The sequence below is a fragment of the Thalia democratica genome, chromosome 2, assembly GCF_965202585.1.
Source record: "Thalia democratica chromosome 2, ktThaDemo2.hap1.1, whole genome shotgun sequence".
NCBI classification, from domain to species: domain Eukaryota; kingdom Metazoa; phylum Chordata; class Thaliacea; order Salpida; family Salpidae; genus Thalia; species Thalia democratica.
Genome location: NC_139166.1, coordinates 27,766,044 through 27,838,132, shown reverse-complemented (window position 1 = coordinate 27,838,132; position 72,089 = coordinate 27,766,044). Strand labels below are relative to the sequence as shown.

At 25.1% G+C, this 72,089-nt stretch overlaps 2 protein-coding genes across 6 annotated transcripts in view; one reads left to right on the top strand and one right to left on the bottom strand.

Annotated features, from left to right (window-relative positions):
• Positions 1-3,045, bottom strand: part of LOC145829296 (pre-mRNA-splicing factor ATP-dependent RNA helicase PRP16-like) — a 17,236-nt gene extending 14,191 nt beyond the window's left edge. For both annotated transcript variants that reach the window (XM_082937055.1, XM_082937056.1), the window contains exons 1-2: positions 2,895-3,045; positions 2,749-2,807 (exon numbers count right to left, since the gene is read on the bottom strand). In XM_082937055.1, the coding sequence (XP_082793181.1) occupies positions 2,749-2,807; positions 2,895-3,044 (209 nt within the window). In that variant the 5' untranslated portion in view covers position 3,045. The remainder of the gene's footprint in view (positions 1-2,748; positions 2,808-2,894) is intronic.
• A 19,209-nt stretch (positions 3,046-22,254) lies between these two features.
• On the top strand, positions 22,255-70,065 carry LOC145830290 (unconventional myosin-XVIIIa-like). Of its 4 annotated transcripts, none has more exons than XM_082938246.1 (43): positions 22,255-22,381; positions 24,926-24,965; positions 27,658-27,856; positions 28,216-28,316; positions 29,127-29,241; positions 29,673-29,880; positions 32,417-32,468; positions 34,593-34,716; positions 35,145-35,254; positions 36,890-37,048; positions 37,840-38,020; positions 39,484-39,626; positions 42,044-42,144; positions 46,053-46,261; positions 46,521-46,651; positions 47,027-47,118; positions 48,492-48,675; positions 51,995-52,148; positions 52,531-52,690; positions 53,083-53,206; positions 53,557-53,746; positions 53,849-53,988; positions 54,166-54,294; positions 54,396-54,539; positions 54,779-54,868; positions 55,057-55,168; positions 55,496-55,615; positions 56,534-56,661; positions 56,997-57,151; positions 57,642-57,765; positions 58,780-58,878; positions 58,996-59,074; positions 59,136-59,269; positions 64,198-64,349; positions 64,448-64,541; positions 64,618-64,731; positions 64,921-65,121; positions 65,226-65,306; positions 65,410-65,466; positions 66,801-66,986; positions 67,565-67,651; positions 67,816-67,943; positions 69,632-70,065. In XM_082938246.1, exons 1-43 carry the CDS (start codon positions 22,269-22,271, stop codon positions 69,663-69,665), a joined length of 5,478 nt encoding a protein of 1,825 aa, XP_082794372.1. In that variant the 5' UTR covers positions 22,255-22,268; the 3' UTR covers positions 69,666-70,065. The 4 variants fall into 4 exon arrangements, with proteins under 4 accessions (XP_082794372.1, XP_082794373.1, XP_082794374.1 ...); XM_082938247.1 differs by having other exon boundaries at positions 37,837-38,020; positions 46,521-46,645; XM_082938248.1 differs by having other exon boundaries at positions 37,837-38,020; positions 52,543-52,690.
• The last annotated feature ends 2,024 nt before the right edge of the window (positions 70,066-72,089 follow it).

Here is a 72,089-nt window from a genome sequence, read left to right as displayed (position 1 = left end):
AAATAAGTAAACCAATAGTTTGTAGGAGGGAGGCGTAGGGAAAAGAATATTTTTTCTTTTGTTTATAGTGGAAAATTAGTGAATTTTACTGGTATTTATTGTATTTAAATCAAATCTTTTTAGCTTTAAACGAAATTGTCCAACCCCCTCACAAGATACTATATCCTGAGGTAGTCTGTTCCACATAGCCATTGCTCTGTGAAAAAATGCGCCTTGCCACTGACTGTTTTGAAAATCATGTTTACACTTTATTTTCAAATTACTTCCTCTTAGTTGATATTTAATTTGGGAAAAACTAAATAACTGGTTAAAAAAACTTTTATATTTGCCATTGATAATTTTGTAAAGAGTTAATAGATCAAATTCCCATCTTCTATATTACAGTGATTCCAAACCAAATTTAATCATTCTATCATTATATGATGTGTAAGATATGTTGCAACAACTACAAATATGACGGGTAAAACCCCTTTGCACAGATTCAATTTTATTAATATCCTTTTTTAAATGGGGGGACCAAATTTGGGTACTATACTCAAGTTTAGGGCAAACGCATGTTTTAAGGGCATAGGGGGGGTAAACACCCTTTTTTGGTTTTTGATCTTTTTTTATATAGTTTAAACTAAGCAACAAGATGCTTTTTACAGATTTAAAATAATCAAAATAATTTTTGAGATATAGCCGGTCAAAGTCGGAGCCAACAATAGGTTCCTTATGGGAGGCGCAAACTAAAACGGCAAAAATAGACTATTTTACTAAAAATCTATCTTCTCCTACGTTTTTTGAGATAACTACCTCAAATTTTCAGGAAATGTTCCTTGCAGTATTTAGAAAATTCTGTCGGAACAGAATTTTGAAAAGAATAAAAATAATTTTTTTTTATAAAAAATAAACAAATACAAATAGAGTGCTATAGTTTATTTTGTTTAACAACAGCTGTTTCGAAAGACAGATAGTCAATCTCTTTAGACTTCAACAAAATAAGAATAAGCACGTTTTAGGCAACTATTAATAAATACAAAATAACTATTCATGCGTAAAAAAAAGTAAATGAAAGTAAAGAGAGAGAAAAAACAGAGAGAAACATTTTTTTTTGTTTTTTAGTTATAAAATTTTTATTTTTTAATTTTTCAAAATTCTGTTCCAACAGAATTTTCTAAATACTGCAAGGAACATTTCCTGAAAATTTGAGGTAGTTATCTCAAAAAACGTAGGAGAAGATAGATTTTTAGTAAAATAGTCTATTTTTGCCGTTTTAGTTTGCGGCCTCCCATAAGGAACCTATTGTTGGCTCCAACTTTGACCGGCTATATCTCAAAAATTAATTTGATTTTTTCAAATCTGTAAAAAGCATCTTGTAGCTTAGTAAAAACTATATAAAATAAGATCAAAAACCAAAAAAAGGGTGTTTACCCCCCCCTATGCCCTTAAATAGTTTTGTCAGAATTGAAGCAGAATTAGTTTTAAAACTTCTTAATATTTGATAACATGTAGTTTGTACAACCTTATATAAATAGTTGATATGTTCATTCCATTTTAAATCTTTGGAAATATAAATTCCCAAATCTTTAAAAACTTAAACTTCTGGTAACTTGATGTTATTGATAAAGAGGTCAGTTGGAGAAGATTTTTTTTGTTAATGGTTAGAATTTTACATTTGCTAGGATTTAAGTTTAGCTTTCTTGTTTTTAACCATATGTAAATATTATCTAAAGATAGTTGTAATGAAGTATTTGACTGACTAAAGATTTTGGCATCATCTGCAAATAAGCTTAACTCACTTTTAATATCAATGTTTGAACAAATATCATCAATATAAATTAAAAAGAGAAGGGAACCAACTACACCACCTTGTGGTACTCCACTGTAGATTTTTAAAAAGTCAGAAAGTGTATTATTGATGATTACTCTTTGTGATCTGTTATTTAAAAAGTTATCAAACCAATCAATTAAGTTTTTATGTAGCCCATACTGATTTAAAATTTTTAATAATCTTTTGTGTGATACTGAATCAAAGGCTTTTTGAATATCCAAATAAACTACTTTAGTAAATTCATTTTTGAGATAAGAAACTAACCAAGAATGTAAGCATGTTAACAGTTGAATGGTTGATGAGCGGTTTGGGACAAAACCAAACTGTTTGTTAGTTAATAATTTGTTATCAAAGAGGTGATTGAGAATCTTTACAGATACAATATGTTCATAAATTCTTGAAAAGCCACTTGTTAGAGATAATGGTCTGTAATTTAACGCATTGTCTATATTACCTTTCTTGTGCACAGGAATAATAAAAAATGTTTTCCATCAAATATGGAAAATGACTTAAAACTAAACTAAACTCTAATGCTTTAGTGTGAAAGTTTGAAGTATAATATTACAATATGTTAGAGGACTAAATATTGTTGCTACGTTTGAAGTCACATGTACAACTAATTTTATTTTAATGATTAAACACAATTTTTAAACAAATAACAATAAAAGTATATGTATTTTAAGTAATTTTAAAAGCATACAATTTCTTAAACTTAAACTTTGTGAATTTAATTTAAAAGAGATTAAGTAAGTTGGTGTTTTATTGAAAATAAATTTCAAAATATAAAAAAGTTTTTGCACTTCAGCACGCTTAATACTATATTCATGTTCACTTTACATAAAAACAAAAGTATTTTGTTAAGAAATTTAACTTTTAAATACGTAACTTTTGCTCTATGGAGCTTGAGGCTTAAAACTATTAAGTCAGCAACTTACCTTTCTTTTTCTTTACTTGATGGTTTCTTGAAGTTTTTCTCTTTTTGTTCTTTTCGTTTCTGTTTAAAATAATTTGCATTTGTTATTAAACTATAAACCCTCTCAAAAAACATAATTGTCAAGTGTATTTTAAAATGGTTTCTCACCTGTTCAGCAAGTTTGTCCAAACCAAGTAAAGATGGCTTCTTAAAAACATGTGTCTCTGTGGATGCTTTCTTTTTGATTATCAAACCTCCAGCTTGAGATTCTTCATTCAATCCTTCAAGCTTGTAAGGATCAGAGTAATTAAAAGCCATATTAATTTTAATCTGTGTATTACTTAAATTATCTAAAAGTGTTTATCATTATAAGGAAACAATTTTGTTGAACTTTTAATTGACTAATAATTTATAATACTATTATTCCATAAATATTTTTAAGTTTATAAAAATAATGTATAAAACTTAGTGATTTATACGGCAGGGATTGGCAGCCTTTTATGGGAGGAAAAGGTGAGATTTACTTATATAGTTCTTTAAGGCCATATTAAAAGAAAAAAAAGACCTTAGCGAACAGTAGTATTTTAAAATTATTACTTTTAAGCAAAGCAAATATATTACAAGAGGAAGTATGTAAAAAATAAAAGAAATATTGACTGCAGTTTACAAACAACCAAAGAAATAATATTAAAAAAAACTATTATAAAAAGGTTAAACTAGTTTGACAGCATTAGTTGTTTTTACAAAATTATTATTTTTTTATGCAAAAAATCTAGCCTGAGTGATCTAAAACTAGGCTGAACTTTTTAAAAGTATTAAATTTTCTAAATTAGTCTGAATATTTGGCACTGGCAAACCCTGTTTATAGCTTAAAACACATAGTGGCAGAGTTGACACTCTATGAGTCAAAATAACTGTCCTGAGTGACCAAAAACTGTCCTGAGTGACCTTAAATTTTCCTTTATTATCCTGGATTTTTTCAAATCCTTTAAAAAAAGTTAAATACTTCAAAATCAAGTTCTTCAACAAAATTAGTTATAACATCACAAAATATTGCTAAATTAACTAATTCTCATTAAAAATCTACAATAAAACTATCCTGGGATTTTAACTTGAAACTATCCGAGTTAAAAACAAGAAAAACTACCTTAAGTCAGCCTGAGTAAAAATAATCAAAAAATCAAAAGCTATCCTGAGCTGTCATGAGTCATCCTAAGATTTTTAAAATATTGATTATTCTGAGTGTGTGGCAACCATGTTGTATGATTAAGTGACCACATTTGATCTGCAAACTGCAGTTTTCTAGCTCTTGAGTACATAAATTAATATTATTAAAATCAAAAATAAAACTTGTCTAAGTCACTTAAACAGAGTGGCCGTTGCTTTTGTAGAAGTTTCTTTACAAGCTTTCTAACTTTTCCCAAGGTCAATTAAAATTAAAGTTTCATGCCCTTTTAAGTATAAAAATTAGTTTAAGGTGTAAAAAAGATTTTTATAGAAAAAGATTATGAAAAAATACTGTTATGCAATTTTAAAAGTGTTATATATTAAACAAAACTATAAACAATATTATAAAAAAGTATTCAATAGCTTGTTAAATCTAATAAATTGCATTTTTATATATACAAATTGACAAAAATATTATGTTTTCCATAACTTTTGTTCAAAATTCTAGGTTTTTTTTAAGTCTCAAAATCCAAGACTTTTTACCAAATTTACAAATTCTAGGTCTCAAGGTAAAATGGTCATTCTGATAAAATTTATTTAGTGGAATAATAAACATTAAATTTAAGATTAATGGTATTTTAAAATGACATCATGCTCTTTTCTAACAAAGACACTAACCTTTAGAGGTAGTAATAAAGTCTATTTATTTGGCTCTGCTGGTAATAAATATTGAATATCAAATGAAAAACTATAAAATCTTAAAACAAAAAAACTAAATTGCTTAAGCTTTTGTACTTGATTACCCTTTTGGTTTTAGCTAAGCAAAGGTCCACACACTCTTAGCGCTTATATATTAATTTTGCAAGAAATTTTACTTAATTTCTAAACTTTAATGGTGATAACTTTACAGTAAGTTATAATTCCACAGTAAAGAGCTTGACTAAAAAAGACCAAATAAATATTAATATTGATGAAAAAATTTCTGATTCAGAGTTTTTTATTCAACACAGTCTTTCATGCGTCATGCAATGATCACAAACTGACAAAAAATCATCCCTCAACTCCCATGGTTGCCACTGATCAAGCTGAGAAAAATTTCCAGACTTTTCCTGACTTTTTACCAAAATTTTCCTGATTTTTCGAAATCATACTCTTAAATTAAACTTATTATAAAATACATAATCTAACACTTGAAACTATATAAAGCTCTCAATCTAATGTTTATACAGGTTAGAAACAACAGTTTTTTGCTGAGTTCTATCATCAAACTTCCAGTACATCTCTTAAACCATCTGTGTATGATTGATGTTTGTAACAAACAGCTCTATCAGCAAAATACTTGTATTATTACCTTATAAACAGCTTGTCTGAAAAAAGACACAATATTTTAGCATTTCCTAGCATGAATGTATCTAGATAAACAAACGACATATAAGGCATTTTAACAATTAAAACCTTGAATTAATAACAAACTTTCACAACTAAAATCTTACAATAATAACAAATTTTTACAGTTGAAACCTTAAAACAATAAAGAACACATTTTTTTAGAATTTCCTAGCATAAGTGTATCTAAATAAACGAAACAACATATAAGGAACTTTTACAATTAAAACCTTAAATCAATAAGGAAATTTCACAACTCAAACCTTAAAACAATAACGAGCTTTTACAGCTAAAACATTAAAACAATAAAGAACTTAATCAAATACTGTTTTTTTGAATGTATGTACTAAAATCTATTTTTTTACGTTTACTTCAACCTCTTCATCTAATGAAGATATGGTTTCCTTCATCTGAACTGCATTCCGCTTAATTTTCTTGGCAGTTAAAATCATTTGCCTCATTTTATTTAAATCGCTCTCATCTGCTGCCCCTACACTTGTTGAAGAGAATCTTTTCTCTAAATCAAGCCACAACTTGTGGGCTTCATTTCTTTTCTTTTGGCACTCATTTATTTTACTTTCATTTATAAAATATTTCCTCTTATCATTTAGTATAAAATTTGTAACAAATAAATATACTCTTATTTACTTTAAAAATCTAAGTTACTCTACAAAAAATACAAATAATAAGTAAACTTAATCTTGGCATATACCTTTCTTATAACTTATTTTATAAGTTTAAACAACTTTAAAAAATTATAAAGAGGTAAAGTATACACATTAACTTGTTACATAAAATACTAAACTAACTGCTTAGTTATAAAGAACTCAATTATTTACTTAAACAAAAACAATTTGATTCTAAAATTATGCTAGATAAACTTTTTTGTATATATCACAGTTTCACCATGGAAGTGTCCTTGCTATAGATCATCAATACTAAAAAAGCTTACAATCTGCTTGTTCAAGTTAGGTACTTGTTCAATATGTTAATTAAAAATTTTTGCAGTTTTGTAAGGATTTTTTTATTAATTTATACCATATGAAGGCATTGGAAATAAAATTAAATATTTTTGTAATTTCTAGGAAAATTTTGGAATTTTTTTCTAACTTTAAAGGACTTTTAATTCAATTTTACCATTTGAAGGCTTTGGAAAACAAGGAATTTTGTAAATTTAAATTGACAAAATTTGACATTTTTTTAACTTTATCAAATTTCCTGACTTTTCCTGACTTTTTTCAAAGCCCCCCATTTTTTCATGACTTTTCCTGACTTTTGTCATTTAAAAAAAATTTTCCTGACTTTTCCTGACCGAGTGGCAACCCTGAACTCCAGAATTGAATTAATTGGTAAATGCAGACACTTCACAAAATTTTACTAAAATCATAACATTTTTATGTCATATTTGCAATTTTTACCCTTTTTTAAGTTTGTTGTATTTGTGCTTGTATTTTTATTGTATTTTTATTTTTATTATATACTATATCAAAAATTTTTTTTTAATAACTTTTATCTAACCCTTATTATAACTTAAAAACTTAAACGGTAGTTCTATAATGATTCTTTTATTGTCATTCGAGTACTTAATTTTTGACAGACTTATTTTATTTAATGAGTTATAATTAGAATCTAATTAGTACTAATTAGTATTACTAGTTTTATTTAAAATAATTGATTTCAGAAAAGATTTTAATCATATGTTTATTTGATATATTTTTTACTTTAAAAACAAGATTTCAGAAAAAATAATTTGTTGTTAAAACATTTTTAATTTTTTATCTTATTTTTTAATTAAGGTTTTGTTTCAAAAAACATATTCTGATTCATCGATAATACTATTTCTTTAAGATGAGAAGTATGTAAGAAACAATTTATTATTATAATAGATTTTTATAACTACCTTAAGTTTTGTTTTAGAAAAGTTTTTATCTTTATTTCATTGATAACAGCAACTATTTATTAACAATAACTTACATCAAACAGTTCCTAACTAATTTACATCAAACATTAGTTTAAGATTTATATCAGAAAAGTTTTATTTTGATTCATTTAAATTTACTTATACATACAATAAAACCATTATAATGTACAATAAAATTTCTAGCCTTTACAAATATATTATACACAGTTTTGAATTACTAAGTCATTATATATTTTCAGTATTTTTTACTTAGTTGGTTAATTGTGTTTTAGTTCTATTAGTTTATTAAAAGTTTACTAAAGACAGATTTTTATCTGAAAACTTTTTGAACTTATGAATATGAACTTTTTGATTTTTTATAACTATTGATGCTGTAGAAAAATCACAAATAAAAAAATGACTGTTTACTGGAATGATTTAAGCATTTTTATATAAATCTTGTCCACTTAAGATCTAGTAAAACAAATAATAAAAAATGTTACACCTAATTATTTAATCACACTGTCAATGAGGATGAAACAACAGTAACAAATTTTAGATACAAGAAAAAGAAGAAGAAATAAATAATAATATTAAAACCAACTTATACCAATCCAGCTCTACTTACACACAGTTTATGAGACTAACAGCAATTAGCCCAAAAAAAAAAGTACAAACACCAATAACTGTCATATAAGTTTATGTAATGGTATGTAAAGATTAAGCTTGATATTTTTCTAATTGTCTTTTAAGTAAATTAATAAAGTAATATATTTAATTATAACTAAAATATTAAACTTCGAAAAAATCAACAAAGATTTTTTTAACACATTTTTATTGCTTGAAGTACTTTCAAAACTGTCATCAACAAGTAATTTTAATGACTAAAAATTTCCAGACATATTGTTAAATGAACAACCATACTTAAACTACTTAATTTATGATTTAATTTTCTTTTTGTATATATGTCACTGAATTTTTATCTTGCAAGGTTCAACTTTAAGTGTTTTCACATTTGATGTTAGATCATCTATGCTATAAGACCACATGTTTCTAAATAGTAAAAATTCAATGATTTTTCAAGTTAGGCACTGAATTTAAGCAAACTGTAATAAATGTTAAATAAAATAATAAGAATTGATGTTATTTTTAATACATTCTAAATCAGCTATGCACAAACTTGAAGCAAAAATTTATTAAATCTAACAGAAATAAATTGTGATGATGGTTATTCTATTTATTTACATTATACACCAAACATAGTTTATAAATTGTGAATAATATATCAAATAATTGTAAATTCCCCTAAGATAAAAAACCTAAAAAAGTAAAGTATCTATCTATAGTTGTTATAATCTTAGTTGTATGTTTAATTCTTTAAGTATAAGACTTTAATATACTGTGTTATGTTGTTATAATGACTGTGTTAAAAAAAAACAACTTAGAAGATAAGTTTAAAATAGTTTTCTTTTTAATGCACGGTAATATTTAAAATATTTAATCAAAACAAACAACAAATAAGATAATACAACATTTACAACTTTTAAACTTCAACTAAGTTTAACAATAATTTTTTTTTTTTTTTTAATGTAAAGTTGCCATAACAGAGTTATTTAAAATCTGGCAGTTGCAATTGTAATGCATCCTTACGTTTAGAGATTGTCGTACAGAACAAAAGTGCCAGAATGAAAGATAATTGCAACTTTAATCTTAATTATATAAGTTTAAGTAAAAACATATTTATAGAATAATATAAGACGAGAATTGATCACCGTACTTGTTATATTAATAAACAAGCCTGTTTAAATGTTAGCGTCTTTTTTTGCTCTACGTCTAAGTAGGAATTTATTAATGAAATGAAAGCTAGACGGTCAAACGACATTACATACTTTTGCGATTTGTTAATTGACATAACTGTTTTATAGGTTTTATTTAGAAAGATAATACTAAACTAAATGTTATCATTTTCAACTAAATAAAACAAAAGTTTTTAAGTTCGCCTAATGTTTGTTTAATAATAGCTATCTAAATAGGTCTGCGAAATTTGTATTACAAATTTGTGCAAGTTTTTAAGCTGAAAATGGAAACTAACGTACTATATTATGGTAGTACATTAGTCAACAACTATACAACGTTTGCACTATATTTGCAGAAAATCTTAAAGACTGTTGAATGAAGATTTTTTATCTGAATATTACGTTTGTACACGTTGAACTTTTAAAGTTTATTTGCGTGAAAAATTTTCTAGCTAAGTGAATGACAAGAAGATCTAACTTTAATATAGTTGTATAAGCTTACTTTAAGAATCCTACACAGCAGAACTTTAAAAAGTTTTCAAATAGTATAGTAAATCTTATATAATCAAAAAAATAATTCTATTTAAGCAGACTGATATAACAAAAGTAAAAAAGTAATAATTTAAATTTATGACAAGTTAAAGTTGTATTAATACTAAAAATATGTTTAAAGTAAACCAATAAAAACATTAAGTTTTGTTTAGGACAAAATAAATTAAACTTCAATATAAGAACCATTGTGTTAAGTTTAGTTTAGTTTTTAAATAAATTCTAATTGAAGATTCTAAAAATAAACAATTTTTTACTGATCGGGTATGATATGACCGGATTAGATCGGGTTAAAAATGATTGGTTTAGAAGTGATTAAGTTAAAAGTGTTTGGGTTAGAAATGATCAAAAGCCGTTGATTAAAAACACTTTAAAAAGAAAATTTAACCTACTCCTATCAATGTCAGTTTTTATCTAATGTTAAAATTTTGATTTAAATAAGCCGTTTACTTTACATATATTTGTACCTCCATTTAAGAGTTATGCTTACTTCATCAAATACTTAATTCTTTTATCGTTTATCTAACAAAAACTGTTTTCTTTTCATTAAAATAATGATACAGTGCTTCTTGAAAAATTAAAATTGTGTATCAAATAAAAGGACCAAAAAAAATATCGGAAAAAGTCTATTAAAGCTAAAGCCTTGACTTAGATGCGCCGCAAGACAAGCATAACTTAACATTAAGTTTAGATCATACTACTTTGATCATCAGACAAACTTTCAGTAGACTGCGAACAATAAATAATAATAACAAAAGACCGGGTCTCATTGTAATAAAAGTATGTGGTCTGATGATCTAAACGGTTTAATCAAACTTTAGCATAATGGGAAGTATACTTCTATTATGATTAATTATTAAGAAAGGTATTACTGTCCTTAGACAAAAGTTTTTGAGTGCTTTTTTTTATCGTTCAATAAATATTACACATATATATATATATATATACAGATGCCTTTAGTGCTTGAAGGCTGTTACTTTATATATCAAAACATTATTAACATTTCATTTATTAACTTAGTTCAAGTTTCAATCTAAAATTTTGAATTAAAATTAGTTGACACAACATACTTTAATTGGAAAAGTTCATAATTATTCATCTGCGTAAGTACACATCGAGTTACTTCTTTTGATACACAACTAAAATGATATTTACTATGATAGTAGTACTATTACATTTAAGGTCGTAGTTTTATAATTCAAAAACTAATTTTAAACAAATTAAAAGTATATTTTTCAAAAAAATGATTTACTCTCTAATATTATTGTTTAAATCATACTTCTTATTACTAAAAAAACAATTAGCATATAAAATATAATCAAATATATAAAAGAAGAATAAACATAGATCTTTTTCTCAAAAGTTTAGTTTGTAAACTAAGTTTTGATCAATAAGCTGACCAGCACAAATAATTGTAAAAAGACACTTAATTTATGAAGAACACACTTAATGTCTTCTAACACTGTGTTCTACATAACTTCAATATTCTTTCAGCTATTTTTTTACTGATGAGCTCATTGAGTAAATTTTTATTTAAAAAATAAACTTTCCATTCAAATCAATAGTTTTATACTTTCTTAACTACTTAAATTATATTTTACTGACAGGTCCATGAACATAATGAGAAAACTTATGATCTTTATGACAGTAATTTTATTATAAAATTATACTCTTAATCATTTACTAAGCATATTACTTTGATAACCAACAGAATTAATTATATGAACAGTAATGAAGTTACTGAGCACACTGCGCATATGCTTTTTATAATCAGTTTATCAGTTACTAATGTTTTTATATCTTATATACTATTTATTTTTAATCTTGGAAAGTTTAAAATGTAGCTTAGTGCTTTTTACTATAACTTTTTTACAAGTCAAATAAAAATAATTAGTCTTATTATTTTACTTATACCAGTTCTTTGTGTTAAAAGTTTAGTTTACTCAGAAAAGTTAATCAAATGAAACAACAAGTATTATATAAAATGTATGCATTAATTTTCTACCGCAGTAACCATATTTTATCGGCTAAATCATCAAAAAAACTTAGACTTAAAATTGGGCAAGTTTTATTAAACTATAAATTTTGTTTCATTAATAACATAGTTTATAATTCATTACATTGTCCTTGAAAAACTTAGACATTCTTATTTTGGTAGTTAATTTGTAATATTTTGTTACTGATGTAAACTAGTTAAACAATCGACCATATAAAATAGTTTTTGTTCCATATTTGTTTAGATTTATAAAACTTAGATAAAAGGTTGTGATGTTCATACCTACCTAAATGAAAGTTTTTCTTTTAGCAAGTTTTTTAAACGACCGAGTAACTTTTTTTTTAGTAATAAATTATTTTACTCTCAATTTGTATGTTTAGAATGCTTAATTGAAATGATATGTTAATTATAAATATTCTAATGCAACTAAAGTTTTTCAACTATGTTTTTTGTACTAAAATTATCAAATAGTATATGTAATTTTGTTATTTTGCAACACAAACTAAAAAGTCAGTGGTTAAAAAAATCTAAAAACCTTTTTTATTGAGTAAAATAAAACTTAATCCTTAAAGGTAATGATAATTTTAGGTTATGAAGCTTAAAATGAGTAAATATGTCATGCTTCTACAATTAAGAACTATTAACTTAAGTAAAAAAATGCATAAAATATAGTAGCCTATAAACTCAGAAATAAAATGATTATAATGTTTTTAAGGTGTATCTTATACTACACCTGTCACCTAATGATAAATATTGAATACTACTACATATATAAAAATTTATTAAAAAAGAATACAAAAAATGACGAAACTATTAAGTAGTTTTTATTACCATTTAAGTAGCAATATTTTAATATTTCGCGTATTTAAAACACTTTTTCAGAGTAATTATTATAAAAATCTGGAAGCTAAATAAAAGTTTATGGCATTAAAAAGAAGAAAGTTTTAAGACTTAAAAAGTTCTCTTTTTCTTATGATCTTAAAATAAAATGCTTCAACATTATAGTTGACAAAATCATCTTATGTTTTAAACTATAAATCGAAAAAAAAAAGCTGTTCAATGATAGAAAAGCTAGTGAAAAAACAAATTATTACTTTTTATCAAATCAAAAGCTGTATAGAATTTAACTACTAAAAACGCTTTTTTTATATAAAAGACAAAGACCTTAAATTTATTTTTAAGATATAATTTGACTACTAAACTTTTCCTCATTTTAAACTTATTGAAATTAAAACCAAAAGTAAAATCTATACAGATAATAAAGCAAGAAAATTGTCACTACCCATAGGAAAAAGTTGTAAAATAAAGAAAATGACTGTTTGTTTTGCTTTTTATGATATTTTAGATTTGTTACTTCGTTTTCCAATTTACTCAGCTTTTCAATTTTTACAGCTTTCTTATATTTAGCTTCAGCCAAAAATCTTTTTTGAACAATTTCTTTAGATGCTATTTTCTCACAATTTTTGTTCCTCAAAGCTGTTTGAGTATTATTTTATTTTAGTTTCAAAAATTAAAGATCTGTTATTGTTTAATTTCTTTGTTGACTTACTTTGTACTTTACAGTTTTTTCTCAAAGTAGGTATTTCAAATCTGAGTTTAGGGACTCTTTTTTTGTTTTTTGGAAGAAATTTCTCAGGATTTAGCTCACTGTAATTTTCTAGCCTACGGAGTGCAAGTTTTTGTTTCGAAGTTGTAGAAGACATTTTAAAACTAGTTTTAAAAGGATACTTAAACTGTTTGAAAGTGAACAACACCATAATTTTTATAACTTGTTGTTAGTTTTTAATTTTTTGAAATTTTGAAATGTTTAGTTTCAATTAAACTAATGGAAATATTTCGTAGTTATTAAATTAAAAGTTTTGATTGTCTTATTATACCTTACAAGCTAATTTTGTGATAAATATGAAGGTTTTTCTTAAAATAATAAGCTTTTAAATGTTTGGTACTTTCATCGCAGAAATTAAAAGAAATCATTAGGAAAAGATAAGTATTTTTGATAAACTTTTTTCTTTTTAAAGCTAAAATTTATAGAATTGTGAAAAAAAAAAATTCCTGTTATTTCGTTGTATTTTAGTTCATTTCTGTGATAACGAACTGAAGTATTGTCATTTTCTCAAATTTTCTTTTTATCTAAAAAGCTTTTTAATTAGTTTAGCTACTTTAAAGTTATAAAACCTTTCTTAAGTAATGTGTTTATTTAAAGTCCCGTAAAACAGTTTAGAAAGGTACTATTAACAACTTTTTTTATAAGACTACGTATATATTTATCAACTGATTTTTAACTTTTTAAATCTATAAACTTATATATGTTATAACTTTCAAGAATAAAACATATTGTAGCTTAAACAAAAACTGCACAATAAATGTTTCAAAAAAAAAAAGCTTAAACTAATACATAAGAACCTAATTGAGCACTTTATATACAGTATTTGTTAGTTTATTAACTTGATCATGTGATAAATAATGTCATACTAAAAATATTTGTAGTAAACAAAATAGTAGTCTAATTTAAAGTCATGTGTTTCAATAAATTTCTCAATGGCTGAAACTACTAAAACTAACGATACAAACTGTTTTATTAATGAAACTTATATAAAATTCAACTATTTAGTTTAAGCTTAAAATCGAGAAACAAAATATATCAAAAAAATTAGTCAAAACAACTTTGATATGCTTCACAAAGTTTTTTTTAAACCTTAACTTAATTATAATGATGTCGTAGGTTTTTATTAGTTTATGAATTTTAACTAAAAATGTACTGGTTTTAATAGGTATATTTATCTTTTCTATTAAAGTTGAAAATAATGGCTATAGATTATTTAAAAATTGACTTTAAATTTGTAAAAGAACATTACATTTTAATTAATTACAAACAAAAGCTAACTTCTATAATTGAATTTTAAAAAGTTAGTGCAGCAAAGCTACATAAAATAATTGGGAACGGGTCTAAATTGCACAAAGACAAAATTGCACGAGGGAATTAAATTGCACGAGAACAAAATTGCACGAATGCACAAAATTGCACGAAGCCAAATTTGCACGAGGGCACAAAACTGCATGAAGATGATTTTGCACCAAAGGTCAATTTTGGACGAGTTACATTTTTGCACGAGTGTAAAAAAAAAATAGTAACTAAAAAAATAGTAAAAGCTACCGACCGACCGAGGGTAAGGGTTAGGGTAACAGTAAGAGTAAAAAAAAAATAAAAAAATAAAAATATAAATTTAATATTGAAAAAGTTATAAAACTTTAAAGCAACAAACACCTACAAATTTAAAACGTGTAATTTAACAAAATACAGCACTTCATTATTTTATATATGCATATTGTACTACAAACATAGCATTTGATGATTACGCACTGCTAAAGAACTATCCGTAGGGGTAGTATTTATTGGTAAAATTCTAAAATATGTTAAAATACTATCCTACTATTGTAACCAATCTATACTTTAACCATTAATTTGTCCTTTAGCAAGATGTTTTAAAGATGTTTTGCTATAAGTTTTTGGTAATTAAAACTATTTTGAACCTAAAGCATAGACCGAATACACTGGATAAGAGAATTTAAGATTTTCTGAATCGTTTCAGCTAGCTTCTGATATGCACTATTACTATACTAAAAACTTAAAAAAAATTTAGCAAGCATACTTAAGAAAAATCATTTAAGTTATATAAAACTTTATAACGTACATTAGACTATTTATATATTGTTATACATTATTAACCGTTAACCGAAAGGTTTTTTAGTGCATCAAGTCCTAGGACCAATTATTTTGAGCTCTTTCTTTGTTGTTTAGTAAACTATACATTAAAACATACAAAAAAAGTGATACAGACAAAAAAGATTACTAAGTTTCAAGCTATGTTATTAAAAAACTCTATATATATATGTTACGCTAATAAAACTATTAAAAAACTAAATAAGACGGTCATTTATGAACTTAAGTATTAGGATTAGATTTATAGAACTGCTATAAATACTTTTAATTTTGACTATTAAATTCTTAAAACTTTTAATTTTTAAGCATATATGTCTTTATTTTATAGTTGTTGTAAAGTCTCTCGCAACTGTAAAGTTCTTAGTTTTAACAGTAAATAGTTTTGTATTTTTGTAAAAGGTATAAATTTAAAAAATTAAAAAAGTTTGAAAAATTTTATTGTAATGATAAGACCATAAACTACTATAGCTACTTAGCCAAAAAAAAAGTTGAAATTGAACTTAAATTTTAACGTGATATGTATAATCCTTTATAATCCTATAAATATATGTATATATCCTTTATGGTCTCCATATTCTATAAAAGACATCAACCAACTAGAATCTATTCAAAGAAAATTTACGAGATTAATCTTTAATCGGTGCAACATTTCATATACGTCTTACATAGACAGACTAACAAAGCTTAATATAAAAACTTTAGAGTACAGAAGACTTGAATTTGATCTAATTACTTTTTTTAAACTGATTAACAATGAAACTACTATTGATTCTCAAGCTTTCTTTAAACCTTATGAAAATAAATACTCACTCAGAGGTAATAATAGAAAATATACATGCAAATATCATTTCAACTATGTTGGTTGGCACAAATCTTTTTTCTATCGTTCGGTAAAAATGTGGAACAAACTTCCAAATGAACTAGTATCGTGCAAAAATCTTAAACATTTTCGATTAAACTTAAAAAGATTTGATTTAAATAAAATATTTACCAGTAAAATTTATAAGTGATTTGTTTTGTTCATCTCTTTAGCCATTGATTTGGTGTGTGGTATGTAGTTTATTGGTAGTTTAATCTGTAAGCTACACCTTCCCCTTATAGATTTTAGGTACTTTTCAACTTTGATTTTTTGGAAGGGCTGTTGTTAATGTGCTTTGGGCTCTAGATTTTGAAGTTATTGGATATTCAGTTGATTCCTAAGCTAGATTTGTGAAGTGTTGCTGCCAAATTTTTGAAGTGATTTTTGACTGAATTTGCCGTCATAACGAGTGGCAAATAGTAGCTGAGATGAATGTTCTGCAAGATGAAGACAGCTTCTGAAGATTTGACAGAAATGCTTGTTACAGGGATTTGTTGCTTTGGAACGTATAATTGGAGATTGGTGACTTTGGAATTGTTGAATATTTTGTTGTGAAAGTTTTAATTTATTCAGTTTTTGCCTTGTATAAGTTTTATGTTTATTTAATCACTGTAATTTGTTTTTTCTTTTTATGTTAGTGTCTTTCAGTTTAAGCGGCTTAGGTTTTAATGCCTAGGTCCTTCGTTGGACAATAAACTTAATAATAATAATAATAATAAGCAAATTTAACGTCTGTTTTAGAGTTTTTGTGTAAGTATTATATTGTAGTTTTCAAAATATTTATAGTTCTTCTTTAGGTTTATGATTTTTAAATAAGTCTCTGTCTCTGCATACTTAATCATTTAGTATTCAATTTTTTCAAAATATACTAATATATTGATTTCAAGGTTTTGTTTTGTATTGAAATTTAAAATTTATTTTTTATAAAAGTATTTAACAGGCCGCAGTATTTTAAGCTTTTACCCTTCATAACAAACTCAAAGTATCATGTTTAATTTTCGACTTTTCCGTAAGTTGTACCTATATTTTTTTTATTTGCTCTTGATTGCTAGCCTAAGAAGGTCTAACATAAGTTTTTAAATACTCTTTTGAGGACCAAATTTGCGTGTTCGCGGGTGGCAGTCCTTACGTTTCATCGGCCGCACATAAAATCCAATTTTTATTTTAACAATAAAGTAGTTAGTAATGTAACTATTTTACATTTAAAAAGCAATAATATTAAAAACTTTGTAAACAAAGCTAAATAAAGAATACTAGTTATATAAATATATTTAAGAAGTAGTTTGAATATAATTGAAATATAATAGTACTAGCTACAGTCTAGAATGGATCAATGTCATCAAAACCCAATTAGCATAACTAGCTAGGACTATCAGTAAGTGTAGTATTTATTGGTAAAATTCTAAAACTTCTTAAAATATTATCCCGTTATTGTAACCTATTTATACTTTAACCATTAAATTGTCCTTTAGCAAAAAGTTTTAAAGATCGACCTAGTACCTTACAAAAATAGCTTGATCTTTCAATTAACTAGTCCACAGTTTTCAACCCTGATATGCTAGAGACTTATGCTCATGAGCCATGTCTACTACAGCTTACTATTAGTGTATTGAACAACAAAAATAAGGGCTCAAAATAATTGGTCCTACGACGTGGTGCACTAAGAACCTTTCGGTTTTCGAGTCGCACACTTCTTGGATACCTTTTAACGTCTTGTCCACGACAGGAAAAAAGTTTGTTTGCAAAAATTTTTGTCGAATGCTATGTATTATATCTACGTTTTTAAAACAACACCTGCAATTAAATTATAAAACAATTAAGTACAACACATAAGGACACTTCGTTCATATTTAAATAAATTTCAGTATTTTGTATTATTTTTGTTTGTTTTTATAACATTTTTGTCATAATATTTGTAATAAACAAATTTACGACCTTTATTTATAAGTACAGTGTTGGCTCTAGTTTTATTTTTTCTGCTTAACAGACTGCATCAAATATGACTCGTAAAGTGAGTTTAATATTAAATTTAAAAAGTTTTATTCAAAAATTATTTTGCTCTATATAGAACACCAGTTGTATTCAACAACTTTGTTATTATTGCTTCTATATATTCTGTGCATTTAAGATTATCATCAATAAACACTTTTTATATTTATAAATGTTTATATTTTAATAAATTTTCTACATATTTTTTTATTAATGTTAATGTTTTTCTTAAACGTTTTATTTTTCGAATAAAAAAGCATGTATCTTGTTTTGTCAAAATTTAACTAAAGTCTATTTACAATAAGCCAGTCTGCAATTTTGTTAAGTTCCAAATTAATGTTAGCTTAGCACTATCTTTTACATTTGTGTTTTGTTTAAAAGTTGTATATAATAATGTATCATCTGCAAAATAAAAAACTTTTAACCTAGTGGTGTTCTATAAATCATTAATATAAATAAGAAATAGTAGAGATCCTAAGACTTTAATATCAATGTTTTTACAACTAAAAACACATCTTCCAGAATTCACAAACTGTTTTCTTTCAGTTAGATATGAACTCAACATTAAAAGTTATAAGTTATTCTGAAAGAAATATGGTTAATAAACAACATGTTTTATACAGTAAGACAAAGTGGAACTTAATTTATAACGGATCTACTTTGAAAAATAGTTAGTAAACTGTAGAGTAAATTAAAGAAAGTATTAAAAAGAATTAAAATTAGCTCTTTCTGACAAGTAGAGTACAGAAAGGAACGGATTTTAACTCTCAGTACGATTTAAAATTTTACATAAAAAACTTTTTTTAAATATATAAATAAAAATAAATAAAATAGAACTTAATTAATTTTGCTTAATTACTAAGTGCCAAAGTTTTAAACAAAACTATTTTTTTTAATATGTTCTCGTAAATATATACTTTAAATTTTTGTTTACATTTAGTAAGGTAAAACTGTAAGAGTGATACATTTTTTTTAGAATAATTAAGTCAAAACATTAAAGAAACTTTTTCAAAACTTTGTTAATAAATTAGCAAATGATCTATGCCTTTTTTTCTTTTTATCAAGTTAGATATTCTTTTTTTAAAGAAAGTGAAAAAAAAACATTTATCTCGGAACAAGTTCGCTTCTTAAGGTTTGTGTGATTCTTCCATCCCTTTTGTAGTCAAAAATTCAAAAAACTGTAAATAAAAAACTTTACATTGTGCTGTAGCGCTACAGATAAAGATTTATTAGTTATGAATCAAAATTCGAAATTTTGTTTAATTTTAACACTGTAGTTTTCTCACAATGCTGTCAGCTGAAAAGATTATGTAGTAAAGGATTTGTAATATATGTAATTTGAAGTTTATCAACAGATAAGATTTTATAAAAGCTATAGCTAAAATTTTGAATACAAAACTAATGAAATTGATTTTAAAATCGTTTTAGAGCTAAAAATATTTAAGAAGCTTGCATATTTCTCATTCATAAAGTTCTTTTAAATGTTACACAATATTAGCAAATATCTTTTTAGTTATTTTTAGGATATTATATCTTAATTCATTTTAAGTCTCTTTTACAATTAAAGTTATATAAAAAGTGAGTAGGGAGGCAGCTGGTAATTACCTAGGATGATGTTGCACCAATATCAAGCTGAAATTATATTATATTTGATGTCTTTTCAACTATAATTTTAAACTAAAAAATTATATCTTATAAATACATAAATAAAATTAAACTTATTTATCATAAAAAAATATCAAAACTTAAATATTTAATTGCTTTTACTTAACAATATAAAGCAATTACATCAATACAACAATTTATGTTGATTGTGATATTGTAAAATAAAATTAATTAAATATTTTAATTTATAAGAAATAAATTTATTTTTTACTAGGTGTTTGTATATTTTTTTTGAAACAAAGTATCTTTTTAGATTAAACCTAGTAGGCTTAACACATTGATTTTTAGCTTAGAACTGTGGTTAAAAAACACATCAAATATAATAAAATTTCATCTTGATATTTGTGCAACATCATCCTAGGTAATTACCAGGCAGTTTAGTTCAGTGGGTCACAACAGTGAATTGCAATCCAGTCCTCATGGGTTCAAATCCCCAGTCTGGCTGATTGTCCACTTTGGCAACAGTCTTAATTTGAAAGTACATATGTAAATATATAATAATGTTTCAATCTAAAATAGATCCTAATGAATTTAAGCACGTTACAAAATAGTTAGTATTAGTTTATTAAGAATATAAAATAAAAATATGTTTGTGAACTGGAGAAAAAATAGAAACAATAGATACTATTTTTTCGAAACATTTTAAAGTTGAAACAAAATTAAATAATCTAAATAAATCTAGCAGTGTTATCTACTAAATCTTTGTATTTTGTAAACATATGCAAGTTTTCTGAGTTGAACACTGCAAGACCAGTACCCATGGCCAACACTTATACAAAAAAACATAATTTATGGTGTGTGGCCTGATAGCGTAGGGGACCTAACAACCACTTTAAAACTCTCTTAGTTGAACATTGTAAGATCAATAATAATGGACAACACACATATAAAATAGTTATTAACGATATAGTTGTTTTGTTTATTAATTTTTTTTAAAGTTTTATGCTGAAATTAAAAGGTAACATGTATTTGTTAGTAAGATACTTGGCTAGATAGCTTTAAATTCAAAGAAAGTTTTATACATTCTAAAAATAAACTGTTATAATTGTCTTTGTTATGTTATCTCTTGCTGTGACATCATATCAAAGTAGATTTATTATACTGTACAGAAATCTAGTACTACAATCAACATATCTGGTTAAAAAATGGATAAGACAGCAAAGAAACGAAAACACGTTCAACTAACAATTGAAAACAAGTTAAAAGTTTGCGAAATGGCAAACAATAATGTGCCTAAAGCTGTTATAATGAGCCAGTTTAACATTGGTAAGTCAACTTTAAATGACATTTTGAGAGGCGAAGAAAAGTTCAAAAAGTTTAAAGCTGAAAAGGAGGAGCTGGGACTAATTGGAGCTGCTAAAACGGCAAAAAAAGTAGAGGGAGGCGTCTTTGACAAGCTAGACAGCGCCCTTTACATTTGGTTTCGTCAGGAACGTGAAAAGGGTTGTCCAATAACTGGCCCAATACTATTAGAAAAAGCCTCCAAGTTCCATCGTTTAATTTACGGTGAACACTCAAGGCCCTTTTCAGCAAGTACAGGGTTTCAATGGAGGTTTTGCAGGAGATTTGGCTTGCTTAATCTTAAAATATGTGGCGAAAAATTAAGTGCAGATAGTTCAGCTAAAATTAAGTGCGATGGTCCTGGATATGAGCATATGGATGAGCAAGGAATTGTTGAACTGGTTACTGGGGATAACAAAAAAGAGGCTGTTGAAGTTGTTGAAGATGAAATTGGTGTTTCCCAGCCTTCTAAGTGTCCATTTTCTCATGCTGAAGCCATGCAGAAAATGGACGATTACTTAGCTTACTATTGTTGCCAACCAGAAGCCACACCTGAAGATGTGTCAAAGCTCTTCCAATTTCGTGAGTTTTCTGCTAAGAAACGAGAAAGCACTGTAAAACAATCTTCCATTCTTTCTATTTTCAAAAAATAATCTTAATTTAGTTAAAGTGTTAACAGTGTAGTTTTTTTCCATTAATTTTGAACTTATAAAATTTTTTTTTGTTTAGTTTTGTCTGTTTTAATTCTTTTTTCTTTGAATAAAGTAAAATAAATTAAATTAACAGAAATTTTATAGTACATTTTGTTATATACATTCATATTATAACTAAGGTAGATAATTTGTATAAAAAGCGGTATTTTGTTCTTATCCGGCCAAAGGCAAATCCAGCCGTATTTTCAAAAAAATCTTGCCCAACTTATCCAGATTAGCAAGGAAGCACTGTACAGATAATACCATTTTTTTTATAACTAAAAAACATCAACTATGCAGTTAAATATATTTTTTAAACCTACAGGAAATTATATTATGTTGTACTGAAAGTTTATGTGTAAAAGCTTTTAAGAAAAATAAACTATTTGTGCATTTACTGTATTTATCTTTTTATTTAAATATGTTTTTAATTCTTTTTAATTATTGCTGATCAAAAACCCTTTGAAATAACAACATATTAAAATTTAGAAACCTTAAGTTTAAAAATATTTCTTTTTAGCAGTTTTTAGTTAGTAGCAAAATGTTTAGGAGTAAAAAGAACAAAGAAGACAAGAAGAAGAAGCACAAACCAATGTCCCAAGCTGAACTGACAAAATTGGAAGAAGTCGGTTTGAAAAGAGGCTTCTTCAGCAAGTAAATAGCGTTTTGTAACAATTGCAGAGATTTTTTAAAAGTTATTATCTGTAGTGTTCTTTAATTGAAGTTATTTTTAATTAAAATTTATTTTTATCAATTTTATATTAACGGAAAAACATAACATAGATTAGAAACTAAAGTGTAATATATTAGTCAGTTTTCACAATATAAAAGTAAAATTGACTTTTGGATATATTCATTTTTGTAAAAAGTTTTAGTACATACTAATGAAATTTCAATTTGTTGAAGTAAAAAAAAGTTCCTTAAATATCTAACTACTTTTTATTTTTAAACTTAGAGACCTTAAATTTTCAGCAAACATTCTAAACAGTTTAAAAGTTATCTAGTGTTAAACATTTTAGATTAAAAATGGTATTTTTTACTAAAAACATTTTAAACACTAGTAATGAACATACTGTGAAAATTTAAAACATATCACTTAAAATTAGAATCTTAAAAAATATTTTTAGTGAGAAAATAATTTTTTCTTGTTTTAGATTGCACTTTAATAAAGAACTTATTGAACTCAGCACTTTAATGACTTATATCTCATAAGTTTTTTGAATTTTTAGGCTGTCATAAATGTATGTCTCTTGTCGGAGAAAAGATTTTAAAAGTAAGATAAACTTGTAAAAAAAGAAGGTTTAAGCCTCCTATACTCTTAGATTAATTATTTGATAAGTATAAACATTGTTAGGTTACTACAAAATTTTGAAAAACGAATATCTAAAATAAAAAAATTAAAATACTGAGTTAAAATATAAAATTCCTTGAATCAAGTAAAAAAAATGACCTCAGCTTTTAAAAAGTAAAAATAATGCCCCCAGAAATCCTGAATATTACATTCAAGTTTGAGAAGTAGTTAAATAATTTTATATACTACTAATAACTTATAAAAACGTTTAGTATAATTATATCTCACCCCTGGTTACAAATACTTTCTTATAGTTTTTAAAGATTGTAGGATCATTAGCTTAAATAACAAAAAAATATAGAGTGCAAATAATTTTTTCAAATGAACTAGCAAAATGATATAAAACAATAATTCTTAATGCTAAATACACCTCAAGTCAATAATAATTTGTATTTTAGTTTTTAATAAATTACTTTAATGCTAAATCAATGTTTACTAGTCTGATTTTTAAACTTATTTATATGGGATTCAGGATCCTAACTACAACCATCACAGTGGTCATGCAATTAAGTTGTTTGATTAAATGTTAAACTTCCTTAATAACTTATTAAAGTATAAACGTAATTTTGATTTTTCTGTTTGTTGTTTAGCAAATATGATGTGATTAGAAGTTTTTAAAACTAAATGATAGTGAACAAGTTCTGTCTTTATACGAGTCTACTGTGATAAAAAAGTGATTAAGTGTCTTAAAAAATATATACATACATATCAAGCTAGATCCATACTGTTACATCTCCAGTTTTTATTCTGGACAGAGATAAAATTACTTATTGACCAGCTTAATTAATGGACAATAAAATTAAAAATATATAAGTACATACTATCACTACACAAAGGAATTAAAAATTATGGAACAATTAATTAGCTTATCTTGAATAATTCAATACTATAAACTTCCAAAATATTAAACAGTGAACATTTATGAGTGAAACTTGTTAGCTATTAAGAATTTAACTATCCAACTTTAGTATTGTGACTAAGTAAAAAAAGTTTCATTTTGTCTATGATTTGTTGTATTTTTTGATCTAATATTTCACTTTTACCTAATTTCTCAAATTTAGCCTTATTTCCCAATATTAATCTGATTTCTCATCTTTATTTGAATATACCTTATTATAATACTAAAGAGTATTTAGAAATTCTTAGAATTTACTCTTAATCTTATATTAAACTCAAGCTGTAAGTTTACAGCTTTAACAGCTTTTTTAGCTGTTCTGTTATCATGAAAAAGAAGTAAAAAAGTTTGTTTAAAAAACCACAAAAACTTTCTTTTTAATTTTTCATTACTTAATAAGAAAAAAAAGTAAAAATTAAATTTCATTAAAACTATTTGTAAAAAAAGTACTTAGTTGCATTTTATCACTTTTAACTTCAAAAATGCTTAAATTTATTTTAATTATTTCCTAACCTTTTAACATAAATTGAAAAAGCAAACTAAAAAATTAGAAAGAGTGTTTATGTTTTAGTTTTGTTAAATTATTCACCACACATTTTAAATTGTATGATACAACTGTATTGAACATTAAAAAAGGTATGTTAATATGCTTATAATTTTTGAGTTTTTCAATTGTGTGTTATCCGTATAAGTTTCCTTTGGAAACCTATATAAAACAAAATCAAAAGATTACTTTAAAGAATTCTTTAATGTTCAATAGATACTTTTTAAGGTATGTACTTTTATTTTTACTTTGTAATACAAAACGTAATTTGTTGATTTTGATTTTTATGACAACTTAAAAAACTCAAATAATATTTAACTATTAGGTTAGATATCTTCAAAAAAAAAGAAGATATTTAAAGTTTTTACACATTACAATTTAAATTATATTTATATAATAATTTTTTAGGAACAAGAAAACAAAAGAAGTTGCAGAAAACAGCAGCTTAGTTAGTTGTTGTTATTAGTTTATACACAATTTAAGATTGCAATCTTTATTTTGTTCTTAAATTTATTTAAGTATCGATGTTCTCTTGATTTTTTTATTATAATTTTTAAACATTGTATGTAAATATGATAATAATTAACTTTTAATTTTTAGTATTACAATGTTAAACTCGGATGAGATATACTATTTGGTAATGGTTTTTTAAAAATAGGTAACCGAATTGCTCTAAAGACATTACAAATTTAAAGAAACTATTTGACTAAAAATACCATAGTTTTAATGTTTCTATTACAGTAAGCTAAGATTTTGTATAACAGTTTCAGACAGTATAACTTTTGAATGATTTTATAGAAAAAGTTTTGAAGTATTTGGTACTTCCTACTTCAAAAATTGTACAAATACAAATTATTCACTGTATATACACTATTAATTTTGTAAGTTTTATTTGTACTATTAAAAAAAAATATTTGTATTATATTACAATTATATAGACTAGCTGTAATTAAAATTTTTGTCACAAAAGCTTTAAAAAAAATCAATTTAGTTTATTTTTGTTTTAATTTTTTAATTTAAAATTTTATTGTACAACAGTAACAATTTTTTTTAGTGATGAAAAATTAAGATAGTTTTACTAATTTTTTACTTATTAGAAATATATAAATTTCTAGCAGGCTTGCCAAAAAACCTGGAACCTGAAAAAAACCTGGAATTTTAAACAATTTTATATTTTTATATATAACATATAATTGTAAGTATATATTTACAGAAACAATTTTAAAATAATCTTTCCAGTTTTCTTTTTGTTAACTTTCATAAATACTTAGTTTTAGAAGTTTGTGATTATACTTTTAAAACTAAAATTCTATCATGGTTGCCTGATATCTTGGAAAAACCTTGAATTTGACAATTTAGGCTAAAAAAACCTGGAGTTTGAAAAATTTTGAACAAAAATCACTTTTAAACCTGGAAAAACCTGTAATTTTAAGCAACTTTTACATGTTAAGTAGTAAAATTTTGATTTTACACAAAATCAATCGTATGAATTAAATTTTTTTGTTATCATCAAAAATTTTCTTTTATAAAAAAACACATGTAAAGTAGCTTTACAGCATCTTTTAATGTTGTTATATTACTTAACACAGTTTTTTAAACTTAATTCTTAACTAAAAATAGACCCTAAAACGTAATTTTGAAAACCTGGAGAAAATTTTCCTAAAACATTTGGTAATCCTGTTCTATGAAAAATATATATTTTTTGTGTTTATTGTTAAAAAAAAATAAGAAAAAAAATTATAGTAAATAAAAATTTGTTTCTTTTTAATTTTTTGTTGTTGTTTTGTTCAATAATCAATCCTCGTTTTCAATTTTTTTTAAAGTCTATTGTAAAAAAAAATAATAAGTTTATTTCAAACTTGAAAGATAATCTCTCTCAAAAAAAGGTACTTAGTCAGCTTAATCTTATTTTTTACTTATTGTTTGAAAATTAGATAATTTTTATAAAATTGAAATAAAGTAAGATATTTCGTAATAATAGCTTTTTTAAGAGGAAATTTAGAGAAATTATTACAAAAGATCAGGAAATTCAAACGTTTAAAATAGTTATATTCACAAGTTTCTAAATGTATATTTAAATTAATATTTTCTAAATTTAACTTAATTTTCAATCGAGGTTTTATAATATTTTTTTTATTAAAGACTGCGTATTTTCGATTATGTATTTATGTTATTATCAAATATAATCGTAATATGCAATACTATAATCTAAAAGATTATTGCTTTACATCATAAATTTGTTTTTGTTTAAAAATAGTTTAATCTTCTAAAAACTGTGCTAAAGCTCATGACTAATTCAATACAAAATGTGTACATTCTTGAAACAATGAACTCTTTATGAATTTTGCACTGTTTAAAATACTAGTATTGTATTTTTGTTTTAAGCTCTTTTATTTTAATCTTCAAATGTTATTTAGTTATAATAAACTCTGTTTCGATATCAAGTCAAAAATCTTGATATTTGATTGAAACAAGCAGTTTTTATACTTTTTAAATTAAATAATCGCACTTCTTAAACATTTTGATAAAAATGAGGTATTTGTATTGATAGAGTTAACTTGCGTAATTAAAAACCATGTTTGTTATACAAAAAGATTATAATATGATACACGTTTATTAACAGTTGTTATTTGTATTAATCAAGCCATATTTGTTTTAAACAACTTATACTATAATTTAGTTTTCCCGTTAGATGCTAAGCTGCTAATAGTTAACGGTTTATTTGTTGTAAGTTACTTTAAGTCAGTATTTACATCTGAAAACATACTTAAACATGACTATAAATTTAGATTTTTTTTTTACTATTTCGCAATTATTTATTTTATGAAGTTATACAAAACTTTTAAGAATTTGAAGTTTTAACATTATTGAGTAAATATAGTATAATGTCATTAATATTCAAAACAAAAGTGTTTTAATTTATACTTTTTACGGAGTTTATAACAAAATTTAGATTAGACCAATGCTTTGTAGAGCTTTTTAAATGCAATATTTGTCATAAAGTTGAAAACATGCATTTAAAAAAAATTCAAAAACTAAGATTACCATGCTAGAACTTGTGTAACAAGTCTAAATATAGGCATCACAATAAGTTTGAAAATTTTTTATAAAATAAATAACGTTGTCTATGTTCTTTATAGGATTCGGCAGGTCCTGATCCGTCAGTACTTCAGAAAGCTTCGAAGTATGGCAGATTGGTGAGAAGGACTTCAGACAAGTCAGTCAAATCAAACATAAGCAGGCCGTACAGCATGCAAGTGGGAAACACTTCACCGTTGGGTAACTCCCTAGTCAGAAACTCTTGTTATGATGGGTACGACGTTCCTAACAAGCCTCCTCGTAAGTTTTTTTTTGTAAAATGTTTTGCATTGTTTTTGTAGTAGTAATGAATCATTTTTATTTGTTAGTGTACTTCGTTTTTTAAGCATACAAGTTATTTTATAAGTTCGTCTGATTAATATTATTAGACATATAGTAAGCTAAACAGAATCAATATAATTCTTACATTTGATATTTTTCTTTTCCGGAACATTTTTGCAGTTTTACAAATATTTACTGAAGTAACATAACGATACAATTTTATGTTTTCTTTTTAAGTTACCTTTTTTTTAACCTTTATGATATCTTTACTCAACCTAACAAAAAATGTTTAAATTAATAGAAACAATAATAAAACGAAATAAAATACAAATACTCAGTGATTATGTCGGCGTCAGGTGATTACAATGTTCCGAGAAGAAATGCTGGCAAAGTGACTGATGTCAAGTCTAATGATGCAAATAAATCTGTACCTAGACTGGTAAGTTGTTTTTACATGTTAACTTATCTAAAAGTATTAAAGTAGTTTATTTACTTTAAAATTCTTTAATTCTTTTATAAAGTAAGTTAAAATTAATTTTTTTTTCCAGCATTTGTTTAGATATATTTTTTAGTTACGCTGCGGTTAAAAAGTATCTTAAGTAAAACAAAATAGTGAATATAATGTACATTAGTAAAGCTTAAGGTTAAATTCTTTTATAAAAACTGAATGAATGTATTTTGTTTCATTTGATGTATTTTTACATTTTATAAATGTCAAAAGTATTTAGTTTATACTTTTCAAATACATATTTTAAAGGTTTTTCTCGTTAATGTTATGAAATAGGTATTTTTTTTAATTATTTATGTTTAAAGCTTTTATAGTCAGCCAAAACAGCCTTGATAGTTCAAAACAAAGTTTGAGCTTCACATGCAGTTGAAAATTTTTCAAATTAAAAGTGTTAAGAGGGTATTAGTTTTATTTCAATTTTCAGCAGAATTATTTCTCTATAGACAATAGTTTGTATAGAAACGTTTTATACATGTATTTACTCAACTGATTAAGTAATCGTGCTTTTTTATTGACCTTATCGATTAAAACTGTTCCATATATTTTTTATTAAAAGTCAGTTGTATATTGTGCTTTATAAAAAGTATTTTTCTATGTCAGCAACTACATAGCTAAATTATTTAAAATATCATGAAAGGCTTGTTAAGTTAAGCTATAAACGATTTTATTTCAACCAGTTCAATAAAGTATTTTCGACATTTTTCGATAAACTAGATAGGTAATTGTACGCCAATTGTTTAGGTAACTTTGTATAAAAGATCAAGTGGAGATTTTGGGCTTTCTCTGAGAAGATCGGCAGTTGTTGAATATTCGCAAGGACAAGCTATAACTAGAAATGTTTTCTTTGCAGAGCCAGGTTTATTTATTACTAAAATTTCTCGTAAATAAAAAGGTTTTAGTAAATTTTGTTGAATTAAAAGTCTTTTTTTGTCTTATAATTAGATAAAATGACTTGTATATTATCTACTGAATTTAAGTAATATCATATTGTAGGTCAGTCAAAATTTGTAACATTTTTCCATTCTAAAATTAAATTATATTTTTTTGATACATTTTTTTTAGTCTATAAAACATAAATAAGAAATTAATCTAATCTAGTATTTCTTAATCAATTTAAATAATATTATTTCAAGAAACTTTATTTATAAAACACCATGAATTCATTTACAGCATATTCTAGTACATCGTTAGTGATTTTTTTTAGATTAAAAATCTTACAAAAAGTAAATCAATTACTTTCAATTAATAAAAAAAACTTATAAAAAAAGCATACACTCGTGCTAACAGGAGCGGCGATGCTGTCGGATCCGTCCTACGACGAACAGGACGCCTCGCTGCTGCACTTCGGCGACCGGCTGCTGCAGATCGACGGCGTCAACGTTGAAAACTGCCACCGGAGCGAGGTGGTCAGCAGGATCAAGTCGGCTCGGCAGAAAGTCGTGCTGCTGGTGAAAAGAGACGAGAACCACAACAATGGCAGCAGCGCCAGTAGCCGGTGAATTGTTTGTATTATTCATGTACAGTATCCGGATATTAAAAAAAAAATATCCGGTCTGATGATCCGGATACTTGGTCTAAAGTTTAAAAAACGCAAATAAGTAAAACGTTTAGTTTAATTAAAACTACTAATTTCGGTAATGATCAATCTTTTTTATTTAAAAGTTTATATAAAGTCTTTAGTATAATGCATTGAATAAAGTTTTAAGTTTTAAAAATAAAATTTTACTTAGTTATTTGCTGTGGTATACTTTTTTATTAAACTACTTAGTTTAAGCTATTTAAAACTAAAAAGGTCCATAAAAATCTAAGGAAGCATCGGCAAAAGTCATCAGAGTATAGTTTTGATCATATAAAGTGGAAGGTATATTACCACAAGCTCTCGGTATATTGTACATGAGTGCAAAGTTTAAGAAAGGTCTAAGTTTAACATGCTTGATAAGGCATTTTTAAAAGAAAAAAAAGGTAACAATTCTGATTTTTCCTGGTTGAACTTAAAACAAAGGCTTGCAAAAAAATCTTAAAACTAGTTGGTAAACTTTCTCAAAAGTTGGTCAGTTCAATAAAAACCTTAATCAAAACACCGTTAAAGTTCTGCCAATTTTGGAGTCATTAGCGGTTTAGCCAATATAAGCTGTAATACTATTAGTTAACTTGAACAATTAGGTTTAAATTTAAAGCTTAAACCTCTACAAATCTTTGAAAAATATGTTCATTGTTATTAAAGGTAATCATCCAAATAATGATTTTAAGGATATAAAGCATAGTAATATACTTCTTCTGTCTATAAACTCATTAAACATATTGAAGTTACTTGTTATTATTTATCAAAATTTAATCATAAATGTGAAATTATTTTATACAGTACTTTTACGTCTATTTACTTTTCTTTAAAACCTTAAAACTTTTAGTTTACTATCATATTCAAATTTTAAATTTTATAAGCTTTTAAATGCTTTCAACTCTCTACTATAGTTATACATGATAAATTATTTCAAACATAAGGGTTGCTACATAGTCAGGAAAAGTCAGGAAGAACTAAAAAAATGACAAAAGTCATGAAAAAATGGGGGTTTATGAAAAAAAAAAAGTCAGGAAGTTTGAAATAAACATGCTATTAATAAGAAAGTTTATCATCACTAAAAGCTGTATTTTAATAATGTTATTTTCTAAAAGTTATTGCTTTTGCAATTCATATTTTTTTCAGGATCTAACTGAATTTTTGGAATAAATTAAAATCTTTTATTATCTTTATTTATTTTTTAAGTCGTTTCTTATGTACTTTTAAATCGGTTTTAATCAAGAATTTGATATAAAAAAGTCAGCAATAATTTTCATTTTGGTCTGTTGCAAACCTGTATAACACTAAAGTTCAATAATTATCAAAGTTAGTTGCTTTAAATTAGAGTTTGAAGTAGTGATCTACCCCATCCAAAAATTTCAGATCCGGATATTTTTTAATAATACAGCTCCGGCCGGATCCGGATCTATAAAGGCAATATCTGGCCGGATCCGGATATTTTAATCCTATAGATCACTTGTTTATAAACTTTTTAAACATTGTTTTGAATTTTGAGAGTTCAATAGACTCCTTGTACTAGGAACAAATTTAAGTGCTAATACAAAAAATGTTCTTCATAAAAAAGTATCTTCTCCTAAAATACTCGATAAATCGTTTAAAACTTTATTAGTCTAATTCCTTAAAGTAATAAACAAAGTCACGTATGGAATTTGAACGTTTCTGATTTGAGTCATAACTAAACACTGCTTACGATAGTTTCTTTTAAGTCATGCAAATAACACTTTATTTTTCTCTTATGAGTTGAGGTTTATAGCTTGAAATTGTAGGAGGATGTTAGTTAGTTTTCAAAAAAATTGATAAACCTGCCTACATACGTTTTTATCAGGAAAATTTTCACAAGTTAAGGATATCTTAAGTTTTTTAAGCTTTATGTTCTATAGAACATAGCTTCCAGTTGATGCTTAAAGCTTATAAGTAAGAGCATTTGTTGTTTTTTGTAAAAAAATGCTTGGAATTTTGTGTTTGAAAATTACGAAGTATTAAAATAACTTTTTGCATAAATTATTCAAATATTGAATCATATTGATAAATGTTCTAAGTCATAAGCACATTACATAAAAGTTTTTACAAATTAGTTTTTCTATTGTTTTATTGTGTGCTTTTGCATCTTAATTTAACAATTCTTTCTATAATTTGTGTTTAGAAAAGACAACAATGTACGAATGTTTCTTAAACCATAAAAAATCATATTTTTTTTGTAATCAACTTTACTTAGATAGTAATCATAGTACATTATATTTTTTGTCTAAATAAAAGTGACACAAAATTTAAGATTATTACTTGCAAAAAATAAAAGCATAAAGAAGATATTTATAAAAATGGTTTGAATTTATTTGTTAAAACTTTATCGTATTAAACTTGTCTAAAACTATTTAATTTCACTCTAAAAATTATGAACAAGTTAGAAAATTTAAACCAATAGAAACTTATTTTATTATACTCATGTTCACAGCACTCAATCGCCATCACAAAAAATAAGAATGAGAAGTTCAACCACCTCACTGGTTTGTTGTTCTACTGAATATTTCGAATATTTATAACTTGAATAAATACCCTATAGCTAAGTTATGAGTTTATTTATACGCATTTTTCGTCTGTTTATTTTGTTTCAATTACAATGAGGTCATATGAGTTTATTAAGTATAGTGTATATTGGGACTTAAAGTTTTAGTTTTAAAAGTGAAAAAAAAAATCAACTAAATAAAGAAAATGTTTATACTACTTTCGAATATGTAGTAGTTCCGATAATAAAATAAATGATTAAAACTACTACGTAGAATTAATCTTAAACCAGTACTATTAATAGTTTTAAGAATATATAACGTTAATAATTTTTTCTTATTCAAACCGTACAAAACTAAAGGAATTTTTCTATTTAGTTTTTAAAGTTAATAAACGGTTTCTACACAGTAGCATTCAAATTTTATACCAAATGACAAAAAAAATATTTAAAAGCTTGGAGTCCATCTGTTTACTTTGTACGACACCGTAAAACTTTAATAGATTCTCATTATTAATTATAATGAACATATTTTTTCTTTATAGTAAAAAATTTTTTTTTGTTTTTTTAGATATGCAAATTTTAGTTTTTTTAATGACTTTGACTAACTATAATTTTAACACGTTTTGTTAAATTTTAATGTAAATATATTATTTTCTTAGAATATTTTTAATAAAATAAATTAATACTATAGTGTTACATTCCTGTTCGTTTGCTAATTTAAATATTGACATTTTAAAGTTAAACAAATTTAAAATCTTTACTTTAAACAAATTTTAAATAGTTAATTAAATATCACTTATTTTCAATAATAAATTTCACTTAATGCTTCATAAAATAGTTTCTAGGATTTAGTTAGAATTTTTTTTTAAATAATATCTAAACTGTTAATCAATAAAAGCTTTGAAAAAGCTTCCATAAAACTTAGAGTTATTTTAGCTGCAATATATGAATAATATATAAAGATTGATACTTTTGAAAGTTGAACACTGGTAGTTGTCATAAACTGAACTTAGTTTATAAAACTTCTAACAGATGATATTTTAAAATATATGTTTAACTTAATTTAAATTAATATCAATTACCTAAAATACAATTGATATTAATTAATTTGTTTAATTTGAGGTAGATTGTCTAATGTATACTGTTTCTAACCAGAATTATAGTTTTAGTTTTACTACCTAAATTCGAAACTTCTAACCACTAAGATTTATAATTTTAATTTTAAATTAAACTTTTTTTCCAGAATAATAAGTTTTAATTTTTATGAAGTAAGTTTTGTTTGGTATGGTGTAAAATTAAATTAATTATTATTGATTTTTGAGTATAAAGCCGTGTAAGCTTTGACTATATATTAATTAATAAAAAAAAACAATTTAATTAATGATAAAATGCATTACATTTTTATTGTTTTTTTTTAAGTTCAAATGTAAAGCAAATAAGGGTTGCCACACACTTAAGCTATCAGGCTAGTTTGAACTTAAAAGAAAATTCAGGCTATTTTGGATATTTTTTTAAATTTAGCGCTTGTTTTTATGAGTTTGAATCTTTATTTTTTTAAAGTTGTGTTTATATTGATTTTATTTGTTTTTATTTTGGTGTTTTTAAGTATTTAAGCTAGCTTAATTTTTTTTCCACTTTTTGGCTCATGTTAATCTTTGTTTTTAAAATTTTATCATAAACGCCGGCTGACTAAGGGTAGCTTGATGTAACTAAGAAGGCTTTTTTGTCTCAAAGAGTGGTAACCCTGGCCAATTAAAAAGAGTTTTACAATATGTTGATACTATTGAATCCTTAAAAGTTGGAAGGAATTTTTTTTAAAACTTTTTCAAAGCTAACTTATAACAAGATTTTAAAAAAGCATTTAAAAAAGCTATCAAAAAATAATTAAAAGAAGATATAGAAAGTATTTATTTTAATGTCCTAATTAAAAATAAAGTAATAATAGCTGAATTTTACATAACATATACAAAAGTTCCTAAACATTTACTTTTGTAGTTTTTTATTTAAGGACGGTCTCAAAGAATGAAGTAAACCTATTCTAAAACAAAACAAATTTTGATATGTTAAAAAAATATGTTCGTAAATTTAGTTCATGGTTTCGAATTATTTTTATTATACATTGAAGGAGAAATTAAGCAGCCAACCGTCCAAATGCAGCATGCCTCCCAACATAAAGTGGTTGAAGAAGGAGCTCGTATGGCTGAAATTCAATGATGATTCAATTGTGAAGGCTAATATTGTTCAACCAGGTATTAGTTTCACATGAAAATTTACTTGCGCTTGCTTGTGATTACTTCTTTGTATTATGAATAACTTATAGTTTTAGAGCAGTTTTGATAAGTATGGAGTTACAATGTAATGTTTTAGAGGTCATAACTGCTATCAAAAAATAATTAAAAGAAGATATAGAAAGTATTTATTTTAATGTCCTAATTAAAAATAAAGTAATAATAGCTGAATTTTACATAACATATACAAAAGTTCCTAAACATTTACTTTTGTAGTTTTTTATTTAAGGACGGTCTCAAAGAATGAAGTAAACCTCTTCTAAAACAAAACAAATTTTTATGTGTTAAAAAATATGTTCGTAAATTTAGTCCATGGTTTCGAATTATTTTTATTATTTGAATGTTTATGAAACTATCTGGTAGTTAAAAGTATTTTGAAATTTCTTTAGACCCATCGAGCATAGAAGGAGCGGTCCCTGTAGTGCCTGAAGGAAAAGTCAGGGTTCAACTCTGCGAGAACGACCAGTTCTACATCGCAAATTACAACGATGTTGATCATGTTTGTTTAGTGTTTTGTTTTTTGTAAAATCTTAACAAAATAATTTCGGATAAACTGTCATGAGTTAATAAAGTTAGCTTAAATTTAATAAACATTATTTATCTTTAGGTATTTGTATATTTTTTTAGTTTAAAGTAAAATTTATGAGTAGTAGTTTAGCATTTAGTAGTGTACTTTTTCAAAATGTTGTATTTTTATATAAATTAGTTGAACTACATGTTCCAAAAAATATTATACAAGTTTAAATAAAGTCAGAAGTTTTAAATACGTTTTGTTTTTGTTGTGTTTCATGGTTTTTTCTACACGACTTTTGCTTTTAAAATTCTAAATCTAAAAGATTGTAGTTTATTACAAAAAGACAAATGTTTTATACACCAGAAACTGTTTTTAGCTAAAGCACACTTAAAATTTTATGTTCTACACGTGTTATCCGTGAATTATTTATCAAGTACATCATGCTTATAATTGCTTGATAAATTTTTGATATCTTAATTCGTTTAAACAGTTATTGAGCTTTACTTCGTACTGTTTTTGATTTTAAAATTTAGTTTAAGTCTAAAAAAATATTGAAAATATTATTTTTTATCTAGCTCATCAAAACTGATCGAAAATCTAGTCACACATTAAGCAGATAAATTATAAATTAAGTAGTAGTTTTAATTGTACTTTGAAAATATATGTATCGTTTTAAGTTATATGTTTTTATTTTATTCTGAGTAAATTATATTAAAAAGAAATTGATAATAATTAGTAAAAACGTATATATTTTAAAGAATATTTCTAGTTTCAGAGTCAATTTTTAACTTTGAGTTTAAATAACTAGCTCCTTAAAATATTCAAACGTATTTTATAAACCTATGAAGTCTTTTAAGCAGTTAGATTTAATACAATCTTTGGTCTTTAACGTTGTAGTATTTATATATGCGAAAAATATTTGTAAAACTTTGTTAATTGCCAATTTATTTTAGTAAACATAGACTTTAGTCATAAAAGAAGTTCCAGTCATTATTCTATATTAACTGTTTATTATAATTGTACTATCATGACTTCTATTTTACATTTAGATGATTTGTCAGAAATAACATAATTAGTACAGAAAAATTGTACAGCAGAAGTGATCAATTTTAGATTTACATTCCTAGAGTATATTAAACTCAAGGTTGCAAGTTATTTTGTCTTATTATTTCTAACATATAATATTATGGTACATCATTACAAACAAATAAATGTTCTTTGTAAAATAATTGTTAACAGTGGTTTGTTTATTAAGCACAATTTAGTATTTATTCAAAATAAAGATATATAATTTCCATAATCATCTTACGCTTATCAAAAAAAAGGTTCAGTTTAATGAAGAAACTCATACTATTTATTAAAAATTTTAGGTTTTAAAATTCTTTGTGAAGTTATTGTATTTTATTGATTAGATTTTTTTAATTTACAGTTCATAAATCTTTAATACTTTTAACAAATTTATTTTCATGTATTTATTTATGCTGTTTTAACCATTATTGTCAACTGCATGATAATGTATTTTCATAAATACTCTTTATGTGATATATACCAGTTGCAAAAACAAAGTCAGTTACTAATTGCAATACTTATATTTAACCTTGTACATTTTGTTTAATTCAGGTGAATCCAGTAGAGTTCGACCAATGTGAAGACCTGACGAATCTAAGATATTTGAACATTAGCAGCTTTCTAAACACATTATCCAATAAACATGAACAGAACTTGATTTACACACGAGTTGGTAAAAACCTCATAAAAACTTCGCACCAGGCTGTAAATGTGAGTTGTTTATTATTATTTATCAGATCATTAATAAAATTAAAACACTAATAAATAAACACAAGCTTTTAATTTGTATAGTCAATTTTTGTTATACTATAGAGTCTAGTCACATATATTAATCTTCTTTTTGCAATTTCTATACAATCGTCATTTATATTGTAAATTATCACAGTTTTGTAAGTAAAAAATATGTCTAAATTACCTTAATTGACAAGGATTATTTGTTATGATAGAAATTTCAAATTTATGTATGTATAATATTAATTGTTTGATTTGTTTTTTACAAAAAAAAAGTGTTTTTAACAGCTCTTTATTCATTGTAGTATTTTAAAGCTAAAAAAAACTCTTTACTTTTATTTAAATTAATAGATTTATGTACTATGCTATCTGATTTTTAATGTAATACACTTTTTTGTTTAGAAAAGTTTTGACGCTTACTTTAGCTAAACGTAAAATAGTTGGAAACTCTTAAATTAGATTTTTTAATATATTTTCTTATAGATTGTATCATTTATCCTATAAAATTAAGTTGTTATTGTTATTGCAACTTAAAAAAATAGTCTTGATTAATTTACCATCTAACAAAATTAAGAACTTTACATTCTTCCAACTGTTATCATTAATTGTTATTTGTCGTATTTTTAAGAGAGCAACAACATTTAGTAAAACAATGTCTTAAAAGTTCTTAAATATCAACACTGTTTATAAAAATGTAAACTTTGTTTTGTAAAACTTGTTTAAAAATTAACCTACTAAAAGTGGTTCAGTTTTAAAATACTTTTTAGCAGAATTCAAAAGAAAACAACAGTTTCAGTGGGTTACAGATGAGAATTGACCAGATCCATGCTTCTATGTTGCGTAATAATTCCAATCAGTGTGTAGTTAATACTGGGAGACATGTAACAAATGAACATTTTTATGACGTCATAAAGTACATGACGAATAAGTATCATTCCAAAAGTATTACTGGTAGGTTTTAATACCTCTAAGATTTTCTTAGCTGACAAATAAGCACTTTTTATCTTCAATAAAAAAAAAATTGTCTAGTTTAGTGTACAATATAATTATACAAAAAGGAAAATTATAACTTAAAGTTGCTGAAGTTACAACTTTTAGTTTAACTGGTTTTCCTTTAATCTAATCAATTTGTTTTAATATGGTTAAGTTTTTCTTTTAATTTGTTGATGTTTGTTTTTAGTCTGATAGCAAAATGGATTTATAATAATATTTTACCATAAAATTAACTTTAATGTTCCAAGTTTTTTTAAAATTTACTATTTGAAACTGTCATATTTTTATATTTCTAAAAGATTTATAGTATTATTTTTTAAACTGTTTTTATTTATTTAAATACAATAAATAATAATTTATCAACTAAGTTTCAACTGTCTTTATTTTTAAATATGTCCTTACATTCTCTTTTAAACTTGCTGAAACAGTTGAGTTATTTTTAGCTGTTACTTCAAATTCCGATTTTAGCGTACTGACTACTAAATAGAACAGTTCCGGTTTATAATAAAATTTGTCGAATAGGTGATAAAAATTGAATTCAATTGCTTCAATTGAAGGCTATTACTAGAATTTAAGTGTTATTGGTGATTTAAATATTATTTTACTATTTGGGTAATTTTCGTTTATATTGATAATGCATCCTATTTTAATTGTTACAACTTAAGTTTATAATTTATTCACAACTGTCAAACTTTTAAAAAGTCATTTGATCTGTTTCATAACTTCTTAGTTCTGTTTACAAGTTGTCTGTGCCATTTTTATTTTCTCATAGAAAAATGATTTCATTTAGAAAATTACCTCAGGAAATAGTTTTGTGTGGTAGTTTAGAGCAATTTTTTTTAAGTAAAAGCATAATCTTGGTGAAACTATTGTTAGTAAAATTCAATAAGAACCATAAAGGAAAAATCTAAATAACTAAAATTCATTTAAATGAGCTCATGCTGATGTTTACTTCCAATTATTATGTTTTCCATAAGCCTTTCCCTAAAAATACTTAAATTGATTGTTTTATGCATTTTGTTGAAATTAATGACTAATACTTGAATCTTATTAATGTTCTGATTTTTTTTTTCAATTATATTTATGTTTCTTAATGTAGGAATTATTATGATTTTAGTCGTGCATCTAGTATACATATATCTGTTTCAAATGTTTGCCCTTTTATATACAAAGTTTACATTTATATGGTAACTTGTTATTTCTATTTTTAAATACAAAAATAAGCTGTATATTATAAGAATTCGATTTATAAATAATGTATTTACGTTTTTGTTACATTATTAAGGTTTTTTTATTCGTGTGTATTTTTTAAGTGGCTAAGGTGTTGATGCCTGGTTCCATGTTGCACAATATAGTATATTTCTTTGTGAATTAAAACTTGTGAATTATAACAGCAGATAAACAATTTTTGTTGTTCTCAGAAAACTTGGTGGAATCTGTACAGTGTGTTGTGACGTCACTAACGCATGCTAGATGCACGGATAATCGAGTAATGAGCAGATGCTTGTCGGACAACTCGCTGAAGTTCACCAGAAGCGGCCATTTGAAATCGTGGCAAATTAAAGTTGGTTGTTTGTAGTTTTTATATCTGAAAAGCTAAGCTTGTTTAAAGGAAATATTAACTTCCATCACTTATTTAACTTTTGTTTTCAAGTCTTCGCATTTTTGAAAACAAAATTTGAAACAGCTTAAACTGCTCATACTTTATAAGTTGTATTTCAAAAAGACTACAAATGCCTTATTGTATTTTACTTTTGTACTAGTCTCAATCTCATAAACAATTTGATTTTATCAACTTAACGTTCATCACTTTTACAAAGCTAAAAGTATTTTTATTTGATAAAACTCAAGAAAAGTGCTATTAATGCTGCTTACTGTAAGAACACAAGCAAATGTTGAAACAGCTTTAATTAAATATTAGAGTGGATAGAATTATTAAGATTAATATAAAAATAAAGGGTGAAAATTGTGATAATTGATTTATTAAAAAATTAAAACTTTTGCATCACAATTTTGAATTAGCATTTAGTTTACACCATTAATAATCACTTTAGAATAAACTTTTTCATATGTTTTAACTGTATTTTATAGTTTTAAGTAAAGCTGTTGCAACTTAAATATTACAACAGAAGTTTAAAAACGAGTAATACGTAAAACTAAAGTTGGTTACAACTGGTGTTTTGGATTATTATAACGTAAAATAGCCTAAATTACTTAGTATACATTTATATTTTCAAAAAATAAAAAAAATTAATACCAGTTGTTTGTCCTACTTGTTACTAAAATTAAAAACTATATATTTGTCATGACTATACTGTAAACCAGAAACTGATTATCGATTTAATTATTAGTAATATTATTAGAGTATATAAAAACAAATAAACTTATTAGTGACGTTATTAAACTCGATGTGAAAGCTGGTATCAAAATCTTATAAAATATCCGTTTGAGGGTGTTACTCATACCTTTTATTCTTATTCTAGCAATACTTTTCCAAGTTGTTCTTAAAAGTGTGATAGTCGCAAAAGTTTATCTTTTAACTTGAAATGCTTATGACCATTATATTTTATTGTTATTACACATTATTTCATAAACTTATTTCATGACTTTTGTTAAAATGAAACATTTTAATAAGTTTTATCCAATGCATTATAAAAAAAAAGTGTTGAACTAAACATTTGAAACATCTTATAATTGAAAATAACAGTAAGAAACTTCAAAAGAAAAAAAGTAATATGATAAAGTTTTAACAATATAACAATAAATTAAAAAAGTAGTTATTTTGTTTTGCGGAGTACTACTGATGAATGATAAGATAAAATTAGTCATAAAATCAAAACATTTTTGGTCTAAATATTCTCTATAGGTGCATCAAAATAAATCATAAAAAGCAAATTTTAAGCAGTTCTGCAAAATTATTTAAAAATAAATAAGTAGTATAAACTCCTTATAACTATAATATTAGCTGTTCGTTAGTAGCTATAAAGAAAAATAATGTTTTAATAGATCATAGTACTTTGTTTTATAAAATTATTGAACTTATTAAAACTATTATTTAAACGAAACTTTTTGTATTATAATAATGATACTTTGTACCATGGTAGTAAATTTGTAGGTTTAATGTGGTACTTACTGGTTGGGTTGTTAACTACTTGAATGTTGAGTTTATAAAATATTAGTAAAATTATATTTTATTAGTTTATTTTTGATACAGTTTTGTAACAAGCTTTTTTACTTTGAAGAAAACAATAAGTATATACTTACAAATAGTTAAACAACTGATCATATCTAATAGTTTGCTAGCAATAAAGAATTTTCATACAAAAAATTACGTAAACAATGGAAGAAGATTTAAATTTTGTTTAAAAGCCGAAAGTACTATATTTATAATTGATATGAAAATATTTATTTATTTTGAACATACCTTTTGTTGATGTTAATGCAACAACAGCAAGTATTCAAAAAAAAAGGCTTTTCACAAAACTTAATATTGTTAGTCAAAGTATCAGTAATGATTATTATTTAATTGTTTATTATTATTTATTAATACTACTTAATAACAAAATAAAAAAATATTTTGTTACGAAGAACATGAATGAAGGATATGCATAATGCCTGAAAATAGTTTATATACTCTAAACACTAAACCAGTACCACTTTAATATTTTAGACTTCTTCATTAGGCATAAGGGTTTAAGGTAAACATTATGTCGCGGGTAATAGATTTATTTTTGCTGACTGTAACTTGCCGACACGTACTTTAAGTAGATGAGTTAAAATTTTAAATATATTGTTATTATATCTTAAATTGTTACATAAAGTAGCACTCCAATTCTCAGCTGCAAAGTTGTTATAATAACATTTTGAAAAAGAGATTTTGTTTGTATGTAATTGTGTATTCTTAGAACATGTAAAAAAAAGTTACTAAATTTAATGCTGATCGATTTTTTTGTTTTCTGGTTAATTTAAAGTTTATTACAGATATTGATGCTTGATTATTGGAGAATTACAAATAGAATTAACAATGAAGCCAATTACAACATTTTTTACCAAGTATTTTATGGAGTCGACCAACAGAAGAGGTTTGTTAAAAATTTATTATTGGTATATATTTTGAATCATTTATTTTGTTTTTGTAATTTTAAAGAAAATTAGTACGTCTTCATTGTTTTAAACTACTTTTTGTTGTGAAGTAATGATTGAACTAAACATAACGGTAAACACGTTGAATATTTTTTTATAATATTGTACAAATGGTTAAAAAATAAAAACTTAATCCAAAATGAAAGTTACTCAGTTTTCATATATACTTATGAGAGACATAGAAAAGAAAACTTGAAATGTAGCTTTTTTATTTAAAAGATAAGAATTTACTAAATAATTCCGAAAATTTTTACTGAGTATAGTTTACTCTAGTATATGTACTATTTGTTTATTTTAAAGTTAAATCTGATTAAACAAAACTTACATTTGTCTTTGATTATTTATCATGAATTTAAATAATCAATAATTATTCTTTAGTATTCATATTTACAAAATTAATACAATTTTTAAGGTTTACAAAAATGGTTTAAGATAAGTCGGTAAGAATTTTAACGAATGTTTTACTTAAAATGATTCTAATAATAATAAACTATTCTTAAAGATTAAAAAAGGACACTTAAAACAAAAAAAAAAAGGTAAAGTTATAAACATTATAAGCATAAAGGTGATCATACCACTTCGATAATCTAGACCAAAAGCTTTTGGTAGACTGAGACCCGCGTTCCGTTTTTATTAAAACTTGCCAGTCAGTCGCAAGAAAAGACCTGCAGTTGTCAATCTACAAACGGTTTATCATATACTACCATGATACTAGGCAGAGTCTACCAAAAGTTTCTAGTCCGATGATTGAATTGGTATGATTAGCTTGAGCTTGTCTCACGACATATTTGACTCCAGACTTAGGCTCTGTTAGACTTTCGCCATGTTTTCTTTGATCATTATAAGCATAAGATACATGTGCAAACTACGTGTATGATTTGAAGTAAAACCTTGCAAAATTTTTGCACTAACTGACTAAATCTTTCCTAGATAGAGTGATGTTTTTGAGTCAGCAAATTAATTTTTAGTGTCTCAATGCACAAAACACTTATTTTTTCTGGTTTATTTTGTTTATTTTAATGCAGGCTTTACCACTTGAAATTGTTATGTAGATTATTTTAGTTAAAAATATAATTTTATATATAAGTTTAATTAGCACTCTTAAAGTTTTTGTTTGTAAAGCTATGCATAACCTGATCTTGATATCTCTACTCGTGAATCCAACGTAGGAAACACTTTTACCGATATGTTTCACTGTAGTATTTAAAAGACACTTTTTTAGGTATTTTCCTTGTCTGGACAGTTGAATTTAATCGTACAATTACATTGATAGTTGTTCTTCTTCTCTTTTGTTTTTATTTATTTACTTGTAGTCTTTTTTATTATGTAAAAAATTTCTGCATATATGTTTGGCATACAAGAAAAGCTTGTCTTAATCGTGTTATTGAATAATTTTCCAAGTGTACCATACAAAATATTTTACCAAATCAGTCTTTGGTTTTGAACTAATTGGAGACTTATACAAGATTCCCAATTCCCTTTAAATCCCTATAAATTTGCAAAATTCTTAAAATTCCCTATAAATCACTGGAAAAAATTGAAAATTATGTAAAAATTCCTAAAAATTACTTTTTTTTGCTTGATGGTTGAAATTTTAAGCCAAATCAGCGACACCGCGTGGTGAAAAAACACGTAAAAATAAAAATTTAATATTTCTTAAATCAAAAAAGTTCAAAAACTGTGACTCTATGGTGCCGCCTAGCGGATATTTAGTTTCCTTTTTTATATTAAATACAATTTAATTAAAAACCCTCAAACTTTCGTCAACTTCTTATTAAGACTGTGCTTATAAACAGTTAACAACATATTTTACTTTATGTACCTTAAAAATATGTGCATAAAGTTTAAAATTCATTGTTTTTTGTTTGATAATTTCCCTATAAATTTGCTATATTTTATGTATTTCCCTATAATTTTTTTTTGAAACTTTAGTGGGAATCCTACTTATAATTACAGTATTGGTTTAATCAATGTTTGTATAGTACATATAGTTTAGTATCTGATACTTTATCGAGTTTTTTTATGTGATCTTTGCTTATATATATAAATATATATATATATATATATAATTTATTGAAATGGCGATTTTAAAAATTCTGGAACATATGTTTCATAAAGCTTTAATTTTTCATAAAGCTTTAATCATCAGCCAGTTAAATTATATAGTTGAAAGTGTTTAAGTTTAAACATTAACCTTATTTTATATATATATATATATATATATATATATATATATAAAGGTTTATTCAAAGATGCAAAACTCGAAGAACTCAAGTTTCGTGATTACTCACTCATCAGCTTCAAAACAAGTTTAAAATAAAGCACAAAACAAAATCACTAATGAAGCTGATGAGTGAGTAATCACGAAACTTGAGTTCTTCGAGTTTTGCATCTTTGAATAAACCTTTTTATTAACAAAGCCCTCAAGGTGGGCTCAGTGTGAAAAATTTAATTTATTAAGTTAAATAACTTAATTATATATATATATATATATATATAATACTTTATATACTCTGTTGTATAGTAAGCGATTTAGAAAAACTTAAAATTAATACTAAATCTTAAATGTTATTGTTCAAAATGTTATCACATATATTGTTTTAATTTTTTATTAAATTTTTGTATAGAGGCAAATTTTTTAGTTATATAAAATAAATTAATGTTCTTATTAGCAAAACTAACATATTTTGAGTTTGTAGATATGTGGTTTTTTAGTGTTTTCTAGTAATCATTGTTAAATATTGATTTAGATAAAAAACTAGTTATGAATAAAACTATTTCTACAATATTTTTCGTACAAGACTAAAGTTAAGCTATTACTTTGTTAAACGCTACATATCTTTTATTAAAATTTAATTTTTAATTTTTTTTACAATGGTTTTTAACACGTTTAATGCAGTTGTTACATTTCATATATATTAATTATTCCTAAATTTTTATGAGTAAAGTTAGTTATAATTTGTTAAAAATATTTCAATCTTTACGGTTTTTATAAAAAACACCATAGATATAACTACCAGAAAACAAATAAACATTCTTATTATGAATATTAAAAATAACAGTTAATGATAATAACAGTTTAAATAAACTCAAATTTGCTTTGTTAATAGAAAAAGTTTATTTTTTTCTTGCTTTTAGTAGCAAAGTAGTTTTTTTTTTATGCTACTTAACAGAAAAAGATTATATATTTCTGTACAAGTTAAATATATAAACTTTGTTCTTATTTGAAAATACTGTAATTTAATTTTAAGGCTTTAAAAAAATGTTATGTTTTGTAGTATCTAGAAACCCTCTAAACTAATAAAAAAAATTCTTCAAAAACTGAATTGATTTGTTTTATAAAAACAAAAGAGAAGACAGGTTTTTAGTAAAATTTTAAATAAATTAATGATCGATGTATAAGTTATAGAATTTTAATTTTAGAAAATCACTTGATCCTCTCTGTACCCTTAAATATAACTTTTACAATAACATGAGGAATTGAATAAACAGTTAATGAATATATAAGTTTAGTTTATTACCCCTTGTAAATCATGCTGCAATCTTCTATAAGGTTAAAAATTTATTAAAGGAACAATTTAAATAAAGCTTAACATTTTTTTAATCATTTTTAGTACATATGTTGTTTTAAAGTGATAAATGAATGTTATAGATGTAGTTGACCATGGTAAAGCATTAACTTGAATTAATTTACATTAAACTAAATATTGATACATAACTAACCCTATATATTGTAAAATTAAACAAAAAAGTCTAAACTTAAACACATTTATTAAAAATGTAGAAAATACATAGATCTAATTTTCATCTGTTTACTCAAATTAAGTTACCTAACAAACTTCCACAGGGAGCAACTGATGCTGGGCAACAGTGAAAACTCAGAAAACTCAGTTCTGTTCAGCAACTTCAAGCCGACAGTGAAGCTGGTGAGCAGAATGAAGAAGTCCTACGCCGAGCTGGCCGCCAGCTTGAGAAGCGTGTCAGCTGACCTTCTCGACGGCCTTCTCGCTGTCATCGCCGTTTGCATTCACCTCGGCGAAGCTTTTTGTCTGCCTAGTCAGTTGCTATTGTTTTTTATGCTGTAGATTACATAAAAGAAGATAATGTTGTAGATAAATGGTAAAATTTATTGATCCCGATCACAGTATCTAGATATAACCTTGTCTTTGACGCCTTAAATTTTCAACTTTGAAAATTTTGAATTGAATTAATAATGGATTTGATGTGAATCAAAACGTGATAACGATGAATCCTATGGATCATTTAAAAAAACAGTATTCTAGCTCGCAAGCTTAATTTAGAAAATTTTGTACAGCTTCTGATGGAAGTGTGGAATTCAAACACAAAGAGGCTGCAGAGAAAGCTGCTAAACTACTCGGAATTTCTTCCGAAAAACTCAAAAACTCCATATTTCAATCTGATAACAATTTCAATCAAAAAGTTGTTGTTCGTTTTTATAAAAATATAATGTAGAAACTAGTTTTAATAAATCGAAACGGAAAACAATTTTATCTACAAACTATAAAATTTTAAACACTAAAAGTCGTTAGAGAGTCGTTTTTTCTTAAAAATTAATTATTTTTTTATAAAAGTATTTAAACATATTATTTTCACATTAAAATACATAAAAAATTTATGTTTATTTTTGCTACACTTAGTCGTCAAATGTATTTTATTAATATGAGATTTTACAATCTATCAACTAAGCATTGTCAGTTTTAAAACTTGACCATATAAATAGTAACAACCTTATCATATATCTTGAAAATATAAATTTATAATATTAGAAAAATATCTTCATTTGATATATTTTTTAAATAGGTTACTAAAGAGTTCTTGAAGCAGAGATTAAACTTGTTCATAGCGAATTTGTACAAAGAAACAGTAAAAGTTATCATCAAACATATTAACAGGTTTTTACAGCTAAACTATGTTTAAATTTTCACTAAGATTGTTTTAGCAAAACTTGTTTAGTTAAAAAAAAAGTTATAAGTATCTCATCTGCAATTTAGATGGTTTTACACAAAATTTAATTTAAAACTATAACTATATAATTTGTTGCAGTAAACTGAAATCTTCCTTTAGCCTATAAGGGTACTGTAATATTTTATTATTTTCATTAAAAATAGTTAACATAAAGTTTGTGTGGATTAAAAAATTTTAAAAGGGTGTTATTGATTTTAAGTTAGTGGATGTATAGATAACTTTTATAAAAATACTTTTTAGTTTATGCGTTTATTCAGTTATAAAAAAAACTATGGTCATCAAAAATTCGTTTATAAGCACTGTTTTATATAGTTTAAATTTAAATTATAAACTAAATTTTTATTACACTTCTTTATTTTTTTTATTTGTTAAATTGCTGTTAATAAAGTTTTTTATTCCAGTATTCTGATAAAGTACTAAAAAAGTTTATAAATTAGCTTGTAATTAAAAATGTATAATACAATTTAACATGAAAGTATATTTTTGTACTGCATGAGAAACATAAAATATAAGCTTTTACCTAATGTTTTCTGTTTTAACATTAAGTTTTGTCATTCATGAAATTCTTTCTCACAGCAAGTATTTATTACTTTATTCTCTGTTAAAAGTTTAGTTTTTATTTCAAAAAATTTTGCAACTGTCAATCTTATTCTGATTATTTTTTGATGGCATGTATTTTCAAAAAAAAATCAACTGATTATTTTTGAAAATTTTAATATTTAATTTCTGTAAAATGACTAATAAAATAGTTCAAAAGTATTACAGATAAAAAACCAGATATTTATTTGTTAATTATTTTTACCAAAGATATTATATAAAAGTTAAATATTGAAAAGTTATTTTAAGTTTCTAAAATATATTTTCTTAAATAAGCTTTAAGCTAATAAAATAAGATTCAAATCAATAAAATAAAATCCAAAAAAAGACAATAATAAAGTTTGGCGTTAAATTTAAATGAAATATCATATATATTGTTTGATAACAAAAACTTTAAAACATTATTTGGTAGAGCAGTATTAAAAAAACTATTTTAAAATTAAATATTATTATAGTTGTTTTTGATTGTCTAACGAAAAAAAAACTTTAAGCTTTGGTCATCAAAGTTTTAAGTTATTGTTTGCTTTCTAAATTTTTCATATAATTGTGAAAAAAATTTAAAATGTAGTGTAAAAACATCAAACTTAAAAATATTCAAAGTTTATAAGCTGATTTATTTTTAATTCCCATTAAAACTTTTTCAATCATTAATAAATTTATTAGTTTGTAGTTTTGAAGTGAAAAAAGTTTTACTCCTTTACAGATTATTAACAACTAAGGAAAGTTGTCCGCTAACAATAAACTTGCTAGACACTCCAGGTTATTACGGGGATACAATTCTTGGTTGTCACGGGGTCTATGACGTAATATTCAACGGAATACAAGACAAACTGAACCAAGTATACTTCAGTAAAAATGCAACTGACATCAACAACAATTATAAAAAGGTTTGTATTGCTGTGAAAAATTTAATTACTATTTAATATATAAGTTACTTAACGGAAAGTTTATAATAAAAGCAACTGATTAAAAGAAAGCCAGACAAATTAAAATCGGACAATATAACAAGTTTGTGAAGATAAAGATTTAAAAGTTTATAATCATTCAGCTTCTTAAATAAAAATAACTGTTGCTGAAACAACTTAATAAGTACAATTCATATATGCAAGATATTTAACTGACCACTTTATCGCAATAAACTTTCTGTTTAGACGCACTTACTAAAAATAAATAGATAACATGTTTTGTAGCAGTACTTACAAAAACTTGTTTATGCTATTGGTAATTTTTATCTACTTTAAACTTAATTGCAAAAGATGAATAAAATAATAGGCTTTAGTCTGTATTAAGTCGGCTTATATCAGTTCTAAGATTGTTATTGCAAAACTTTATATTTTATTTATACATATATCTATATATAACTAAAATACACAAAATAAACTTTGGCTAACTATTTCTGCGTTTAATACGCGTCTTCAGCAAAGTTTTATTCAATGAAAAGCAAACTTGTAAGTACAACAATAAAATTATACAAAATTAGGTATTACGTAATAATAGAATAGGTAGTTGATTTTAGACAAAATTATTAACAGAGTTTTTAGGTAAATTGTTTTCGATAATGTATACAGCCAGTTATATACATATATATATATATATATAACTAAAATAGACAAAATAAACTTTTGCTTGGGACAGCTGTTTCTACGTTTAATAAGCGTCTTATATATAACTGTTTTAAGAGTAAATCATTAATAAAATATTAAGTAGTTGAGTTCGTAAAATAAAATAAATATATTTTGAGAAGTCCGTAGATCAAAGCTGCGGAAAACCACCTTAAAGTTACCTAATACGCGGTTAGTAATAACTTAACAAAGTGGAAAATAAACTTTGAAAACAAATCCATCACTAAAGTGCAAAACAATCCGATTTAATTGTTACGTCACACTTGTTTGCAACAAACTCAAGTTTTGCACTAATACAACTGTGTCAGAAATTCGAGAAAAATAAAACAGATTACGACCGCCGTGTTTTCCGGTGCGACTTAAAATTAAATCACAAAACGTAATAACTTTATTTAATCGCTTGTTTTGCTCGATTTTAATCATGTTGTTGGTTTTATTCTGATATTGATGTATTGCAGTCACACAAAGTAATAAATGGTATGGTGATTTCATTTAAATTCAGCAGTTTGTCAAGCACAGGGTTGCCAAAAAACCTGGAACTTAGCAATTTAGGCTAAGAAAATGGAAACACCTGGTATTTGAGAAATTTTGAAAAAAATCCTGGAATTTTGAACAAAATTCACTTAAAAACCTGGAAAAACCTTGAATTATAAGCAATTTTTACATGTTAAGTAGTAAAATTTTAATTTGACACAAAAAATCAACCATATAGATAAAGAAAAATTGTCATCATCAAAAATTTTTTTATCAAAAAGCACAAAATTTAAGTAGCTTTCCAATATCTTTTTAATGTTTTTATACTATTTAACACAGTTTTTAACCTTAAACCTAGCATTAAACTAAAAACATGTACTTAAAAAACCTGGAAGAAATATAGAAAATTTGGAAGAAATTTCTCAAAAAAGCTTTGCAACCCTGCAAGCGTGTATTTTTTGATTGATGACACAGTTAATAAGTTTTTAGTTTCTATCATTTCAATATTTCAACAGTGCTTTTCGTACAGTTTATGTATACTTATAAAGGTTTCAATTTTAAAGTTCAATAGAAAAAGTTGTATAGATACTCAATTTGTGAAACTTCATATAAAACTGCTTAATAGGCAACAGTTTTTAAATTAATAAATTTTCTTTTTATCCAGGTAAATGTTTACCAAACAAACTGTAATTTTAAAATATTTTTTTTAATAATGTTATACCCAATAGTTTTTTTTCAAGGTTTTATAGTTGAATGAATTAGTTAAAATCACTTTGATTTAAAAACATTATTTGTATGCAAAAGCCAAAAAATTAGTAAAATGGAAAAATATACTATTTTCTGCAAATTCTAATAGTTGCAATTCCTTTAAAAATATTGAAAAACTTACTTTTTGGTATCAGTATCCTTAATACTATTATGTTTCAAGTTACACTAGTAATAATGAAACTAATACTTCCCAATTTTGTTTGATTTTAAGTAAAACTAAAAAGTAGTTAGTTAGATCTATAATTAAGTACAGTAATTTTGATGAAGGTATTTTAAATTAAAACTGATAATTTTTTATAGGTAAGTGAAAACTTTCGCTTGTGATTCCATTTTAAAATTAAGGTCTGTTTATTTTCAAATGCCTTATCTTTACTTTGATTCCCTCTAGATTTAAAAGTCATAAAATGTAAACTCAACATAGTTCTTATTATTCTGTAACTATAAACCATACTTTGTAATCTTGTACAAACTGCTAGGATTTAAATAAAAATTTATAAACTAATAATTTGATTTTTGTGAAATACATGGTTTAAAGGATTATCGAACTATTAGCTTTTGTATAATTGTTGCTCTGTAAAGCTAGCAAAATTTTATTTTTGTAAATAATATCAAAGTTTACATAATGCTTACTTATTGGTAATCGTTTCTGAAAAGTATATTTCTTTATACGCTCCGGATTTGTAAACAAGTGTTTCAAATTGACATTACCACTTAAAAATGAGTATATAAGTATTGTATAGAGCTTTCAGATAAATATACAAAAATAATTTTTGAACCTGTGGTGCCTAAAGTTGTTTTGGTTGTTTTTAGTTTGGATTTCACTGAGATTATGTACAAACTGAAAAATCTAAACGTACAAGTTTTAAAGTTTGTGTCTTAATACTTCGGACTTTTTGAAAATAGTCTACGATTTATACATTTTTTAAGGAAATTTACATAAGTGTAGATTGCTTATTTACACCATAGAATTTTCTCTAATTTAGAAAATGTCTAATTTTTTTTGTGTAAAATATTATACACTAATGGTAAACGTAGTTTACCTTTATGAATTAGCTAAAATAACAAAAAAAAATGCACCAGTTATCTTTTTTTAATAAAAGTTTTTATGTAAGCTTTTATAAATTATAACTTAAGATTTTTTAAGTGTACATTGTGTACTTTTTAAGAAAACATTTTTATTAAATGAGTTATTTACAATCTTCAGTCAGTGTAGTAGACTAATTTGAAAAATTTACACGCATAATAAAACATTTTAAAAAGAGTAAACACTGTTACTGCACATTACAAATAACTATAACTGGTAAATTTATTTATTATAGTAATAAATAAGTTAATATGTTAGGAAGGAGTTGAAGTGGATGTTCCTTTTTCTGAAAACATTCTCAAGCCAGACGGGTACGACATAGTTATTAATTTGCTTCGTACTGTTGAAGAAAATCAATACGTACAAGCTTCGTCATTGGTTGAAAAAATGGTCACATCATTAAATCGAAATGGTTTGTGGTAATTCAATTATTTTTCTTCTATAACTGTTTTAAAGTTCAGGTTTGTCACACACTAAAGATAACTTGTGCTACTTAAAATTTATATAAACTATTTTCTTTAGTTTGCGTTTTTCCTAGATATTTTATCATTTTGATATTTTTTGTTATTAAGCTTGATTTACAGTACTTTTGACAATTTTTTGGATACTGCTTTTATTTTAGTTTTCTTATAAACTTAAGCTAGTTTGAACTTTAATTTAACTCATGGTAGTTTTTGGTCACTAAGGCTTGATTTTTTCTTTAAAGATTTGCAACTATGAAATTTGTTTTAATTTTTATTGATGTGTTAAATATTTAACAATGTACTATATATATTGACAAAAAATATCTGTAGATCAATCAACAGTGCAGCGAATAAGTCAGTCTAACATAAAATTCTGTCATCAAAACCTAACTTATTCCGTCAATTATGACGTAACTGACTGGTCATCAGCAATTTGTTGGAATTGGAGTGATCATAAAAGTTGTGTTGAAATTCTTCATAATTCTGCGAGGTACCAAGTAGTTTTTGCTTTAATAATTGAGATTTTTTAGTTTGTTGTCATATTTTAGTATTGAAGTTTTTTGAAACCTTTTAATTTTTCAAAATATATAAAAATAACTGTGCGATTTAAAAAGAATATGTAATGAAAATGACACGAGTCTAAACAATTTATGATAATCAGTTTATTTTCGTGATAGTTGCTTTGCAAGAAACAGTTTGTAAAATAAAACTTAAATACTAACTTGTTACTGTTATATACTAAGGCTCCTAGTTATAGTACATCTCTCTAAAATGTTAAGTAACATAATCATAAAGTTTAATTAGCTGTATTCTATTCAATTAATTATCATAATATCAGGTAAAAGATTGCTTTACTAATAAATATGCGATAATAATAAACAGTACCAGCTTACTATTTGGCATTGACAAGCAAATAACCAAGTCATTGACACTAAGAAGAGTTCGAAGTTTCAAACAAAATTTCAATGCCAGCAAAAGTTTTTCTTCTCAAATAAATTCTGTTGTTGTGAGTTATCCTTCTTTGTTTACAAAATATATAACTTCTAAGCTCTGAAAAATTATAAATCTATGATTTAAAAAGTTATGACTTTTCAATTGCAATACTTGTTTAGGCTTAAATAGTTTTTTTTTTTAAGTTAGAGAATTTTATTGCTTTTAATTTTTTATATTAATAAAACAGTTGGTATATATTTTATCGATAAAGCTTGTTGTAATTACTACAAAGCAAGTTTTCTTGAACAATTTCTCGAAGAAAAAATATTTGAATTGCATAACATGTACATGCTGACCGTGAAAGGTCATAACAACAACATTCATGTAAGAATGTCCGTAACAACCTTTGAATTATTATTTTAGGATGCCATAGTGGAAAGCATAAACAGAAATGAAACAACGTTCATATTGAATATGCAAACCAACGCAAGCAGCAACGTCAGCACCAGTACTAGCTCGATAAACAAAAACCCAGTTTCCTTTGAATTATCGCTTGTAAAGCAGCAGCTGTTTGCCATCAATTTGCTTGATGTATGTAGACTTTACAAGCAAGGTTGAAAATTTGTTTTATTATCGCCTATAATGTATATTATTATTTTGAATTCAACAAAAAAAAAACTACCCTACAGAAAGTTAAGTTATCTTTTTTAATCAGGTTATCCAGATGGCCTCGGCCTTGAAGATTTTCGAAAAACGTTTTCAGTTCTATCTTCAAATAAACAAGGTGTGAAAGTTTCTGATATACTGACAAATATTGATTTAGATTCAACACAATACAGGATAGGAAAATCTCAAGTAAGATTTATTAAAATGATATTTTTATCTTTTATTAAAATATTGTTAAATTGAGTTTCTTTGTTGAACTGAGCTTATTTATTTTTATGTATTAACTTTAGGTTCAATTTAAAAATTCATTTTACAAAACTTGAAAAATATACTCGACACTTGTACTCATAAGCTCAAACTTAACAGTTGTTTCTGCGTTGTGGAATGCTTAACCATTTGTACAAGTTAAGAGATAACAAAATATCTGCAAACTTGATACAACTTCAGAGTAGATGCCGGGGTTATCTCGCCAGAAAGAAGCTAGAAAAAAGAAAGGTTTTATAACGAGCTTAAGTCGTTGCATGCTTTCATTTTTTTTGACGAATCTATGTGAATTGATTTTTTAACTTTAAAACTAACACTTGTGGTCGATTTAGGTTCAAGATGTAGCGATCAGATGCCTGCAGAGGAACATCAGGTTGTACCTGAACGTCAGGCAGTGGCCTTGGTGGAAGTTGATGACTAAAGTGCTGCCAATCGTGCAAGTAACCAGGAACGAGAATAAAATAAAGGAGGCTCAAGTTTGTAAATCTGTTCAGCTCGATGTCTTTTAAAAGTCTCGATAAAATAATAACAAGAGTAAATTTAAAAAAAAATAAAATATTTTTATCAGATTTAGTATCATTTTAAATATACACATATATATCGTAGATGATTTATTATATACTACTTATCTGTTTTTATTGTAAGGTGAAATTTATGGTTTTAACAAACATTCATTAAAATGCAAATACATTATATGCAATTAATAAACTCATAGGCTGAAATGGAATTGTATAAGGAAAAATTTGATAAAGTAAAACAAGAAAAGGTTGAAATCGAAAAAACTAATGAAAAATTGGAATCCAAGGTAAAATAAAGTAAACTTTAGTTTTTAATTAGTTTTATTTCCATCTTAGCCCATATATTGATTATAACAAACAAAGTGTTTGTTATTGATTTGTAATTTTGTTATTTATTTTATGTTAATTGTTAAAAACTACTTTTTTGTTACTTTAATTAGATATTTTTTTTATAATAAACACTAGTTATGTTTAGGTAAACGAGCTGATAAAGTTATTAGAAGAAGAAAGAAAAAATTCAGCCCAAGTATATCAGATGCTTGAAAAAGAGACTAAAGATAAAAATGACCTTTTGACTGTCAATTCAGGTTTACTTTAAGTATAAACTTATAGGTTGTTGAAAATATTAGTTTTTCCATGTTATACTATGTTAGCCTACAAAATAATATTTTCACGTGTTTAAAAAATTGTTTGTTTTCAGCAAACCTTAGCAATTTCAAAGCTTTTATCCGGGTTCATTTTAGTTTTTCTAACCTTTGAGTTTAAAAGTTTTTTTTATAAACTATTTTTTATGGTAAAAACTTTAAAGTATAACTGATATAACTTGAGTTGAGTTGTAAAGTTTAAATAATAATTTTTTTTGAGCTTGTTCAAGTTTTAGTTTCGTGGTTTTAATAAAATGTATTTATGCACAGAGTTATCGGAAAATATTATCGGTTTACAAAACGATGTCGAAAAGCTAAAAATGGAAGGTTCTCAGAAAAAAATTGAAGAATCGAAAACTTTTTCTTGTGTTAACTTTGATAGTGAAGAAGGTAAAACAAAGCTTTAATTAGTTGATTTTTTTTAAGTTTTGTTGATTAAGTTATAGTATCTAAAATAAAAATAAAGTTTCAATCAACTTTAAAATCTTTTATTAAGCATTTTACTAAAACAGTTTTAACAGTTTTATAACTTATTAAAAGTATAAATTTATATTTCCTACACCTTAAAAGTTTACTAAATCTAATTAAAGTATATTAAGGTCTTAAAGATTTACAATTCTTTAACCAAGTAGAAAATGAAGTTTTACATCTATTCTTTAGCGTTAATACGATTAAGTGGCTTTTCAATTGAAAAATTAGTTGAAAATTGAAATAATTTTGATAAATTTTCCATGATTATCCACCAATTAACTTTTTTTAAATATATTATGTACTAAAGAAAAGTATGTGTTTTTAGATAAATATAAAGTGCTTGGTTGTTTTATACATATTTACAGCCTGTAATTAGTCTTTGGCTTGTTTTCAACACTTGATATTGGTTTCTTAAAACATTCACCCTGTTTATGTAATACTGTAAATTGTTTTCTTAAATTCGTAAGTTTTTATTACGTAACCAACCTAAACTACTTAAAATTGTTTTCAAATTGCATTATTTTGTAGTTTTTTATTTTACTAACTGAATGTAAAGTAATTTTTTAATATATTTTGTCTTCTATAGATAAAATTTAAAAGTTAAATTTTTAAATTAGATATAAAAAAACTATCAATTTTTAAAATTAAATTATAAAAAAACGGAAAAATGTTATTTTAAATCATTTTTTTTCCTCAATAAAATACCTATATCCATAATGACAATAATATTTACTGACATTTCTTACTTTGTTTTATATTCTTTTAGTTAAAGTATATTTGCGACATTAGAATGTTGAGTACAACGTATCAAAGCACTTTATCGTGTGAAACGCGCAGGGTTGGACTTCAAGTCGAAGTACGAGTTGGCGCTGGGCGACTTCAATTTCAGGTTGCAGGAGCAGAAAACAAGCAGCGACAATGTGATTGAGGAGCTCATGCAAAACAAGAAAGCCGTCGAAAGAAAAGTCTGTTGTTTTTATTTGTATATTTATAGTATTTTGTTTGTATTGCTGCTACATCTATGATGAATTATAACTAGACTACTACATTTTAAAAGAAAGAGAAAAAATATATATTGTCCTAATTTGATACCTTTTGAAAGTTGTCGAGTGAATTGTATATATTTCAAAAAACAAAAAGTATAGGTTTTCGACTCAGGAAAAAATCTTGAACAAAAATTTTGAATAAAAGCTTTTAAGTTCCTTGCCAATTTTTCGAACAAAAATTTATGTTAGAAAATTTACAGAACAACTGTATTTGTTGGATATTTTTTTACAGAGCACTTAAATAAAAATTTCAGTTGATACAAACAAATGAAGAGATGGACGAAGAAATCAGAATAAGTCAATCAAATAAGAAGAAAATAACCAAACTTCAAAATGAGCTTGGTGATTTGAAAATAAACAATGAAGAAATTACGATGAAAAATCATGATTTGGAAAAGAAGCAAAGAAAGTTTATAATATATTTTTTAATCCCATAAAAGTTTTTTATGAATTAAATTAAAATAAGTTTACTTTGTGTTAAAATTTTTCACTCATTTTTTATAGCAAATTATATTTTTTGTATTTGTTTGTATTAACATAATCTTTGTTTTACTTTTTCATATACTTACTTAAAACAAAAAAGTTACACATTTTTTGTGACTTTTTGTAAAAAGCTAAATATTTTTTTTTGCAATTCACAACTTCTAAAGATAAGAAGGCTACAGTTTTTTTTTTCAAAATGCTCATGAATTGTAATAAGCAAGTGGAACCAAACATTATATTTCCAGCTTTTATACTCACCAGTGTTATATGGCTTGATTAACCCTGAGGAGATATTTTTGTCATATGAATTTTCTGTTTTTAAAATTTACAAACGAACCTAGTCTAAGTTTTTAAATATTTAAAGTTGAAGTGTATTAGTTATTTTGGAAAAAAATAAAACTTCTACATTTCAACAGAATAGACGGTGAAATAAGTTCATTAAACAAAGAAATTTCGGAACTGAAAAATATGAGGGACAGTTTACAACGGGAAAAAGACAAATATTTGTTTGATAACGAAAATATTAAGAAAGAATTGGAAGTTAGTTTTGTTTTAAAGATAATTTTAAAGTATCAGTAAAGCTTATTTTTAGTCAGCTTAATTTAAATATTTAAAAATTGTTAGGCAAAAGTATAGACTAAAAATATAACAACAAAGCAAATGAAGTATTTTTATTATTTTTTACTTAATAGAAATATCAAAACTTTTTAAGTTATATTTTCATTAGAATTTTTATTAACATTTAGTTAAGAAAGTAGCAAAACTTTATAAGTGTTGGTGCTTTATTTCTGCTTTTGAGCTTAAAAGTTCTACAGTTATAAAAACAAAGCAGTATAATTAATTTTTTTTTTGAAAGTTTTAAAAATCCTTAAATTAAATTTAAATAAATTATTATTTATAAAAATTCTAATACGTATGTAATTATAGACTTAAGTTTTTAAACCTAAGTTTATATTCAAAATAAGCTATGTTGTATTAAATCATTAAAGGGAAAGTTTGTTTAACTTTACACGTTTAAACTTGAAAGTGTAATAGTAACACAATAAAGAACGTATCATTAACGTAATTTTGCTTAGTTATATATATTAAAAGTTATAAGAAGTAAACAAGACTAGATTAGGTATTTATGTTTTGATTATTTTAAACTTATTTTTAATTTGTTGTATTCATAAACTTTTTATTCTATGAACTAACTTTATATCTTGTAATAAATATTAATTACAGAAATGTTTGAATATTTTAATTAACTTGATTTTTCAGCTATATGTTTAGTATTTTGTGAATTTATTTTCTCAGAACAGTTCATATAAGTTAAACTTGTTATGGAAAGCCAAAAAAAATCATATAAAAATAAATTTTTCTATTAGATTTTTAATATATAGTAACAAAGATAAATTAGCATTTGATACTTTCTGTGTTGAAATTTAGGCAAAAAAGTTTAAGTTAAAAGATCCATAAACTTTTCACTTATTTTGACTGAACAATATATTTTTATAATTTATAAGCAAATAAATTATATAAACAAAGTTTTACAATTTTTTATTAAAAATCAAGGAAAAAATGGAGGAAGTTGATTTGTTAAAAAACAGAATAAAAGTTATTGAGGAAGAGCTAGACGAAAAAGACATAAAAGATTCTGATGACAAAAACAATGTTAGTTTTCGTGTTTTGTTTATTTCACATTATTCTTTGTTTTATATAAAAAGAATTTAATCATAATTTATTTCGAGTTATTAGTTTGTAAAGGTGATAAAATAAGATTTTTTGCAGGTTAATAAACTAAAGAAAAAGTTGAGAGAATTGGAAGAGAAGATTTCAGACCAAGAAGAAGAATTGGACGAACAAGCTGGTACTGAATTTGTTTATTTTTATCTTGACAAGTAATTAGTTTTACCATTTTATCAACACAGGAACGATACAAAACTTGCAACACACGAAAGAGAGATTTGAGATGCAAATAGATCAGCTGAAGACAAACCACAACAGGGAGATCCAGTCTAAAGACGATGAGTATGAGGAGACGAGGCAGAACCACATCAAGAAAGTTTGTTAACAATTTATGAAAAATGCTTGAAAATATTTTGTACAGTAAGTTTTCGGTAGTTTAGTTGAAGTCTTTCTACGTATAAGCTATATGTAAACGATTAATGATCACTGAAAACGTTTAATTGACGTTCCTTAACATATCAACCAAAGTACTAGCAACCCTGTCATGTTTGAAATACAAACAAAGTTTAGTTCATGAAATGTCTCCATAGAGTTTTTATTGACAGTTGTAAACAACTATTTCGGGCCAGTTAATTTAATTCTTACTTTAAAGTTGAAAATTGAGATTGCGTCTGTACGGTCAATGAATTGATAAAGCTGTAATCTTATACTTAAATTTGATAATGATGAATTAATCTCTCATTGTCACCGATAACTTGCTGCATTAGCGAAGCAGTGCTGAATGTTTTCACTCTATGAAAACTAGCGGACCTTAACAGTAAAAGTATATAAAGTTAACAAAAAATTGCGAAACTTCAAGTAAACTTTTTTAGTTCTGAAGTTATTGAGATATCTGGCTCGTAAGATCCTTAACTAGTAATATTTTTCTAAAGTGCGTCTTTTTTAAATTTTGTAACTAATAATAATTTTATGTTACTCTCCTTCTATGAAATATTTTATGTAACAAGTACAATGCTATTTTCAACTTTTACTGTAATTTACGTGAACGGTTTCTTAAAGCACAGCAATAATTTTAATTGCTTTAAGTTGTGAAACTTAAAATGTAGGAAAAACTCTTTAAAAATTTTCAACTTAATTTTTTAGAATGTTTGAAAATGTATTATAATATTTTATTATTGATAGATAGTGAAACATTGTTAAAGCCTTTTAATTTGTATAACAAATTGTTTATCTGTGTATTTCAAACTACATAATTAAAAATAAAATAATCAAGGTTTGTTGATTAATTTAAAAATATAATTAATTTAGTAAAAAAATATTAAAATTACCGGAGCATTGGTACATATGATTTAATACCACTACGAAAACAGCGATATTCTAAAATTCTGAATAGCCATATAGCAAGTTTTAGGGATAAAAACTTATAAATTAACGTTGTTGTATTTCTAGCTGCGATTGGTATCAGTGTAAATATCTAAATGCGATTATTACAATTAATTCGGCTTAGTAAGTTCGTAACCTTCGTTTTGACATAATTATTTGGTTTTTAAAATTTCGCTTTAACAATTAAGTTGTTGATAAGAGTATAACTTAATGCCATTAAGTCTTATTTATTTTACTTATTAGTGAAATTTCAAAATCAATATTTTGAGCTTTTTTTTGTTTCCAGATGTAAACCTTTCTTTATCGTTTAAATTTTTTAGGGAAAAGTAAGTTATTTATTTGATTTAAACTCGCTTAAAAAGTATGATAGTACGATAAATGTTTGGGCAGTATTTTAAGTAAATTAGAATTAAGTTTTACATTTTGTAATTCTGTTTTTTCTGAATATTTTAATTTTTTGACATAAATACTTAAAAGCTAGATAGTTAAATATTAATTTTTAAATATGATCAATAATAGTATAAATTAGTCCAGATACTTTAAGTTATAAAACAAACAAACATCATATAAAAACTACAGTTTCAAAACACTAAACTCAAGTTTTGAGTTGCGTGAAACATGAATGTATTTAGCGGTTGAAGTAAAGATTGCTTTTCTTTTGTAAATAATTAGCTTATATAACTATTTTGTTTTAAAGAAGAATTTTGTGCTTTAAACATTTATAGATTTTTTTGGTTTTTTAAGATTGTTTTTTAGTACTTAGAACTTAATAAAGAAACACACACTTATGTTTATTGTAAAATACACCATATTCAAAGCATTCAAGACACTCTGTCATCTGTTTAAAGTAAGTCTATTTGTTCAGGAAACTGTGGTCCAATAACATACTTGAAGATATTTGTTTTAATTTTTATCTAACTACACTAAAGACACACCTTTTTATGTAATTTCGTTTAATCTATAAAAAATGTGTCTTATTTAGATTTAAATATCTAAAATAAAGTGTTAGTAACCATAGGTTTTAAAAGCAATTTAAAAAAAGATAAACTGCCTTGTATTGTGAAGTATTATCAAATTTGTAAATATATGAGGCAAATATGGTTTTTAAATTGTGGCGAAATCTGCATAGTTCGAATATTTAAAAAAATCGAAATATGTATAATCAACCTCTATATTATCAACCGCACATTTGGTTAGACAGCATAGTTGTAATAATGTCTAGCTATAAAATCATTTACAAGTATTTTTTCATGTTGATATTTTCTCATGAAGAAAGACGAAAAAAATTCAAAGTAATCGTGTCCATAACGTTTTTATAAGTTTAAACATATAAAATAATGGTGTAAAAAATTATTTTATTTGTTTAAACTTATCTTCTCTTTTTTTTTTTTTGGTGGCTAACTTCTTGATTGTTAAATTTTATTTTTAGTAATAAGATCCATTTAATGTACATATACAGCTTCGAAATAATTTATAGGTATTGTTATTTACCTATAAATTACCTTTTTATTAACTTTCAAAATATGTTACATGAACTTAAAACATGTGTATAGGTTTTGAGGAAATTTCAAGTTTTGTTTTTCGGTGAATGAATATAAGTTTTCTCTATATTACAAAAAACAACATGAAATAATGTTGTAAATATTTATTCTTTGAAGGAGTTATACAACAGTTATGAATTAAAATTCAATGTTTTTTTTCTCGATATAAACTTACAAAACTTTAAAAAAAAACTTATTGATTTTGCATATTTATTCATTATAAACATACACTCAGTTTTTTATTGTATTTTATTTAAAGAAAAGTAATAAATACATAATGTTAATTAAGTGTAAGGTTTTCGAATGGTTCGTCTTACTAATAAAATCAAAATAAAAGCAAATAATAGGTTTTAACTAATTGAAGCTATTCAAACAAAATGAATACTCTACAAGGGGCTTGTGTAAGATTTTTTTATGGCATTTATATGAAAGTTGTTTTATAAGTTTTGTGTTTTATTACCTTGCACTAGATTAAATTTAAAAAAAATAATTTGTTATAAACAGCTTTGTCAGAGTACAAAAAGCTGAAAAAGATTGTCGAAAAATATTTATAAAATGTTTTGCATACGTTTAGTATAAATTAAAGCATAAATTTTACCAATTTAATAAAAGGAGTTTTATTATTTTTTTACTTAACATTTAAATGCAGAAAAATGATCATAACTTAAGTCTCAGTAACCACCGCTTAAAGTGACAATTGAAATAAAATAGGTTGTTTACATAATAACTTTGTTGTGCACACATTTTAATTAACATTCAGAACGACTTCTTTTAGTACTATATTTACATAAAATAAAAGAGATTAAAATCTTTAGTTATTTTTTTGTATTCACTTTTGTTTTACATATTTAACTTTTAGTTGCTTTGTTTTATTTTCAAACATAATAAAATAAATATGTTTTAACATAAGTGCACATAGTTGTTCTTAATTACGTAACTATCTCATGCATATTGGTGTGTGTTCAATCAAAAACAACTACATCTTGAAAAATTTTCATTAAAAGCCTTTTGCCTCTCTTTCTCAAGTAGTAAGTTATATTTGAGCACAGGTAAAGTATGTTTACAGAGAACTCAACAGGGCATGTAATTGTTTTATTAGTACCTTTTCATCATGTCTATTAAGTGCTTCAAAGTGGCCGTGTTTCATCCACTCAAATTTTATTAACCGTACATTTAAATTCGACTTAAAGCTGCGCTCTCCGCTGAAATTTCTATTCTAATCTGACTTTAGAACGGATTGAGCTGTATGGTTGAACTTTTAAACTTTGTTTACTCGCATAAAACGCACTTAATTTACCTTTTGAACATGAGATCAGTGTGGTATATTTTTCCTGCTTTGGTTGATGTAAAAACATCATATTTACCTTGAAAGTTTTTGTCAAACCTTTTTTAGTCTTGCAATCTTTAGGGTTTTGTTTTTTGAGATTATGGTTTAAACCTGCAATTATGTACTTTTAATTAAAATGAAAACTTTTTAGTATTTTGATTGTATTCTATTTTTGCGCACACTAAAAACAGTAGCAAATTTTTAATTTGTCTACAGTGACAAAACCGGAGTACGCTTGTATTTTTGGCCGGTAGTCAAAATTTACCGGAGCGTTTAAGTAATTACCGGTTGCTACTATTGTTTCAAGTTCAAGGTGTATTTTTATCTTGTTGCTTGCTATATTTTCAGCATTTTAGTTTTTTATCTTAATTTTTACAGTGTATAAAAGGCAATAAGTAATGATTAAAACAGCTTGAAAAACTTTTTTGTAATAGTCATACTAAAGTTTAATTAATTAACATAATACTAACTTTTCAAGCACTTTATTCAGCCAACAACGTTTCTTTGTGTTAAACTAAACAACTTTTTTTTTTATGTTTTAACGATTGTGTTTCGTTTGGATATTATGATTTCAACATTTCTAATAACTAAAATTTTAAGCATTATTATTTACAAAATTCAAATGTTTTATAACTTCTACCGTACAAATTACATTACTTGATTCTCCCAATTACAAATTACAAGGTAAATGCCTTCTTACTCACTTTTTGTCTGAACGTTAATCGTTTTTGTCGGCAATTTTTTCTAGACACTGTCAAATGAACTGACTACAAAATTAATGTCTATATGTTTTATGCTCATTGTGTTCCTCGTAAATCTAAAACATCTGTTTTATCTATCCACTATATTAAATTTTTGTTTTTCGTGGTGGTATAAATTTTAGGTATTTTTTATAGGTTTCTTATTGTGATTGCAGCACTCAGTTTCTATCAACTAGAACCTTTTTTATCTTAATTTAAAAAATTAAATTTACTTAATAGTCTGACTAACTACAAACTTATACATTCGACTAAACACTTGCAACTGAATACAAAATAACTCAACCATCAACAGATGAAGTCGTTGGAAGAGCAGTTAGAAGACGTTGAAGTTGAAAGAAGCTCAATCACTAAGCAGAAGAGGCAACTCGAACAGCAGCTATTTGACCTGAAATCACAGAATGTCGGAAAAGAGCAGGAAAAAGCACTCAGAAAAGATATTAAGAGGTTAATATTTTTCAAATTAAGAAAAACTTAAAAATTAAACATAATTTTTAATATTTAATTTTAATTGTTAGAATTTACAACGTTGTTTAAATATCAAGGTACAAAACACTCTTTAACGATGCGCAGTCGATGATAGACCATTTGAAAACAAATAATGTCGGTAAGCAGCAAATAAAGCAGCTGAAAACTGAGGTAAGTGTTTTTTCAATTTACTTTTTGATAGAATAGTTTGATACTAGAGTTATACAACAAATTTATTCTCTTACAGCTGGAAGAATCAGAGTATAAATGCACGGCTGCCATGAAATCAAAGAAAGTCATGTCGTTAGAAATCGAGGATTTGCAGATTCAACTAGAAGAATCGCATAAATTAAAACAAGAAGTTTGTCAATTATTTTATAAAACACATTTTTAAAACTTAAAACATTTTTACTAATCCAATTATAAAGCTAGCATCTACTAGTCCAATACAACTAATTTTGATTGTTTTTATTCTTGATACTTATAAATTTTGTTTTCAATTATGTATTTCAAGTCATAATGCTTTTAATCACTAACATCTACAAACCAGGCCGAGTGTCGTGTTTCGAACCTGCAGCAGCAAGTGCAAACACTGACCAATCAGATGGATGAAGACAGGGAAGACACGAGTGAGATGCAGGCCAAGTACAAGCAGCTGATCGCGAACAACAATCAGGTTTCGTCGCAACTCACTGAAGTTGGCATCCAACTCGATCAGGTTACCACTGAGAAGGATGAACTTGCTGAAAAAGTTTGTTGTTTCACAGTGTTGATAAAATGGTAATTAAGTTAAGTTTATTTTACCAATTACATATACGCTTCACACAATTTCATATATGTATAAAAATTTAACAGGTAACTGATTTGGAAAACCAAATTGAAAACATGGAATCAGTCCTCTTCGACAAAGAAAACTATAAACGACTGGAAAATAAAGTTTGTTACTATGAATGGTTTTATTTTTAACGTTCAATTTATTTAAGTATACACTAGACCAACAGATATTCAGAGTATTTTTAAAACTGTTTGTCTCATTTAGGCAAAAGATCTAGAAACGAAACTAGACTTTCACAAGACAACAAGTAGAAGGTTTGAGGTTAGTCAGATTTTCAAAATTTACTTATTTCAATTTTGGCATAAAATTTTACCTCGCTTATTAATTATTTTTTAAATAATTGTACAAGTATTATTTTAGTAAATAAAATGTTAGTCTTTATTTAATCAACTTAAAAATTGTTTGTAACGCAAGTTACTAATTAAAAAATCACAAGTAAATAGTAAACAGTAATTATAAATCAAAATTAAATTAAAGCATTAATTTTAAACTCATAAGTAAGCTGTGATAAGTTACCTAATAGCCAGATTTATTACTATTTATTCCTATTCATCCAAAGATATAAGGCCTTGCTGTCAGCTAGCTATTTGATTTATCTCGCTAATTTGACGGATTGCCAATTTAAAGGGTTTGGTTTTGGGGTGTAGCTGATTGCTCAAGTTTAATTGAACGAGCACCGATGCGTGGCAGCTTGACACAGTTAATTTCACACAATTGTCCGTCAACATAACAGCTTGCCTGAGACTCCTTTCAGTTTTTAAGCCATAAATGTGTGTGTGTGGTTAAATTGAAATGAAATGTGTCTAGACACAAGTATATTGCGAAAAGCAATAAAACATTGTTATAAAGCGCTGATCAATTAAAAAGTTTTCGAATAAATTGAATTCTTTAAATTACTTTAGTTTATTGTCAAATGTTAAGAAAACGCTGCGAATGTGTGGTGATACAATAGCTTTTGACAATGGCTCAAATTGAAAAGTTTATGTTTTTAGTAGAAACGTTAAGGTTTTTTCTTGGTAAAGCATTAAAGCTGTTTTTTCTATTGTTGTAAGTACTGTGCATGCTAATGTTAGTACAACAAATGATACTCAAAAATTATTTACCTTAAACATCATTGCTAGCAATTTTATTAATAAACTAACAAGTATTTGCACTCGTTGTTTAACTTTAGTTGTTAAGAATAATATTTGACTTTTTTTCTAACTCAAGAAAAATTAAGTTTGATTTTACACACGAATCGCGGGCGCACACCATTCAACAGTATTTAATAAATTAATAATTATATATAAAAATAAAAAAACAATTTTCTTCCATATTCTTTTTATTTTCCACACATATATTTTCGCAATCTCACACTGCTGTAGTGAGCTTTTGATTATTAAAAACTTTTAAAGCTGTAGAAATTTTGTGACAGGTTTCAATGAAACACAAAACAATTGCAACTAAACGTAAAACAAACGTAACTGATATTTACATCCTTTAGAAGAGATTTGTAATAAAAACTGATAATTGTTAATTGTTTAAGTTGTTTAGATCCACCCTACGATTCACATAATTTGTTTTGTTGACGACACCTGACTGAATAAGTGGTTCAGGTGCAAGTGACGCGGTTGAAGGAGGCGAACGAGCGACTTGCGAACGACAAGCAGGCGCAGCAGCAGGCGGTGACGAGGGAGAGGGAGCAAGTGAAGAAGCTGAACAAGATGCTCAGGGACGGCAGGGAGGAACAGGAAGTGCTTGTCAAGAAGCAGCACGATTGCCAGCATAAGAACACGCGATTTGTTCGTTCATGTTTTGTATTAGTTCATGAATTCCTATATCACTTGTTTTTTACGCTTTGAAAAAAAATTATAGTTTGATATGTTTCAAACTTTGATTTTTGTTTAAGTTTAGTATTTGATATTTTTATAAATTCATTGTTCAAAATAGTAACATCAACTGTTATTTAAACTTCTAACAATAATAGCTAATCTATTCATAATATTTAATCATTGTTTTGTGTGTAAATTTCGATAAAAATATCTATTTATTTCTGAGCTACAAGTGCTCGTTTTGCAATACAAATTTGTTTGCTTTAAATTAAAAGGCAATCAACGTGCAACCATTGCTGATGATTGACTTTTAATTAGAATTTTTTTAAATCTGTTTGACTATTCCAAGAGTGGGGTAAATCAACCTTTAAAATGCTCTTAATCAATTAAAATAACTTAAAACCGATTAGAGTTAACTAATTGTGAAATTCTTTAAATAGATGAAAGCTTAACACTCTCGTTTGTTGTTACATCAATTAGTGCAACCTTTTTGGTAAGAGCTTCACTAAGATTACAAAAAAAATTTACTTACAACCTTAATTTTGCAGGAAATGGAACTTGAAGAAAGTAGGAGCCAGATTGAAAGTCTCCAGTCCGACTTAAAATTGGCATTTAGGAGAATTGACAACTTACAAGTACGATAATAAAAATACAATATTAACAAAATACTTAATATTAAGCTTTTTTTTTTGAAACTTTAAAATAAGTGTTACTATACTTTTTGCATGTTATAACTTTCAATAAAACACATGATATTATGATGTTTAGTAATAGTTTCACATACAAATGTTAACAACAGATAACACTAGAGCAGTTTGAAGATAGCGATGTCGATGTGTATTCGTCCAATGACAGCGAAGATAGCGACTGTGAGGATTTGTACAGCAGGGGTAGTCATAGAGGTAGTAGAATCCCCTCTGTTTCCAGGTTGTGATGTTCATAAACATTATTTTAATATTTATGAAGATGTTTTATTTAGTTTAAAGTAATAAATAGCTATTTAATTTCAAAAAAAAACAAATGTTTTATAATTTCTTTTATCATGTTAAAAAGCGTATTAGAGTTAAAAGCTATGATTACTGTTGGTAATCTCAAAAATTGAAGTTTATTTTGTTGTGAACTATAAAATTTATGATATTTAAACTAAGTTAAAGATAATAGTATTTTTGGTTTTAAAAGAGATGTTTTAAAAATTGTAACATTGCTAAATATTCGTAAATGTATTTTTATAATAATATTCTATAAATGTAAAATGTATCAATTTCAACTAATAAATTGATATTTAACTTTAATCTTTTACATACTCTTTTGTTTGTATCCTAACCGTAAAAACTAAACTTTTCTTTGTTCGAAATGAAGTTATTGACCCGAAACTTTATAGCTATGGAACATCGTTTAATTCGTTTACGGGTGATTGTAAACAAAAGCTATAAAATTTATTGTTTCACTGCTATAATTTCGTTGTAAAAGTAAGTTTTTAGCATAAAAAAATGTCATCAATTTTACATTTTGTGACGTACGATTCGAAACATCTCTAGTTTTGACGTCTTTTTTACTAAATGCTCCACACGAAGACGCAGCAAATAACATACAGAAAAGCCGCTGTAACCAGATTGCCATTGCAAACCACCGGATCACATGACGTGCCGTGTTTTCATGTTACCACCGCAAATTTGTTTTCGCCACAAAAAATACTTTTTGATTAATGCGCCGCCAAAGCGGAAGTGCATCTTTTCGATCAAACTTATGTATCGGTTAGAAGCGCCGTAGTAGGCAAAAAAGTGCGCACACACCAAGTTTGCTTTCATAACACAGGCTTGATGAAATCAAGCTGAAATTTATCTGATATTACAGTCAATGTTTTGTTTGTGATACAAATAGATACTGTTTTGTGCTTGCCTTGAAATTAAAACAAAAGTATTGTGTTTGTACTGGATATATTTACTTAAATTTAAAATAAAAGTTTAAACTCTTTTTATGCAGTTTAAATAGAAATTATACTTAATCAAAGTCTTGAACTTTAACTCTTTTATGATTTAATTTTGTTTTCAAAGTTTTTAGAAAATAAGTCTACCACAAATTTGATTTTAATCCCTATATTGCGTCAATCAACAGAAATTTTAGTCTGAAATCATATGCACGTATCAAGTATCCATAATCATATTATCTATAAATTGTAATGAGAAGTAACGTTTAAGATGTTATAAAGTTTTTAAAGCCCACTATATGTAAACAGTGAAAAACGTTTCATAATCATCTTACTTTATACTTTCAATATTTTCGTTGTTTATTTTTTAATAAAGTTAATTGTTAAATCAAATATATAAAAAAGATTTAGCTTATTTAATGTAATTGTCCCTATGACCTTAAAAACTACATGATGTATTTTTATGTCGTAAACATAGTAATGATAACATAAAAGTTTATAATAAAAAGATTTTTGTTTAGTCTGCTAAAAAATTTGCTTCTTCCCAAATAGTTCACTTACCAACTTGTATGTAATATGCTACTTTTTATTAATTAGCTTTGTTTATCTTAACAGATTTTTATAGCACTCGTTTAACGCAAGTAGTAATATTTTAGTAACAAAACAATAATATATTTTCTTTATACAGCAAAAGCTCCAGCTTTGCCAATGAAGAAATATGAAATAAAGTGCTGGGTGGTTCGAGTTTAGATGGAAGAAAAGTACTGTGTTCTGACTTGCTACGAAATGATGATTTTAATGCTTCTGATACTTGAAGATTTTTTCAAAGTTTAAGAAAATATATAATATATATTGATTGTTCCATGTTAAATTAATGTTTTTCTAAATAGTTTTTTTTTAAATAAAATGTGTGCCTTAGAAAAACGTTAGCTTTATGTTTCTTCTTACGACTCAAGGATTTTTATCGACGGTATTTTAAAGAGTTTGATTTTTTAATAATTTTATGCCATATTATACATTCATATTACAGCTTTCTGTTACTTTTGCTTGGTGTACTGACATCTTCAATTTATTATCGTTTTCGTAATTTCTTTTTAAAAATAAAACATTTTATTGCTTATTTTAATTCATATAACACGTATTAGTAAATACTTTATATTTAGTTCTAATTAATAAGTTTACGCTTAATATATCATGATGAAATATCTTTCTCAACAGCAAATCGTTCTGTTTTACCCGTGTAGAAAGTATCGTATAAATATATAAACCTTATATAAAACATTTAGTTTTAATAAAGTTAAAATGTTTAATAGTTCCAAAAATAAAAATATTTAAAACATTTATTGCATTTTGTTTTTGAAAAAACTAATATAATCAAAATGTTTTGGGTATATAACTATATTAAAAGTTCAAAAACAACACTTTAATTGATGTGAGAACAAAACGAATAATAAAATCTTTTTCACATTTAATTGTAGTTGACCGTTAAACAAAAGCTGCATAACTTAGCAAAAAATTAACTGAAATGAATAAGATGTTTTGTTTAAATGTAAAGTTTCATTTAATAAGACAGTATTTTTTAACAACAGTAAGCCTATTGTAAAAAATATTAATTAAAAAACAGATTTGTTTACATAATAAATTTTTGATAGTAGAAATAAAACAGTCTTTACTTATTGTCTTAAAAGCTTTTGGCATTTTTTTTTAATTATAGCTTTTTATAGTTATGTTAAATTTATAGAAAGCAACTCTTCTAACTATGATTTTTTTAATTATTAAGTTTTTTTTTTCAAGTTGAAAATTTAACTCAAATAGAACTTGCAATAAGTAAAATAATTACTAATTTTTTTTTAACCTGGTGTTTTTATTTAAGTAAAAACCTTATTGTCGGAACAAATCTACTTAATTTTGTCACATAGTATTAGTTATTTCTTTAACAAGTATATTATACTTAAGTTGGTTTTAAAATTTAAATAAAATTGAATTCTTATTGACTTTGTAAAATTTTTAAAAACAATCAATTTTAGGTTAAACTTCTTCAGCACAAAGATGTTAATACTTGTATAAAAGTTAGGATTAGTTACATTCAATTTTAGTGCAGTTAGTAAAAATTTCAACTTTATTTCATAAAACCACTGAAATTAAAAAAAGTAGAGTTTTTTATCTAAAAATGTTTCTAAGTTTTTTTAATACTAACAGAATAAAACTAATTTATTATCAATAAAATGTTAAAAGATATAAAACTTAATTATTTATTTTAGCAAAACATAAAATTTGTTAATTTATTTTTTACATATAAGCACAGCGAGTATTTTATTTCATCACTCTACCTACTTATTGTGAAGCTTAATATATAAAATTCATAGTAAATAGATTATTAAAATGTATAGTTAATATATTATTTAAACTAAAGTTACCTTTATTTCATTTTAAACTAATTTAACTTTTGTAAACAACAAATTAGTTATAACTCCTACTTTAAATTTATTTTTTATTTTACTCTTATGTGTATTATTATTTTCCAATTCATCGCTCTGTATACTTTTGTTTTCATCTTTTTTAGAGTCAGATGAACTGCTCTGCAGGGAAACGGCGTAACGCAATAAAAGTTAAACAATACATTCATATAATTCATATCTCCCCACCAAGGACTGATAACTATGTCTAGTTCTGCTTTTTCCAAAAAAGTCTTTATAAACCATAACTGCATTTTGTTATTCGAATATATTTTTGTGTTTAAGCTCAGTATTTTTAAATCTTTTTACTTAACCATTAAAACACATTTTACACTTTAAAAATCATTGTTTATTATTAAAAATTTAAAAGTTTTTTAAAGGTTTGTTTAATCATAAAATACCTTTGTAATTAAAATTTAGCTTTGAAGTGTATTGTTAGTTCCATCTATCATAAGTTAAAACTACTCTAAACTGATAAAAACTGTTTTATTAATATAAAAACACAAAAAATTAAGGATACTTTTTAGTTTAAAGTAAAAAACACAGAATGTTTCTTTTGTTAATGTTCTTAGTTAATTTTAGGGAAAAATTAATTAAGAGCATTAAAAAAATTTGAATATTAATAAAAATCATGAAAATAGTTGTCTTTAAGGATGCGATCGAAAATTTAAAATGTTATCCTTTGTTGTA

Bases quoted from the DNA above. Each gene is read 5' to 3' on its own strand.
- LOC145830290 (XM_082938245.1), top strand. From the start codon at position 22,269: ATGTTTAGGAGTAAAAAGAACAAAGAAGACAAGAAGAAGAAGCACAAA. The intron at 29,881-32,416 runs GTGAATTGTTTG...TCATGTTCACAG, and splicing joins GGCAGCAGCGCCAGTAGCCG to CACTCAATCGCCATCACAAA. The intron at 34,717-35,144 runs GTATTAGTTTCA...AAATTTCTTTAG, and splicing joins GGCTAATATTGTTCAACCAG to ACCCATCGAGCATAGAAGGA.